Source organism: Hemicordylus capensis, chromosome 3 (assembly GCF_027244095.1).
Source record: "Hemicordylus capensis ecotype Gifberg chromosome 3, rHemCap1.1.pri, whole genome shotgun sequence".
NCBI classification, from domain to species: Eukaryota; Metazoa; Chordata; class Lepidosauria; order Squamata; family Cordylidae; genus Hemicordylus; species Hemicordylus capensis.
In genome coordinates, this window is record NC_069659.1 from 190,627,216 (window position 1) to 190,688,163 (window position 60,948).

Here is a 60,948-nt window from a genome sequence, read left to right on the forward strand (position 1 = left end):
CTTTCTTTTCTCATATAGTAATGATATCTTCTTAGGTAGTTTTAGTCAAGCACTGACACCAACCAAATCTCAGAGAATGCATAGGATTTACGGATTATTCTTAATTTACCTTTATTTTCCATTGTTCCAGCTCTCAGGTATTCAGTTAGTGATGTAAGATTCATGTCATAAGAATGTATGTGTGGTTGTTGTTTTTTAAAGAATGATATAGCATTTCTTCTGTGCACACAAAGAGATGGGAGGGGGAGGGGCTTAGAGGGGAATTTGAGCCCTGTCAACTCTGCACTGGGTAATTTTAAGCTAAGGCAGCCAACGACTAGGGCTGTTCTGAGGGATTTCTCTCTGCCAGAGTTCTCCTGGAGAGGAACCCGGCCAGAAGCAACAGAGCAGGAGGACAAGGGTTGTTGAACTCCCCTGGACCACTCTGAGGCCTCTGCTGTCCCGCCGCATTTCATGGGGCAGCTCAGCGGTCCATGCAGGGCTGCAGCGCTCTACTCAGCTGTCTGAGTGCCATGGCAGGACACACATGGCCACTGCGCATACAACATCATGCTGACCACACACATGGCCGCTGCACATGCATAGTGGCCATGTGCGTCCCATCACTGCACACAGGCTGCTGGGTGCAGCACTGCAGCTGCACATGGACTTCTGAGTGGCACAGTACTGCACCAGGAAATGCGGTAGCTGGCTTTACTCATGCTTAAAGGTAACACTCCCTGCCCTGATGAAAAAAATTATGCACAACCCTTGTGTAGATTTCAGGATCTACAGAAACTTTAATAAAGGACAATTATGAAAAACCTTTTAAGAAGATAATTTCTTCACTGTTCAACTTTAAATTTGTCCTGGTTTGCAAGGTACAGGCTATCAAGAAGATAACATTGCCTTGGATACTCACCCTGCCCCCAAATGCTACCATTATTCCTAAGATTCAAATTTCTGGATGGCAAATAAATAATAGATAATTTCTTTTGGGGTAATAAATGAGCAAGAAATGGTTGGCTTGGTCTGTCACTCCAAAGCTCTTCCCCACTGTCAGCCTGCTCTAAATAAAGTAATTGCTGTGGCAACATTGACTTGCATTTTGGGTGGTATACAAATGTGTGTGTTAAATTAAATAAATTAAATAAACATTCTAGAAGCCCCATAAACAGCTCTTTTTTGTACTAACAGATTCAAGAATTCTAACAGAAAACTGGTACAATAGATATTTCATTCCAACATTTCTGATATGAAAGGACTCCGTACAAATTGTGTCAGATTTAATCTGACATTTCCCCCTGTGTTACTGAGTTCTTGTTCCTGTCTTTTGCCTTACCTCTCTTACTTAGTTCCACATACAATCATGTAGTGATTGCATTTGATGTAATGACATAATTGCTGTTGAAATCAAATTAGCGGGGGGGGGAGCAGTGTCTAGGGGAGCCTGGGGCACAGGCCCCCAGTGTTTTGGCCGTTGCCCCAGATCTTCACTGCCTTGCATCTTGCCTCACCTTGCTGACACTGCCATGAGGATGGAGGCAGAGGAGCTAAATGACATGCCACTGAGCATGTTAAGAGCGAGCAGGGAATATAGGAAGCAGTTCCTCTCGTACTGAGCAGGATTATTATTGCAACAACTATCATTACATTTAGGGAGGATTCTGACTTAGAGGCATTCAGTCATAATCCCACAGACGGTAGCTCACCCCATTGGCTCCTCAGCCAAGCACATACATCAAATATCTAAACCTGTGAAATATATAGGAAGCCTCCATATACTGAGTCAGACCACTAGTCTATCTAGCTCAGTATTATCTACACAGATTGGCAGCGGCTTCTCCAAGGTTGCAGGCAGGAATCTCTCTCAGCCCTATCTTGGAGATGCTGCCAGGGAGGGAACTTGGAACCTTCTGCTCTTCCCAGAGCAGCTCCATCCCCTGAGGGGAATATCTTACAGTGCTCACACGTGTAGTGTAGTTTCCCATTCAAATGCAACCAGGATAGACCCTGCTTAGCTAGGGGGACAAGTCATGCTTGCTACCACAAGACCAGCTCTCCTCTCTGGGAACTGGGAAGTGGCAGTGTGTGTGCACACATCACTTCTCTGCTGGTTTTTTGCATGCCAGGCAGTGGCACACTATTTAGTAATGGGCCCAGGCTGCTGATCCTTTGAGTGCATAGCAATGCCTCTGCGAAAAGGTAAAGTTCTCTAGAATATGTGTTTGTCTGATTGTAACTCTGAATATTTGATAAATCTCTTAAAAATATCAATTGGAAAGTCTTAATTTAGGTGGTATTGTAAGCTGAGTACAACTTTGTAATCTTTCTCAATGCAATTGATAGGACTGGAAGGAAATTACTCATATTAAAAGGCCCAAAGAATCTGGCCAACAAGCTTCCGCCGGTGCTGGTTTTTCTTAGGTTTTGAAGATGATCCAACCAACATTAAAGTCAACTAAAATACTGACTTCACAAGACTTTGAATTTTGTCACATGGCAGCTGCTAGCACAGGAAGAGACTCATTAAATCTTGCCTGCCATCACTAAACTGCTTTTTGGCTGTGTATAGCAAAACTATAACAGTTTAAAAGAATGTATAAAGTATTTAGCTCTCATGATTCAACTTTTTCCTGTCATGAAAAAAGAATAATGTGCCTGTCATCACTTTATTACTGTCTGGCTTTCAGTTTCCTCTGTTCAGCTATTTAAGCTCTGATTGAAACCGGAATAGGGATTTACCCTACAATCCACTGCTTTGTATTTTCTGTTGGAATGCATGCAACAGTGAAACAATCAGGGAACTACTTTTGACCCTCAGCTATAGTTCTGCAGATATTGTTGCAATTAAAGCATGATATATTGTTTGTCAATTTGCCACTGGCAAATAGTTTGTGTAACTTATGGTTGGTTGGCTATCGCAAAATTACAGAATCAAAATAACAGACTCAAAACATCTACTCTCACATTTCTTAAACCTCAGTGTAAAGACATTCACAAATAAAATAATTTTATGTCAAAGCATCTATCTGACTTTCTCATCTCAGAGAGAATCCTCAAGGCAGTTTACATCACAAAGCAAAAAACCACTGCAGTCTAAAAGCAGTAGTAAAAACAATAAACCAAATAAAGCAAAACAAAAAATCCAAACACAACAAAAACCAAAAGAGAGCCATCAAATCAAGTCAATTAAAGTGCAGGTAAAAGACTGCTGAACAAATCAGGTATCCAAATGACAGCAAAAGACAGGCAGGATGGAGTCTGAGTGAATCTCCCAGGGCAGGGTGTATGCCACATTCTGGGTGCCACAGTTAAGAAGGCCCTCTCATGAATCCCTGACAGCTGCACCTCAAAGGGTGGTGGGACATACAGCATACACTCCCCAATCAATCTTAATGGATTGGGCTCATATGGGATAAGGCAGCCCTTTAAGTAATGTGGTCCAGTCTTGCTTCAGGCATTAATGGTGATAACTAGCACTTTGAATTGCTCCCAGATGCAGACTGGAAGCCAGCAAAATTGGTAAATGTTGGAGTAACGTGCTGCTTGTTTCCAGATGATCTTTAGAAGTAGCCCCACACAGAGGGCAGTGCAGTAATCCAATTCAATGGCACAGGTGTTAGAGTGTTGGACTAGAACTGGGAAGACCCAAATTAAAATCCCCATTTGGCCATGTAGCTCACTGGGCCAGTAATATCTCTCAGCCTAACCTACCTCACAGGGTTGTTGTGAGGATAAACATAACCATGTACACCACTCTGGGCTCTTTAGAGGAAGAGTGGGATATAAATGTTAAAATAAAATAAAATAAAATAAAATAAAATAAAATAAAATAAAATAAAATAAACCAGTAGATCCCAGAGATATTCAGCAAGGCCATAGCAAAATTGGAGTGGACCCTGGGACAAGAAGTGAAGATGGTTCCCTACCACCTTCTTCCCAATCTCCATGTCTTTGCTGCAAAAGAACTGTAAGGACTGATGAAGGAAAATTCTACTATACCCTTTCACCTAGTTGTGTTACCTACCCCTAAAGGTCACAAGTTTCTGTAACCTGATGTTTCAGAGCCCCTTTCCCTGAAAACAATACTCTGCCCTGCCTGACTAGAGATAAGCACCTGTTGACCATACCTTGCCCTGCCTGACTAGAGTTAAGCACAGCTAAAGCTGATTGGTGCATTATTGCTGGTTTCTATTCTGCTTGTACTAGTATGATTGGTGTATACCATAAAATTTTGGCCTCTGATAGGCTCTGTACTCAATCCTATAGCCTGTATGTAAGCAGTATAAAAAGCCTGTATGTAAACAGTATAAAAGACTCTTGCAAAAAGCCTGAGGGCATGCTCACTTCTTGAAAGATGACACCCAGCATGTCATGATCAATAAAAGCTTGAACATGATGGAGATTGATGGCCTCTGCTCATTAAATGAACCCAGAATTCCCAGAATTTCTCCATCAGGCACAGTGGCAAACAAAACATTCCTGGCAAACACATTTTCTCACTCGTTTGCAAATAATAGCATGCTGTACTCAAACCTGCACTTTCACACACACATTTGCACATGCATATTCCCCTGGCTCACAAATATTTTTAACATATATATTTACTACAATCACCTCATATATTCATACATCAATGACACCTGTCTTTCTTATTCTCTCATTTACACACACGCACCAAAATTATCCACCTGAGTTCCAGATTTTACTCCAGAATTTAGAAATAAAAAATGAATTCCTAAGGGATATAGGCCAACAGCCTGCCTTTAAGTCAAAGAGGTAGGAGGGGAAGAACAAAGTACACACTGCCATTCAGCCAGTGGGCCTATGTCCCTCAGGACCCAGGGACAGTTCTTCCATCTTGTTCAATCATAGTTACATCCTTGATATGCAGGTTATGTGGATCTATACTAACGTACCATCAAATTTATGCCAGCATAATATTATGCCAGTCTAACCTCAGTGGGAGCCTAATCTGATCTGCAGCTCAAAGTAATTTTGTTGTTGTCCATTTTGATGCTAGAATTGCATAAGATTCCAGCTATACTATGCTGTTTATAGCACAGTTAGCAGCTGCTTTCTAGCAAACTATGGCATTGCTCTGTCCCACAAAGTGATGCACATGGGAACGAACCCCAACACCATGTATATATACTATGGTCTTGAAATTACAATGCTGAAGGCATTTCCCAGTTCCCTGTTTCTGTGATCCAAGCTGAATGTTTCTACACCTCAGACAGGACAGTCTGATGAAGGACAGTCAAAGAGGAAGATGTTATGACATGAAGCTAGCCCAATGCTTATTTTGGGATGCAGTGGAATGACAACTTAGTTCCTTATTTAGATTGCTCAGACACACTTTGTGTCTGTTTTGAATAGAGAACTGAGAACTAGGCACCACATTAATCATCATCTATAAAGTGTCAGGGGCTACCACTTTAGTTCTGTGTGATGGGCTCTAGTTCAGATAACTTTAGAAAAGGATATTAAATTTATGGAGGATTGTTCTATCCTCATGACAGCAAAATTCCTCCAATTCAGAATTTGCTGAGTTTGGATGTAATAACAAACTGTTACTTCTAAACCAGAAAAGGAAGCTTCCAGTCCCCTCTCTTTGCATGCTAAGGAGAGGGTGGACCTGTGCTCATAACACTAAATCATGGTTCAACATAGAACTGATCTGAAATGCCCTTCCCATTTCCCCCACCAAGTTTTCAAATGGAAAAAGAAGGGAGCCAATTTCTGCAGTTTTTCAACAGGTCCTGATGAATTCTGATGAATTTCTTAGGCCACAAGCAACCACCATTTTCTTCTTAAACTACATCTATATGGCTGCCCACCCCTCACAGTTCATGCTATATCTTTGCAGGCATCAGCAAAAATGGCACTGGAAGTGCTAGACATCTTCCTGACAATTGGTTTTGTCCAGCCAACCTTTTACCTCCAGAAGCCCTTCGGAATGATGCCATATTCATTTCTGGGCCTAACATCAGTGCAGCTAAGAAATCACCTTACAACTCACCCACCCCCAATCTTGTCAGTTAAGCATCCTCTCCCTATCACATACGCACATACACACACACACACGCATGGTCTGGCTGGTTTGTTTTTTGTAGACCCACTTGGATATGCACATTTAGACATTATGAAAACACCTGCAGAATTAACATAGAGCTCTTTCTCACAATCCAAGATAAAGGGCTTGAAGGGGCGGAGGGAGGAAGCCTCAAAAAGCTTCCCTCCCCACAAACACTCTCTGTCGCTTTGCTGGGTGGGTGGGTGGGTGGGTGGATGGCCCAGATGATGGTCCAGGGAGGTTTTGGGGCTTAGAGGCCCCCAGAACTCCCATAATGCACCATGCAAGTCCCAGCCAAGAGCCCTGCAGTCTCCCTGCCCCGGCTGCAAACAGCCGAGGCTGGCAAACGATTTTTTTTTAAAAAAAATGGGACTAAGGGAGAGCTTGCTCCCTTGACCTCATTTTAAAGGCAGGCTCGAGAGGCAGTTCTGACTATCAGCTGAGACCAGGCTTGGCTTTCTTAGCCTGTTATAGCAGGTTGTCGGAACAGCCTCAAAGTATAAGAAGCAAGGTTCTCTGGGGAATAGGATAGTCTAGAATTTATTGAGGCGTTTGTTTCCTGCTTTTCCACCAACTACATGGTCTTTAGAGCACTGTACAACAGATCATTAGGTCACCCTAAGCGGCGCGGCAGGGAAATGCTTGATTAACAAGCAGAAAGGTTGCCGGTTCAAATCCCTGCTGGTACTATATCGGGCAGCAGCGATATAGGAAGATGCTGAAAGGTCATCATCTCATACTGCGTGGAAGGAGGCAATAGTAAACCCCTCCTGTATTCTACCAAAAGGAAACCACAGAGCTCTGTGGGCGCCAGGAGTCAAAATCAACTTGACAACACTCTTTACCTTTACAAACAATAGATCATTAAATAAGCAGATAACAATAAAAATCAGTGATGTATGTAGCTAGCTGGGGATAAGCAAAAACTTTTTATTCCCTTCTTTCTTTAGCCCCTTGTGACACTGTCATCCAAATCTCATTGTGGCCTTGAAACTTATGTCATATCATACCATTATATCATACCACAAGCATCATGAATATTGCAGTTCCCCCAATTTTTGTGAAAACAGGTGTTTACCATACATCATTGTTTCAGCCAGTGTTTAAATAGCAGTGACAAACACAAATTCACTTCCCTTGTAATGAAAACTAAGCCATGGGCACCTTCTCCTTGTCTAACAGAATTAATTCAGATAGATACAAACTGTCCCAAGTCATTTCTATTGATCCTGAATAAAGTACATAATTATAATCCACACCACCACCTGATCCTCAATTACAAAGTCACAATAAAATCAAGGGAATAGCGGAAGCTATGCTGAAGGCAGCCAATTCTGACTACAAAATCATGTATTTTTGGTGTGGCAGGGAGAAATGTTTCAATTTGAGTTTTGCATTTTGTACTCCTTTGCAAAGAGTCCCTGCTGACTTGGCAAAGAGGCACCTTTTAACGTGGTGATTCTCTTTATTTAGCAGGGGGAGAGTAACTGGCCCTCTCTACCACCAGCACAGTACCTCCAGTGACTGTTGCTGGTGTCTATCTAAAAAAAGATGTTTCTTTTAGATTGTGAGCCCTCTGGGGACAGGGATCCATCTTATTTATTTGTTATTTCTCTGTGTAAACCGCCCTGAGCCATTTTTTAGGGCAGTATAGAAATAGAATAAATAAATAAATAAGAGTGGAGTCACAAAAAATTGGGTCTATTTTATTATACTGCAAGCTTATAAAAGCAGATAATATGTAAATTCTTTATGTATAAGCTATTATAAGCATTGATCATTTTTAAAAAAACCACTAACCCTTTTGAGGAGAGCCATATTGGAACAGAAAACCATGTTTTCATACTTTCTGCTATGTAAACTGCACAGCAGCTCAACCAACAACTAGGGCCAACTCGAACTGAACTGCAAAAACTGATTTTGTTCACACCCCTAGTAGGGTCACCAACATTCCATTGCCTGAATAAGGGACACAAGTGGGGAAGTATGCAGGGGTAATCAGGAGCCTGAATAGCAGTGCTGTATGTGCTGTAACTATTTTCAACTTAAAGTAGTTGCAGTTGGATTGCTTCTCCTCTGTTTATTGATAGAACCATTGTTAGCCAAACTGAGTGTGATGTAATTTTGTTTTTTAGAAAGAGAAGCGTTGTTAATCATGTTAACGTTGTTAATGAAGTGTTTCTTAACCAGAAACACCTTCCTTTTGCATAAAATGCATCAGCAGCAGGGGGCATAATCCTGATTGGACAATGGCACATGTAGACAGGAAGATTAATTCTTTTTCCTCTCACAATTTTTCTGCTGGAAATCCCCCTCTCCAAGGTGACTATTTGCTGCAAATAGCCACCTCAGGGGCAAACAGCAGCGTGAAGGGATGACTTTTGATAGGTACATTAATCTCCGGAAAGGGTCCACACCTCCCTCATCATGCACCATAGTCCTAATCAGGATCCACACCCACCACTTTTTTGGTGAAAGTAAACATATTTCTGGTTTTGAGCACACCTCTTATCACATTTAGATGGAGACATTGAGGTCATTCACACAATCGAAAACTGTGTTCTACCCAGGTTTGGGAGCTGTGTGTACTCCCAATTTTTGATTATGTGGAAGCAAGGTTAGAGGAAAACCTGGGTAGAAGTGATTGTGTGGAAGCAAGGTTAGAGGGAAACCTGGGTAGCTTTTTCTCCTACCTTGCTTCCACACAATCACTTCTACCCAGGTTTTCCTCTAACCTTGCTTCCACACAATCAAAAACTGAGAGTACACACAGCTCCCAAACCTGGGTAGAACACAGTTTTCGATTGTGTGAATGACCTCATAGTTTAACCCTAAGCTACTGAAGAAAGACCTTAGTGGTAGAAATGCATCTGGCCAGCATGTAGGTGTAATTGAGAAGGAGACAGGAAACGTCCCTGGGCTGCAGGACCTGGGAGGGGCAGCCAAGGCACCCCTTATCCCCTAGGGTGCCCCTTGTTCCCCTGCTCAATTTCTCCTCCCCACTATGATTCCCACCCACCTCCCACTGCCAAAGTTGGGCACGCTACCCCATGCTGGCCACACCCTTCCCCCTGTATCATCACACTGAAAAAGGAAGCCTCAGGAGAGTGAAGAAAGGAAAAGGGAGAAAAAGGAAGCCTCCAGCAAGTGAAGAAAGTGCTTCACCAACTGGAGAGAGTGAAGCGCTACTGCGTGTTCATTCCCAGGATGGAATGGGCCTTTGTTCAGCCCCCAAACCCATTCAATATCGGAACTCCACTCAATTTTAAAGCCAGTTTTGTCCTGTCCTGGCTGTCTTGTGTATTTTGTGTCTCGCACTAGCCTGTTGTGAATCAAGTAACAGAAAAAGACTCAGAGTATAGTTAAGTACCAGAACATTAGGCAGACTCCTAATGCTCCTATTGTTTGAAAACCTGCTACTACCAAGGGGAGACACTAAGCTTTGAAATAAGTGTTGAGCAATTGGATAGACATAAACATAAGAACAGCCCTGCTGGATCAGGCCCAAGGCCTATCTAGTCCAGCATCCTGTTTCACACAGTGGCCCACCAGATGACCCTGAGAAGCCCAAAGGCCAAAGGTGAGGGCATGCTCTCTCTCTTCCTGTTGCTCGCTTGCAACTGGTATTTAGAGGCATCTTGCCTCTTAGGCTGAACGTGGCCTAGAGCCACCAGACTAGTAGCAATTGAAAGGCCTGTCCTCTGTGAATTTGTCTAAGCCCTTTTTAAAGCTATCCAAGCTAGTGGCAATCACCACATCCCGTGGCAGAGAATTCCATAGGTTAATTATGTGCTGTGTGAAGAAGTACTTCTTGTCAGTCTTAAATTTCCCAACCTTCAGTTTCATGGGATGACCCCTGGTTCTACTCTTGTGAAGAGAAAAATGTATCTCTGTCCACTCATTCTACTACATGCATAATTTTATACACCTCTATCATGTCCCCACTTGGTCACCTCTTTTCCAAACTAAAAAGCCCCAGATGCTGTAGCCTTGCCTCATAAGGAAGGTGCTCTAGGCCCTTGTTCATCATGGTTACTGTCTTCTGCACCTTACTGTTACTGTCAGTAACAGTACATGTACATGGTTACTGTCTTCTGCACCGTATCATCCTTAAGATTCAGTGACCAGAAGTGAACACAGTTCTCCAAATGTGGCTGCACCGTAGATTTGTATAAGGGCATTATAATACTAGCATTTTTATTTTCATTCCCCTTCCTAATGATCCCTAGCATGGAATTAGCCTTTTTCACAGCTGCTGTGCACTGAGCCAACACCTTCAATGAACTGTCCACCACAACCCCAAGATTTTTCTCCTGGTCAGTCACCAATAGCTTTGATCTCATCAGTGTATATGTGAAGTTGGGTTTTTAGCCCCAATGTGCCTCACTTTATACTTGCTTACATTGACCCACATTTGTCACTAGGAACCACATTGAATCGCTGGGATGTTTGCCTATCTCCTAGAGGAAGATTGTAATTATTACTTGGATGTATCTCTTTCCTGCTAGATGTTAAATTTGCAATCCCCTCTAAAGGAAATAGCCAGCTTTTATGTGAAGTTACTGTTTATTTGTAGTCATCAGAGGGGCTCTTGAGGCAGCTAGTTCCAGAATGTTATTTTTTTTTAAATTAATTTAGCTCTGTCAAGCTGAGACCATGCAGAATGGCTCCTAGGAGTGTGCAGACTTCACCATGATGCACGTTTTTGGTTTCTGAACTGCAAATTAAGACCTAAGATCTACTGAGCATCCTGTTTAACTTCAGACTGGAAGAAAGGTACCTTACTTGCGCATTTTAATCTTTTTTGCCTTGTCCACCTGTAAACTGTCCTGCTTTTTATATTGACTTATATAAAACTAGATATTGTTTGAAACTTGATCTGGGCTGGGGTGGGGGGGTGCAGGTCAGGCAAGCCTCTCCCAGTTTGCCACAACCATGCTTAGCTGTGGCCTCAGCAGCTTTTCCCAAGGTAGCCATCTGCCTTGCTTGTCCCAAGGTAGCCATCTGCCTGCACCCGGCAAATTGAAATGTCATCCCACAGCTTAGTATATACAGTACCTTAGTATATTTTGGTAGCTATTCTATACTTGTCACAAATGTCTGATGACACAAAGCTCAGCACAACATTTGCCTTAGAATTAGTGTATTGAAATCTGTGTCTTTAACCAGTATTTTGGGAGAAACTTGAGATTTTTAAAAATTTGATTCAAAATAATTGTGATTCTGTCCCAATAACTGAGAAAAGAGGCACCTTTCAAAGCGGTGGCTCTCTTCTATCTAGCAAGGGGAAAGCAACTGTCCCCATGTAGTCCCACATAGCATCTCTCCTGTGGTTGTTCCTGTTTTAACTTTTTAGACTGGGAGCCCCTGGGGACAAGGAATATTTTCTCATAGCTCTTACTATAAGTTCACTAATAATAATAATAATAATAATAATAATAATAATAATAATAAACAACGGTCAACATCCTCACTGACCATGTCCACAGTGTTTAGTAAACCAGAGTTCGGCTGCACATACAGAAGGGGAAATTCTCACCATTCTCTTAAGCACTCTTTAACACTCCTAAATATGTCCCTGAAGGTCACACAGCTCTCTGGAACATGTTTAGGGGTGTTAAAGAGTGTTTCTGAGGGAAGGGGGAAGTGGCTAAAATCCTTGGTGCATGCAGCAGGACTCAGTACCTCCACAGCATTAGTGAGGATGTTGGCTGATGATAATAATAACAGTAGCTGACATCCAGACTAACACTGTATATGCTGAATACCATTTGTGTGCACAATAGTGGAGGGATGATATTTGCTGGAGGGGAAACCCCTCCTTTTTCAGCCCTCTCTGCCTCCTGAAAATATTTGCCTGAGAGTTGCAGGCCTTCCCATCCCTTGCAACTTTTAAAAAGGCAGTCAAGATGCTTTTGTTCACCCAGGCTTTTAATTAAATATTGTTTTAATTGTGTTTTAATAGTTTTAATGTTTTAAACTTTAATTGTTGAAATGTGTTAATCTTTTTATTCGTTGTTTTTATTGTCTTGTAAACCACCCAGAGAACTTGTGTTTTGGGCGGTATAGAAATGTGTTAAATAAATAAACAAACAAACAAATAATTGCTTGGTGGTTAGGGAGAATTTGTTTATTGTTTATCTTACACTTTATTGAGCAGAATATTAGCCCCCAGGATCACTCTCATTACTACAAATATTTATACTTTTCAACAAAAATTCTCAAAGTGATTTACATAGAAAATAATAATAATAACAATAATAATAAAGCTGTTTCCCTGTTTCAAAAGGGCTCACAATATAAAATAAACATATGTAAGGCACCAGCAATTACTTTCGGAGGTGTGCTGTGCTGGAGTTGGATTAGCAGTTATAAGGCATTTGCATTGTGCTGCTTCCCTCCTTCCTTACAGTAATGAACACATCCAGTGTAATATTGACTTGCAGTGTTGGAAAGTCACCTCAACTGGGAAAAGTCCATGACCTTCAGAGAGGTAAGTAGTGGGTTTGGGGAGCATCTGTGTATCCTCCCCATCTTCTCCTCTTGTTAAATCTGATCCCCATCACCCTCTTTCCATGTGATAGGGCACTATCTTTTTTAAACACGTGAGACTGCTGCCATCACATTTAATGTTCCCCTTAGTTCCCCTACTGCCTGGTCTGCCTTCCCACATAGAATTTGCAGAAACCAAATAGAACATATCTGATGTGGCACAAAGGCAATGCTTGCAGTCATTCTTTGGCCCAGATACCTTCAAAGGAGCCTCCTGCCCTCCACCCAACCTGAAGGCTAAAGCTCACAATCACTCTTTCCCCTTAGACTGCAGATTGTTCTTCTAGGTGCTTTACAATTTTATCCTTGAGGATGCTTTCCATCAATTTGCCTGGAACAGACGTTTGCCTGTAATTTCCCAGATCGCCCCTGGATCCCTTCTTGAAAATCGGTGTTACATTTGCTACTCTCCAGTCCTCTGCTACAGAGCCCGATTTCATGGATAAGTTAAATATTTTAGCTAGGAGGTCAGCTAAATGTGTTCAGAATGTGTTTGCCAGTTCTATGGACAACCAGAAACCAAAGGGGCATGAGGACCCAAAACATGTCCAAGGTACCATGGATTATCTGGTTTTTCTTGCACCCGGGAGGACTGAAGAACTAGTCTTACTTCTAAAATGAATAAATTAAAAGCAGAAATTATCAGACATTCATAAAATTCAGCAAGCAGGATCTTGAAGGCATCACTGAGGCACTCCACACAAGCAGTGTGGACAGCCTGTAGGGGGTTTGTGGGGTGAGCGGGGACCCACTCTCCCCTCACATGAGCAGTCAGCTTGCCCTGGGTGGCAAGCCACACACATGGTTACTGGCTCTGTCACGGAGCTGGTTAGGGCAGTGGGGATTGGGGGCCTCCCAGCCCATGGGAGTCTCAGAATGCCCTGTGTGAGTGCACAGTTCATTCTGGGAAGCCCCCCAACACCAGGAGGCTTCTTGTAGCATCCTGGTTGGGGGTCTCCTCATGAGTTCCCACAGAGCCACACTGCAGCGACACATGACCAACTAAATGGGTTAGCAGTGCACGTGCTACACTAACCGAATTTAAGGGGAGAGGGGATTAATTGGGCTTGCCGCCGGGAGCCACACAACTCCCAGCGGTGCACGGTGGAAACCAGGCTGTGCTCCTTTAGCATGGTTTCCACCGTGCATGAGAAATAGCCTCTCTAGGTTTCATAAGATTCCGAGTAATACGCATTCCAACTCAGAAGCATTCCCCCTGCCCCCCGCTCATGGAGGACAAATCAGACCACAGAGAATCAAAATTGGCACATTTGTTCTTATAAAGAAGGCACATTTGATTGCCCATGTCCTTATTTCAAAAATTCGCTGCTAAATATTTTCCCTTCTGGAAATTGGCTGCAGACTGGCTTGTCACTGAAGAGTAAGGTTCTTTCTTTATTCACAAACAATAAGCAACATTCAGTGCATGTTAAAAGGTTGTGAGACAAGCCAGGCAAAGTAATGAAATTCAAAGTAAGGACTGACATTTAGGAGTTTCATATTCCCATACACACATACACACACACACACTTGTAAGAATACACACACACACTCACACACACACATAAGAATATTTATGTAAGTTGCTTCTATAGCTTTAAGTCTCAAAAAGAGCAAGTTACCAGGAAAAATGATCAGAGGGACACCGTAAAAACTTGTGATAACTTTGCTTTGCTAGCTGGCAGAGATGTTATACAAAATGCAAAGGGTGTCAGGAGGAACTCTCTTGTCTGCCTCACAGGGGCACTTCTTGAACACTTATACCTTACTCAGCGATAGACAGAAAATGTCTGGAATTAGTGTGCCAAACTCCTTCTCTGTGCTTTGTCAGCCAAGGATCAGACCTACACTGTTGACGAGGTACTGAGCGGAATCAATATCCATATACCCCGAATTACTTCTGTTATTATGCCGTCCCATCGTTGCTTAAAGAACCTTTGGGAAACATCTTCTGCAATCTAATGGGAATGTGCTTGTCTATCCTTTCTCATTATTTTTTCCAAGCCAGTTACTTCTCAGCTATAATTTACTCTTTAATGCAGCAGTTCCCTATTCTCTGAAACAACAGTCATGAAGTATTTAAATTCCAATTGAGTAGGCCTGTAGTAGAGGGAGCCTGCAGCTAGAGCAGCAAAGATAATAGGAGTCTTGGCCAGAGGACACTGGTTCAAGGCCCCCCCAGGAAGAGAAGGAGCAAGCTTCTCTCTCACATTCCCATCTCCCTAGAAATGTAAATCAAGAAGACAGAAGGAGGAGGGATGAAAGCCACGGAAAATAGATTGAGTTGTGCTAAATTGTGAGACAAGGATTGACTACACAAGAGAACTATTGAATAGCTGTGAAATTTGGATTTGAACCATCAGAAAGCTATTGGAATTCACATGAACTGGGTGGATTATCTTTTTCAAAAACTGTGTGCATGGGCTTGACTGCTGATATATCAGATTGTTTTCCAGATCTTTATTTTAAAAGGAGGAACAGGATGGGGCGGGGGCGGGGGGAAGTCTGAGGAAATTACTGACTGTCCTTCTCAAACAACTGATAGTATGACTACAGGGAGGACAGGGCATACTGGTGTATCTGATCTCCTCAACACACAATTTTTGCACTGCTGAAACTATACTGAGAAACCTAAGTCAGGACATTTATTCCATTCATTTGGATTAATGAATTGAATGCTCTTTTCTATTATAGCCTCTAACTTCTGGAATAACCTCCCTGGGAGTTCAACTAGATTAAGACCTTTTTATTTATAAAAGCTTTTTTTAAAAAAAAAATTCTCTGCTGGTTTTAGTATGAGTTTTTTGGACGATTTAAATTTTTAGATAAATTTAGAATGCTGTTTTAATATGTTTGCCTTTTGTTTCAAAAAGGCACTTAAGCCTCAGAAATATATACTTTTGAAAGAAATGCTCTTGAGCCAATATATTTGAAATCTGTTAAGGTCTAAGCCCAAATTATTTCTGGAAAGGCTTTGGGCTGGCATTCGGTGGCCAGGAAGCAGATATTGATTGATTTATATAACACATTTTTATACCGCCCAGAACGCAAGTTCTCTGGGCGGTTTACAACAAAACAATAAAAACAAACAATAAAAAGATTAAAACATTTCAACAATTAAAATTTAAAAGGTTAAAACTATCTAATTAAAAGTCTGAGTGAACAAATGCATCTTGACTGCCTTTTTAAAAGTTGTAAGAGATGGGGAGGCTCATATTTCAGCAGGAAGTGTGTTCCAATGCCTCGGGGCAGCAATGGAGAAGGCCCGTCCCCGAGTAGCCACCAGACGAGCCTGTGGCAACTGCAGACGAACCTCTCCAGATGATCTCAATGGGCAGTGTGGTTCATAGCAAAGAAGATGTTCTCTTAAATACCCAGGGCCCAAGCTGTTTAGGGTTTTATAGGTTATAACCAAAACCTTGTACTTTGCCTGGAAACCTATCAGCAGCTGGTGTAGATCTTTTAAGATAGGAGTGATATGGTCTCTCCAAGATGACCCAGAGACCAACCTGGCTGCCACATTCTGGACTAACTGCAGTTTCTAGACTACGTACAAATGCAGCCCCACATAGAGTATGTTGCAGTAGCCAGGTCTGAAGTTAACCAACAGCTGTACTACTGTTCTGAGGTCATTTATCTCAAGAAACTGATGCAGCTGGCATATCAGCCAAAGCTGATAAAAGGCACCTCTGGCCACTGCCTCAACCTGGGAGACCAGGGAGAGTTTTGTGTCCAGAAGCACCCCCAGACTGCATACCTGTTCCTTCTGGGGAAGTGTGACCCCATCCAGAACAGGCAGATCAAAATCATCTCCCAAGTTCCAACCCCGCACAATAAGTACCTCCGTCTTATCTGAATTCAGCCTGTTACCTCTCATCCAGCCCATCAAGACACTGCAGTAATTGTGGGGTATAAATTCAAGCTGGCCCAAATACAAGAGATTTTATCCACACAAAAATGCATTAAACACATCACAGTGGATAATAGATGGTTCCAAATTCTGATTCAAGGGAGAAGAGGCACTCACTAGCCCTCTCACAACACTGAACAACTCCACTGGATGTGAACTTGCAGACACAATACAGGCTGAAAAGAATCGCTTCTTTGCCGCCTGTATCGCCAGAGTATAGATCTTCAAATGTGCTCTATGTTGTAATCTGTTGGATTTGAGTCGAGTCTTCCTCCACTTGCACTCCAGTCATCTACCTCGCCACTTCAGCCTCGTCAGGCATGTCAGCTATTTCCAGATAGTTCCAGTAAACAGGGATAATGGGGCAACAGGGAGGTACAGTGCTGCCTCAAGGAACTTTAGAAACCTGGAGTGCCGGCAGGGGAAGAGCAGCAGGAGGGGTAAATCCACCCTCCCCTGCCCTTAAAGCAGCACCCCCCTACCTTCGAACCACCCACGCCCAGTTCTGTGCACATTCCTATTCTGCACAAGGACTGGCTCCAAGACTCCATGGAAGACTCTCAGTTCCTTACAGGTGGAAGGAACTCAACCACTCCTGAGGAGGAGGAGATGTGTGGTAGTGGAGAACTGAGAGGGATGGAAGTAGCTGTGTACAGACTCAATATGTCATCACAGGAAGTGTGTTGTCTACACAGTACATGTATCTAGGATGTGAGAGAGATGTTGTCAATACCTATCAAACTCACTGACTGCTATCCTTTCTTGCTAATCCATGCGGGAATAAATGATACTAGAAGAAACCTGGAATGGATCTCAAAACTACAAGACACTGGGTACAAGCTGGGTGTGTTGCCAGCACAAGTGGTGTTTTCATCAATCCTTCCCATGGAAAGTCAAGGCACAAGAAGGGAAAGCAGGATTCTGGACGTTAACAGCAAAGATGGTATCCTTGAGGAAAGTTTGATTTGTGTGTGGCTTGCACTATCACCTTAAGTGGCTCAGTACGGAAACTAACAAGCAGAAGGTTGCAGGTTTGAATCACCACTGGTACTATATCGGGCATCAGCAATATAGGAAGATGCTGAAAAGCATCATCTCATACTGCATGGGCGAAGGCAATGATAAACCCCTCCTGTATTCTACCAAACAAAACCACAGGGCTCTCTGGTCACCAGGAGTCAAAATCAACTTGATAGCACACTTTACCTTTACCAGCTTAATGGACTCCTGACAAGAAATGAGTTACGACTCACAAAAACTAGGAAGAATGATTGGTGGGAGCCTTGCTAAGCTCATGCAGAGGACTTTAAAGTGAATCCTGTGCAGAGGAAGATGAAAGCTGAGAAAGAAATATAAAGTCAAGTACTGGGGGCAAGAAAGTGTATGTCAAAACCAAAAAGGAGGGATTGCTCAGAAATCTGCAAGAATCTACAGCAGAGAACCCAGTTACCCAATGTCTATATACCTACTATAAATACATAGCAGGTCGGTTGACATGATGCTAGGGTAGGAGAAGCATTCTACCCTAGCTCAGGAGATCTGCACAGTCCCCCTTTCAGCTAGTGTGTTAGTAACAAACAAGGTTACCCAGCTCTTTAATGAGGTAGGAGGAAAGGTCCTCGTACCAAGGTGCCGCTTAACAGACTGTTACTGTTGGAATCTCCTATCTTGTTTTTTACTCACACATGAGCAGAAAATGTGAGCATGCAGAGCATGTGAGCCAGACGTGTAACCTGGATTTCAGGAAAGCTTATTTGAGTGTGTTTGGTGGGAGCCTTCCTAATTAGGTAGGATTTCATGGCTAGGAATCCTAAAGGAGAAGAAAGGACAAGAGAGATGGGAGACATGGGAGAAATGACATGGGAGAGTCTGAAAAGTGAGAGTGTAGCCATCGGCCCTTCCTTACCCTAAAGAGTGAACCTAGAAGTGACCCCTGTCCTGACTGACAGGCTAGGGAACAGCCACTCAGCAAATGGTGGGTGGGAACCAGAGAGCCTTGCAGCAGGAAGAGAAGCATGTCTTTGTTCTCAGAAGGAGCTGGGGGGGGGGGATGAGAGAGGACGGGCAGAAGACTTAGTGGGGAGCTTTTGCTGCCTTGCGGTCAAAAGCTAGCCTGAAGAATTATCTCATGGAAGGACACCCGCGGATCCTTGAGAGACAGGACTGCAGGAAACTTGAAATCTCCCCTGGAGTTTGGGGTGAGTTTCAAGGGGGAAGGAAGCCAGGGCTTTTGAGCTTCTGAAGGGTTTAGTGAGGGAACAGTTTGTTAGTTAGCTCGTGTTATATTTCTTTCTTTTTGTGCTATGCAAATCCTTACAAATGGTTTATTGTGTTTTTATTTGTAACGTAACCAACTAAGAGAAACTGAGCCTCTGCCCATTTTTTCCAACTAGGGTGTTGAAAAGGTCTCTGTAGACTCTCAAAGGTGCTTTTATATTTTCTTACATTTGTGTTCTTTGCAACTGGGGAACCACGATTTTTAAAGTGTGCTGCCCCAATATCATCTGAGGGTGCTTTCTGAAGTATTCTTGCAAGTACTGAGTGTTTCTGTTACCTGTAACTCAAAGCTGAAAGACCCTCAGACAGAAACAGTCTGTAGTATTTTGAATAAAGTTTTTCTCTTTTTGTTCTTTGTATTTTACCTGCCTCTGAATGGATTTTTAACTTAGGAAAGGGGTTTTTTCACTCTAGTGCAAACACATCTCAATTTTAATTGCTCAGCAACTCTACCAGATATTCTCATCACATGTTGGCTGCATGTGGACGGGTTTCTATACTTTTCCATTTGGTAAAGAGAATGAGATTCTCCCTGGACAATCACCCAAATCCAAGGAGGGGTTAAGTCTGTTAGGGTGTGGTGGCAGCGTATTTTCTACCAGTTTAAGTTTAAAGGAACAGCCTTTGTTGAACAAATAATTCCGCATTTTTCATTCCCCCACATAGGCTTGCTCTGAGACAAAGGCTGGGCTTAAATCTGCTACAGAGATACTCATACCAAAATCACAAATAAGACCCCTGAGAAGGAGGCCTGGAAGATATCTGAAGAGCTTTCTGAAAAGCTGAGAAGCAAAAATGTGTTTAGAAAATGGAAGGAGGGGTATATAACCAAGGAAGAATACAAAAGTATAACCTAAACATGTAGGGATAGTATCTGGAAGGTTAAAGTTCTGAATGAGCTCAGGCTTGCAAGGGACCCAGAAAATAGGGGGGGGGAGCCTTTTTTTAAAAAGTCTAAAACAAGAGGAAGCTCAAGGAGGTCTGTTGCTGGAAAAGGTGCTGAGGCAATGGAGAGAAGGCAGAAATACTTAATTCCTGTTTTATATCTCTCTTCTCTCACAAGGGGAATGTGGCCCAACCTGGCAACAGTTGCACTACCAAAGAAGGGAGACAGTCATGGCTTTAAAAGGTAAAGAGATGGTAAAACAATACCTACCTATTATGAATGAAATTAAGTCTCAAAGTCTAGATGACTTTTATCCTAGGGTACTGAAGGAACTTGCAGAGGTGATCTTGGAACTACTATCAGTAATCTTTGAAATATCCTGGAGAATGGGTGAGGCAACAAGCAAATGTTGTCCATAACTTCAAAAGGGGAGAAAAGGAGGAGTTGGGAAACTACAGACTGAGTTTGACAGCCTGTCAGCTTGACAATCCATAACTGGCATGATCCTATAACAGGTTATTAAGCAGTCTGTCTGCAAGCACTAGGAAAAGATTTTGGTGATTAGTAGGAAACAGCATGGATTTGTCTAGAACAAGTCATACCATACTAATCTCATCTCCTTTTGTGACAGAGTTACTACTTTTAAATCGCAGGAATGCTGTGGACATAGTGGGCTGTTTCAGACATATAGCCGCATTTCAGGCTGCAGTGAGCATCTGGTTCTAGGGATGTGCACAGAACTGGTGAATGCCAGTTCAAAGGTGGGGAGGGATAGCTTTAAGGACCAGGGAGGGTGCTCTTCCCCCGCTGGTGCTGTGTTAAAAAATAGTTCCGCAGGTCAGCAGCGTACCTCCTTGCTGCCCCAGTATGACTGGAAGTATTCCTGGAATGACGTGTGCACATGCACCAGGTTCTTCCATGGATACTTTCAGTCCAACATGCACTGGGGCAGCAAGGAGGTGTGCTGCTGCCTTGCAGGACTGTTTTTTAACACAGCGCCAGCTGGGAAAACAGGGTGGGGGAAGGGTAAGAGCACCCTCCCCGGTCCTTAAAGCTACCCCCACCTTCAAACTGGCCAAACCACCAGACTTTCGAACTAGTTCGGAGTTCCATAAAAGAGCCTCCAAGCCAGTTCGTGCACATCCCTAGCCGTGCACTCCCCACATGGGCTTCTACTTCAGCCCCAGCTTCCAGTATGCTGAGATTAGTCAGTTTGCATAATATGACCAATCTTGGCATATCGTGCCTCACTTCCCTCATGGAACCCAGTATCTCTGACTTCGATCAGAGCCCCTTCACTGCGGTTCATTTTCTGCCACGCTTATTTTTTGTCTACCTTGTTTGTTTGGGGTTTCCCCCCCTCCCCTTTAGTACTATTTATCCATGCATGTGAAAAAGCAGCAGAGAAGCAATGAGGACAAAAGAATGAATAAAAGTTCAAATCAAAACAATTTTCTTGTTGGAAAATTTACTAGCACCATAAATATGAGCCTCAGGATTTGGCCAAGACAGTCCAGGAATTAAGAAGGATGCAGTCCTGATCAAGCCACCAAGTAGGGATGTGCATAAAACCAGTTTGCCCGGTTTGGTTCGAATTTAAACCGGGTTCGAACTAGGAGGGGGTGGTTCGGTTTTGCTCGAACCACTGGTTCGAATTCGAACCTCTGGTTTGGTTTAAAATCAAACTGGTTTTGAACCAGTTTGAACCAGTTTGAACATATTCAAACCTCAAAAAGTGGGTGGGGTGGTAGCTGGCACCCATGGGTACCTGCCACCCAAAACCCCAAAGCAATTGGACACTCGTACTATTTTTTATGAATTTTTGAAATTTATTTTTATTTTTCTCATAGGGTATAATGGGACTTGAACCAGACCATTATTCCCTATTGTGGAGCACCCATGGGTGCCAACAACCACCCAAACCCCGAAGCATTCGGACACCCCTATGTTTTTTAATGAATATTTGAAATATTTTTGATTATTTTCCTCATAGGGTATAATGGGACCCTGCAGCTTGAACCTGATGGCTGGTTTGGTTCGAATTCGAACCTTCGAACCACCCCAGTCTGAATTCGAATTGGTTCAAATTTGAACCGGTTCGCACATCCCTACCACCAGTGCCCTAAGGCATGGCTATGACATTTTCAGTGTGTGTCAGAGCCTGAACCTGAATTGTAATTTCACTTATGAAAGGAGAGAAACAAATAGTCTCTGTGTTGCAAAGATACATTATTGGTGCATTTAGGAAAGGTAAGGCCCATTGCTGATCTACTTCTCAAAGGGATTTTCCTGGAAGCATATTGGTTCATTCCTCAACTGCCACCCCTCTCCTACTACTAATGGCTACCCCTGCTAACTTGGCAAAGAGGCACCTTTCAATGTGGTGATTCTCTTTATTTAGCAGAGGGAGAGTAACTGGCCCTACCCACCCCCAGCACAGTACTTCCAGTGACTGTTGCTGGTGTCTGTCTTGTGTTTCTTTTTAGATTGTGAGCCCTTTGGGGACAGGGATCCATCTTATTTATTTGTTGTTTCTCTGTGTAAACCGCCCTGAGCCATTTTTGGAAGGGCAGTATAGAAACTGAATTAATCATCATCATCATCATCATCCAAGCATGTGTGCTCCAAAGCTGTAAAACCCTTACTATGAGGCAATGTCCACTTTATTATTTAAAATATTATTATGGCAGATTTTAGCTTCTGGATTAATGTCTGAAGAATAGAGCGGCCCCTTAAAAGACCAATGTTATCCATTCAGGTTTTATCATATATAGATGTTTCCCATAAGGCTACAGCCAGGTCTCTGATCCCAAGGAGTTGGAGGGAAGGCAAAACAAATACAAAAAACAATGCCCATCTTTGGCAGATAAATAGCTACAATGCTGGTTTAATATGTAAAGATACTGCAGTTCCTTCTACAAAATGAAAGATTTAAGCCCCATTCACACATTATGTTCACCACTTGTACAAGTGTATAATGTACACAGATACAGATCTGTACACAGGTACAGTTTTATTATTCCCACAGTTTGCTGAACACAGGTACAGCAGCACACTTCCTATTCATACTATGCATCTGAGGGGCATTTTTGCCCCTCAGATGAACCCAGGTTCATTTTTAACATGAATGCAGGTATAGTCCTTCACACAAACACATGTATGAGTGTACAGACATCTGTACACTCATACAACATAATGTCTGAATAGGGCTATAATTGGAGGGATACAACATCTAGTCTAATTCCCTTTTTGATCCATGAAATCCAGAGGTAGACTATCCCCAACAGATGACTTCCAGCCTCTCTTACAAGACTCTATCAAGGGAGAGCCTATCACCCCCTTAGGTAACAATTGTGGAACTGTTCTTTCCACTAAGAAGTTTACCTTAATGTTCAACCAAAATATATTCTCCTGTAACTTAAGCCCATTAGAACTAGTCCTGCCCTCAATGGTAGCAGAGAACAAGTCTTTTCCCTTTTCTGTGCAACAGCCCTTCAGTTATCCCGCCACCCCAATCTTTTCTTCTCCAGAATAAGCATGCCCAGTTCCTTCAATCTTTCCTTATTGGGCTTGTATTCCAGACCCCTGACCATCTTTGTTGCCCTCTTCTGAACCCATTCTAATTTGTCTACCTCCTTTTTAAAGCATGACACTCAAAACTAGACAGATGAGGGTCTGACTAGTGCGGAGTAGCTCTATTCCTATTTGTGACCTGGAAACTATGGTACTGTTAGTGCAGCCCAAAATCACATTCACCCTTTTTTGCAGCTTCATAAAATTGCCCATTCATGTTCAACTTGTGATTGACTGCAATCCTGAGATGATCCTTTCCCATGTACTAGGGATGTGCATGGAACCGGCGAGGGCCAGTTCGATGGCGGGTGGAGGATGGCTTTAAGGACAGGAGTGGGTGCACTTATCCCAGCCCGCCCAGTTTCCCCCGCCGGCACGTGAGTATGTAAGAGCCCGTCAGAGTGGCAGTGTACTTCCCTGACACCCCGGATGTCATGGGAAGTAGCAACGGTGGCTGTACATGTTGCTTGCACTCACATGCAAGGAATGCACACAGCCACCATTGCTACTTTGGGTGACACGGTAAATAGCGGCACAGGGTGGCATGGTGTATGCTGCCACCCCGACGGGCTCTTACATACTTGCGCGCCAGCAGGGGAAACACGGGGTGGGGGGTAAGTGCACCCACCCCCGCCCTTAAAGCTATCCTCCCCGCCATCAAACTTCGAACAGGCCCCTTGTTCGAACCAGTTCAGAGGCCCGTAAAAGGGCCTCCAAACAGGTTTGTGCACACCCCTACCATGTACTAGTGCCAAGTCAGGTACTTCCCATCCTATATCTGTGTATTTGTCTCTGCTGAATTTCATTTTGTTAGTTTTAGCCCAGTTTTCCAGTTTAGCAGGGTCACTTTGAATTGTATTCCTGTCTTCTGAGGTGTTAGCTATCCTTCCCATTTGCAAATCTGATAAGGATTCCCTCCACTCTTTCATCAAAATCATTCATACAAATGCTGAAAAGTACCAAGCTCAAGAAAGACAAGAAGTTCTGGTAAGAACTAATCTGCCTACTCTGCTTTCACTATAAATTAATAATTATCAACTTCTGTCTCAAGCATTCACGTGTCTACCATCTTGAATTGGGGTGGATGACATAAGAACATAAGAACAGCCCTGCTGAATCAGGCCCAAGGCCCATCTAGTCCAGCATCCTGTTTCGCACAGTGGCCCACCAGATGCCACTGGAAGCTACAGGCAGGAGTTGAGGGCGTGCCCTCTCTCCTGCTCTTACTCCCCTGCAACTTCAGACATACATGCATGTGCCAAATGCATAGAGAAAGAAGCAGGACCACCACCTCTCTATTGAGTTGGTGTGCTGAGGGAGATCAATTTACTAGAGATAGGTAGGATACAGAATGAAGAACAGATCAATTGAAGGATATCAGGAGGCATCCTGCCTTTGATGCTGGAGGTGGCCTATAGCCCTCCGACCAGGAGCCATTGATAGACCTCTCCACATGAAGTTATCCAAACCCCTCTTAAAGCCTTCTAGGATGTTGGCTGTCACCACATCTTGTGGCAGAGAATTCCATAAATCGATTATGCATTGTGTGAAAAAGTACCTCCATTTGTTGTTCCTAAATTTCCTGGCAATCAATTTCCCCTGGTTCTAATATTATGTGAGAGGGAGAAGAATTTCTTCTCTCTATCCACTATCTCCACACCATGCATGATTTTATAGACCTCTATAAAAGATACCCCACAGTCATCTTTTTTCTAACCTAAATAGCCCCAGGTGTTGTAGCCTTGCCTCATAGAAAAGGTGCTCTAGGCCCCGATCATCTTGGTTGCCCTCTTCTGCACCTTTCCCAGTTCTACAATGTCCTTTTTTAGATGTGGTCACCAGAATTGTACGCAGTAATCCAGGTGTGGCCACACCTTAGTTTTGTATAAGGGCATTATAATATTAGCCGTTTTATTTTCAATCCCCTTCCTAATGATCCCTAGCATGGAATTGGCCTTTTTCACAGCTGCCGCACCCCAAGATCCCTCTCCTGGTCAGTCACCGACAGCTCAGATCCTATCAGCATATACTTGAAGTTGGGGTTTTTCGTCCCAATGTGCATCACTTTACACTTGCCAACATTGAACCACATTTGCCACTTTGTCGCCCACTCACTCAGTTTGGAGAGATACTTTTAGAGCTCCTCACAATCCATTTTGGATTTCGCTACCCGAAATAGTTTGGTATCATCTGCAAATTTGGCCATCTTGCTGCTTACCCCTACTTCTAGATCATTTATGAATAAATTGAAAAGCACCGGTCCCAGTACAGATCCCTGGGGGACCCCACTTCTTACTTCCCTCCATTGTGAAAACTCTCCATTTATCCCTACCCCCTTTTTCCTGTCCTTTAACCAGTTAGCAATCCACACATGTACTTGTCCCCTTATCCCATGACTGCTAAGTTTTCTCAGAAGTCTTTGATGAGGAACTTTGTCGAAAGCTTTTTGGAAGTCCAGGTATACTATGTCAACTGGATCACCCTTATCCACACACTTGTTCACCCTTATCCACACTCAAAGAACTCCAAAAGGTTTGTAAGGCAAGACTGGCCTTTGCAGAAGCCATGCAGGTCAGACCCCAGTAGGGTCTGTTTTCCTATGTGCTTTACAATTTTATCCTTGAGGATGCTTTCCATCAATTTGTCTCTAACGGGCGTTAAGCAAACCAGCCTCTAATTTCCCAGATTGCCGCTGGATCCCTTTTTGAAAATTGGTGTTACATTGGCTATTTTCCAGTCCTCCGGTACGGAGCCTGATTGCAGGGATAAGTTATATATTTTAGCAAGGAGGTCGGCAATCTCACATTTGAGTTCTTTGAGGGCTCTTGGATGGATGCCATCTGGCCCTAGTGCTTTGCGAGTTTTCCATTTTTCCAGACAGTTTAGAACATCATCTCTTGTCACTTCTCTGACTCAGTTCTTTAGCCTCCATCCCTAAAAAGCCTGGTTCAGGAACAGGTATATGCTCAGTATCCTCTGCCTTGAAGAAAAACGCAAAGAACTTAGTTAGCTTCTCTGGAACCTCCATATCCTCCTTAATAATCCCTTTCACTCCCTCATCCAACGGTCCAACTGCCTCCCTGGCAGGTTTCCTGCTTCTGATGTATTTATTCCCCTTGATTCTTTTAGCTAAATGTTCCTCAAATTCTCTTTTTGCCTCCCTTATTGTCACCTTGCATTTCTTTTGCCAGAGTTTGTGTTCCTTTCTGTTCTCCTCATTTGGGCAGGCCTTCCAATTTCAGAAGGAAGTCTTCTTCCCTTTTATGGCTTCCTTGACAGTACCTGTTAACCATGCTGACATCCTCCTGGACTTAGTGGTACCTTTCCTCCTTTTGGGTATACAGTCTAACTGGGCTTCTAGTATTGTGGTTTTGAATAAACTCCATGCATTATGGAGCTAAGTAACTCTCCTGATTTTCCCTTCCAGCTTTCTTTTCACCATACTCCTCATTTTGGAGAAGTTTCCTCTTCTGAAATTCAAAGTGTCTCTGTTAGACTTCTTTGGTGATTCTCTCCACACATGTATGCTGAATTTGATGGCACTGTGGTCCCTGTTCCCTAAAGGGTTGATGACACTGACATCCCACACCAAGTCCTGGGTGCCACTCAGGATTAAGTCCAAGGTTGGTTTCTCTCTGGTTGGTTCCAAGACCAACTGTTCTAGGGCGCAGTCATTCAGCGTTATCTAGAAATTTGACCTCTTTATCATTACCCGACTGAATTTACCAGGTCAATGTTTGGGTAATTGAAGTCACCCATTATTACTGCCCTGCCTCTCCTTGATGCCTCCCTGATTTCCTGCTGCAACTCCCAGTCACTGTCAGTGTTTTGATCCGGAGGGCGATAGCACGTCCCCAGAAGCACATTTCCTTTCAGGCCTTGTATTGCCACTCACAGGGTTTCTGTGGAGGACTCCAGTCCACCTAGGTTTTCTATCTTGTTAGATTCTATCCCTTCTTTAACATACAGTGCTACTCTACCTCCAAAGCACCCCTCCCTGTCCTTTCTTTAGCGTGTATATCCAGGGATAACAGTGTCCCACTGGTTCTCACTGTTCCACCATATTTCTGTTATGCCCACTATATCTATTTCTGTGTTAGCAACCAAGCACTCCAGCTCACCCATCTTGTCTCAGAGGCATTAGCATATAAGCACCTATACACTGAATGTCTGCTGGTGTCTGCTATCTTTCTTTTGACTCTTTGAAAAGCTGGCACAGGCTTCTGTCTGCTCTTTATGCGGTTCTGCTCTGTCCCCTTCTGCTTTATCTGAATCCTTTGCACCCTCACACTTTAAAGGATGGCATTTGCCGAACCGGATACTGTCCAGCTCCCATCGGCTATTCCCCAGGTGTCATTTTAAAAGCTGCTCTACAAGCTTTTTGAATTTAAGCACCAGCTGTCTGGTTCCATCTTGGTTCAAGTGCAGCCTGTCCCTTTTGTATAGGCCTTGCTTGCCCCAAAATGTATCCCAGTGCCTAACAAATCTAACCCCCTCCTCCCAGCACCAACGTCTCATCCACGCAATGAGACCCCTCAGCTCTGTCTGTCTCACTGTACCTGCATATGGAACAGGTAGCATTTCTGAGAATGCTACCTTGGGGGTCCTGGACTTCAATACGCTACCTATCAGCCTAAATTTGGCTTCCAGGACCTCCCAACTACATTTCCTCACATTGTTGGTGCTGGTGTGCACCACAACAGCTGTCTCCTCCCCAGTGCTGCCTAACAGCCTATCTAGATGCTGGGTGATGTCCGCAACCTTCGCACCAGGCAGGCAAGTCACCATGCGGTCAACATGCTGGTCACAAACCCATCTCTCTATACCTCTAATGATTGAATCACCCACTACAAGGAAGTCCCCACCCCCCAGAGGAGTATCCCCTGTGCAAGAGGTTATGGGTTCACCATCCACGGAAGGGGTCCCTTCTAAAGGAGCATTTCCCTCTTCCTCAGACCAATGTCCTCCTTCCCCAAGACCTTCATTCTCCCTGACAGCAGAGGAGTTACCAGCCCTGGAGTGGGTCGCCTCTACCACGTCACTGAAGGTTTCAACTGCATGCCTCTCTGAGCTTCTCCAGATCCGCCACCTTGGTCTCGAGGGAACAAACTTGTTCCCTGAAAGCCAGGAGCTCCTTACACTGAGCACACACCCATGACTTCTGCCCATGGGGCAAATAGTCATACATGTGGCATTCTGTGCAATATACTGAGAAGTGCCCCCTCTCCTGCTGGCTTTCTAGCTTCATACTGGTTTTGTTGGCTGTTTACAATATTTAGAGATAGTTTATTAGAAGGATAGGTCTCAGCTGTAATGGTGAGCTATTTAACTGTCCAAAGAGCCTTTCTCAAGAATATGAGGGAGGGATTTGTACTTACCTTCTCTACTCCACCGGGCTCCATGTAATCACAAGGGCTTGTTTCAGGTTCCCCCACACACTTCCCGCTAAACTCCTGCAAAACTCCAATGTCCTGTTTGCTATCCCTCTTGGCTATGCTCTGTTGGCTATGCTCTCAAGCCTACACCTCTTATGCAGAGAGTAGGCTTCAAACTGAGACACAGGATGTGTCTCAAAGGAATGTGGGGCCTCCCCCAGCCCTAGCTGACTTCAGGGACAAACTAAAACACAGGAGTTTGCTAGCCCTGGCAAATGCTAGTCCTGGCAAATAACACACAAACAGACTATGCTAGCCCTGGCAAATAACACACACACACAAAGATGAGGACTTATCCCTTAAAGAGCCCCACAAAATCTCCCCTCCTTTTGTTAGTTAGTTTAAAGGGGGGAAAGGCTAGCTGTTGATGATTAGAAAAGCTTGCTCACCTCCTGAAGCTCCTCCTGCTCTTCCCAGAGTAGGTTTCAAACAGACATCATCACAAACTAGGCTGTTGAGGTGTCCCTATGCCCCTACAACTGTACTAAATTTGGTCCAAATTGGTTCCCACTTGTGCCTCAAACATTCGCACGTCTGCCATCTTACACTGTGATGGATGACATCATCACAGATCCTGCCATTGAGGTGTCCCTAAGTGTCCCTACAGCTGTAGCAAATTTGTTTTATATTGTTTAGGCAGTTCACAAGTTAGCCCACTTGCACCTCAAACGTAGATGTGTCCACCATCTTGAACTGGACTGCACGACATCATCACAAACTACTCCTATGATGTGTTCCTATGTGTCCCTAAAATAGTACCAAATTTGGTTCAAATTGGTCCAGGCATTGTGAAGTTGATAGAGGGACACACAGAGATAGCTTGATGATCTCATAAGCTTACTTTCCTTAAGGAAAGCAGGCTAAAAAGGACATTCCTGAGCAGCTGCTGGATTTTTATACTCAGCAGTGCAAATTACTCAGTCCCTGCTGAAATTCTAGCACCAGAAAAGGAGCAAATCCTCTTTAAGCTACATCCAGTGTCTGGTTAGTTTGTTTTTGTGTTCCAGAAAAAGAGCCCAGGGTGTCCAGTTTTCTCTGGTGTTGTGTTTTTACAGCATCCCTGTCTGTTTGTTTGAACTACATGAGCAAATAGTCCCATCAGTGTCTTACACCTCTGTTGATTTTGGTCTGGGTGATTACAAGGAGGTTAAAGACAAGGCTATGTGTACATTATGCAGAGGAGGAAGAGGAATGTTGCCAGGACGTGCTCGCAGAAACAAGAATGTTAAAATGGTGAGGAGTCCCAAAAGAGATTCAGCAGCAAGTTTTAGCTTTGCAAACATTAAGTCTGGCTAGATTTGGGGCGGGGGGGGGGATTTTCTAGCTCCAACTCATGCTTTCTAGTATGAAGTGTCACTTAGGAGATAGATTCTCTTACCAAACAACCAGTTTAGGAGATACAAGCTGAAATCTCACCTCAGAGTAAATCCAATTGAATACAACAGGATTTATTTTTGAGTGCGCATGCATAGGATCAGATGCAGAAGCATGCTGAGACACACTTAAAAAAATGTTAGGGGAAAATTGTTTCAAAGTCTGTTGTCATTTGGGGGCATTAAATTTGTACTATGCTTTATTTTCATATAGTGAGTTTGCTTTATATGATTGCAAACTGTGCCTTTAACAACTACAGCAAGCAGAAATTCAGCAGGTGAAGCTTTTCCTGGCATGCAATAAATCAATGCAAAAATGTTATTTACTGAATTTCAGTTTATCAGGCACAGGAATGTTGACTAATCATCCCCAAGGCAGTTCCATCAACAGGATGCGTGCATTTGAATAAATTTTCTTATTGCTGGAAAATAAATAGTGACTCTTGTCTGCTATTCAAAGAAATCAAATCAGTTACTATTTTGCATTCTTTAGAAATGGAAATCATTGCCTGTAAAGAACCCTATAATGGCTAGCAAGAAAAGCTAATGATAGTCAATGGACAGGCTCATTGATCCACACCAAGCATTATGAAAAACAGTGCACCAGGGATGCCTTTCTTCCTGATATCCTTCAATTGATCCTACCTACCTCTAGTAAATGGATCTCCCTCAGCACACCAACTCAGTAGAGAGGTGGTGGTCCTGCTTCTTTCTCTATGCATTTGGCACATGCATGTATGTCTGAAGTTGCAGGGGAGTAAGAGCAGGAGAGAGGGCACGCCCTCAACTCCTGCCTGTAGCTTCCAGTGGCATCTGGTGGGCCACTGTGCGAAACAGGATGCTGGACTAGATGGGCCTTGGGCCTGATTCAGCAGGGCTGTTCGTATGTTCTTAAGAGCCCTGCTGTCACTCATACCACCCTTTCAAATTGATTTGTTTCCATCCTCACTTATAGTAACCAGGTAATCAATAATTAACCAGCCTACACAATTCTACCTAACGAATGGCCACCCTGCAGGTAGCACAGCTTTCATTAGCGGGCAGTGGGCGAGAGAGGAGCAAATGGAACTCCTAGAAGGAAAGGGAGCTCTGCCTCCTTCAACACTCACCCAGCTCATTAGGACAAGCCACTTCTGTAAGGGCCTCTGCATTGTCTGTGCCAATCTGTTGGGAATTCTCTCTGGTAGAGAAACCCTTTTTCATTATAGCAGAGTGCACAGAGGCACAACTCAGCGGAATTTAGTTAGGCATGCGTGTATGCTGAGAGTAAAGTAACTTGGAGCCAGTTCATAGTTGCGAATCAATATATATGGCATTTATTAAAGAACTCCATTCTAGATAGGAAAGTGAGGAGTTAGGATCTCTAATCTAGCTAGCTAGCTGGATGCAGATGGATTCTGCATCTCTGCACACATAGCGCAGAGAAGAGGAACTTGCATGTTGCAAGGTAGAAGGAACAGGAAGAGAAGAGGGAGAGAGGAAGGAAGTGGCTGGAAGGAAGGAAGGGTCCCTAAGAGTAGCAGTCTACATTCCAAAGGGATAGTGTCAGAGCAGTAGAGAAGGGATGACCAATGTCTTGACCCTCTAGCCCTCTGACTCACTAGTCTGTCCTCCACTGTCATTGAGACAAGAGACAGCGCAAAGTCCTTCACTTCCAACACAATCAACATGATCATCATCGGTGTGCTAAAGTGGGATTTCCTGGCTGCTGAAATTTTGACTTCTTTCTCATTTCTCCCTTCTGTGCAACATGGTGCTGGCAGAATTGATCATAACAAATGTCTCTAAGACAGTGACTGACATCCTAGCTCAATTTACTAGAGGAAGTCTTATTGAATTTCAGTAGTCCTTTAGACTCCCCGCTGAGTAGTACTATTGAGAAATTTAGTCAGGACATCAGCCAGTAAATTTTGATGAGTTTCCTATTGCGGGTTTAAATTGCTTTTCTGACTTAAAATCTTTCCTGATTTACTTTAAGGCTTTGCTTTTCCCACTGGCCCTAATTCAACTATTTCTTCATTTTCAAGTCATACCCCTCCCCCCCGCCCCGCTTTTATTTCAGCTGGTTCCTCATTCAAATGTAGCAACATCATCAAGGTTGGATGAAGGTTGTTGGAAGGCGCCAAAAATGTGAGACACAGGACAAACAATTTTTGTGTTTGTGTATGTGCGTCCTTCTTAGCTTTCCCTTCAGCCCCATGGCTTAGTTTCCTGTCCTTGTTCCAGCCTTTTCCAAGGCCTTCCATTTTCAACAGAAAAACACCTTCTGGGAACCACTGAACTGTGATAACCATGGGCCATCCACTGTTTACTCTGGATTACCTCATAACAGCTCATCACTCTTGACTTTGCTGCAGCAATTTGATCTCGGCTTGGCCTGCTCCATGACTCACCTATTCATGAAGCAGCCTAAATAAATACAAAGGAACATTTTGCAAATTCCTAGATTAATTCATCATTAATTCATTCAGCATGCACAGGAATACTCAATCAAAAACAGGAAAATGGATGGTTTAATGGAAATGCTCTCTTTTAAGATAACATAAGTATACATGTATAAGTTCTATATTGTACACTTAGTTCTAAGTATTTTTAATTAAACATTTTTCAGTTAATCCATCATTTAAAAAGATTATTTGAAACACACTAATTAAAAAAAAATCTTAGAGCTAAGTTCAATATTTTGATGTGGTAATAGGAAAGTCAGTTACTTGGATTGAAAATGTCTGAGTGGCCCTCCTGAACACATTTTGTTCAATATTTTTATTTATTTATTTAGACTTGTATATCACCCAAACTTTCATCTCTGGGAGGTTAACATAAAACAATTAAAACACATATAAAAGTTAAAATAAATCAACAGTTTAAAATCAACCATAAAATTAAAACACAATTTTTTAAAGCTGAGAAAACTTGGGTGAAAAGATGGGTTTTCAGGTGTGGGTGTGTGTGTGTTTTAATTGCCAGAGATGGGGAAGACCATATCTCAGCTGGGAGCGCATTCCACAATCTCGGGGCAGCAACTGAGAAGGCCTGTCTCCATGTAGCCACCAAACGAGTTGGTGGTAACTGCAGACGGACCTCCTCAGATGACCTCAAATGGGCGGTGGGGCTCATAGTTTATTTAAGCTTGCCAAAATGTTTCAATGTCAGAAAAATCCACATAGAAGCATATGAGAAATTGAACTCTTCCATTAGAAATGAATATTTATGATTCATGCAAATCTCATATGAGCTGTTCATGTTGTCATAGAGGAAGAGATGAAGAAGAATCCATGATTTATAGTAGGGGACTAGGCAAGTTTAAGCCATTACAGTACACCATCCCCCCCCCACACACACAGACACCATACACACACACACACACTTTAGACCATCAGGTTGTGTTGTCTATAGGACAGCTGGGGTGAGCAGTTCGGTGCCATATGGAGGGATGGATGCCCATTGTGATTTTTGATAATATCTATACACCCAGAGGTGGCAAATAGGTTAAAGCAGTGCAATACTTTAAGATTTCAGTGCATGATCATGTTTTTATTGTCCTGACCATCAAGCCTACAATGGCCAAATCTACAATGGTGTTTTAAAAGCGTGTAAAAGTTTTACAAACACAAAAACAACTATAACATTTTATCAGTGTTGTCAGATAAATGGAAATGGAAATGGAGAGAGTACAGCAACTTCTTTATTTTTACCCTAACCTGAATCTTAATCCTTTCTTCTGTGCAAAAATGACTGCAATTTTACCCTAATCATTGGTGGTTGGGGGTGTGACCTTGCCAAAAATCACTATGAGCATTTGTCTCATGAGATGGTAACAGTGCCCAAAATTTATGGGCCTGGCTCCTGAATACCTCCTGTATGTGTAACGTCTGTAATTTTTGTATCTGTATATGGCCATTTGTATAACAGAAATGTTATTTTTGCTGATTGATTGTGTTGATTGTGTGTTGTCTCTGCATTTGGCTCAGCAAGAGGTCCAGGACTTTGCAGGAGTCTGAGTGAGTATGCTCGTCATCAACTGCTTCTGGGTCACCAATCTCCTTAATGTCCTCTGGCAGGGCTGAACCCCCAGAAGTTTGAAATTTCATGTAAACATATGTCAATTTTCTTTCTCTACTATGTACTATGTACAATCTGTAGTATGTACAATCTGGGCTGTTGTATTACGCTTGGATTTGACTGGCAATTAAGGCTGTGCATTGCCCCTTAGGAGCATCTTTCATGGCGTCTCAGTGGGTTTGCATTTCTATCATAATATGACTTTTGTTTTTATTTTCGTTCTGTCTAGCTCTGCTCCATCTTCTGTGACTTTTGGTTGTGTTTCTTTTGCTAGTCTGACAGATGTGAGCCTCCTATTTATGACTATGTGGGTTGGTGATACTCCTGATTCCAATAGTGTGTTTAGCAACCCAAGGTATGGATTGTACCCTCTTTGGCTACCTTGGTTGGAATTTATTTGGTTATGTTCTCATCTATTTCAGGAAGACCATTGACCTGTGGTGGTACAAGCTCATGGTTGTGTGAGTGAAACCCCAGTCATGTGCCAAAGTTTGGAATTCTGGCAATGTGGACAGAGATTCATTGCATCTCATTGCAAACACCATGCCTGGCAAATATGATCTTGATCTGATGCATTACAGTCATGTCTGCAGCTTATTGTTTGTGCATGGACCATCCTGTCCATATGGTTTGGGACAATCCTATCCCCATAGGATTGTTAAAGCAGCATCACTATTTTTAATCTTTGCAATTTCCAATCATATTTTGCAGATGCAGATAAATGTCACAATCTTCCAGGTTTTCCTCCTCCTCTGTAGCATCTTGTCCCTCTGCAACATTGTGAGGCAGGAGATTTGCACATGGAATCTCATTTCTGGGCTTTAATGTGATTTGTATAGAATATTCTATAATATTCTGTTGCTTGTTGTATGTTACATTGAGTTGTTTGCCATGACTCAATGTAACTTACACATCTTTGCAGAGTTCATATTTCATACAGAGTCCAGATTTACTGAAGTTGATGAGTTATGGATTCTTCAAATATTTTTTTCAGGCAAAATATCACAGATCAGGTATCAGAATATCTTAGAAAGTAACACTTTTATTTAAAAAGAAGGTGGGGGGGATCCCTTCTAGGGTATTTTCAAAAGATGTTCAGTGAGAGACTTGTGATTCTAGTTGAATTAAGGAGACTAAAGTATGTCATGAATCTGCACAGATTACAGCATTCTAGATGCAGCTGAACTGAAGCTTTATTTCAGGTGATGTACAGCATTTTGTAGAACTTCACAGCCTAAAACAAATAGAGTAAGCACAATGTTTAGCAAAAGTCTGTGGCAAAAGTTTTGATTGTATTGCCACAGATGCATATATGGATACTGGCTTTCTTTGGTGTTTAATGAAGACTCAGTCTTTTGCAAAGTCTCCCTAAAGCACTAGAAACTGGCCCCTCCATTGGCTGAATGGAGCAGTTCACACAGTCCTAAGTATTACCAATCAATAATGCTTCTTAATTATTTGTTTACCATTTTCTACAGCCATTTGTATTTCTTTTAGACCACACATGACTTCCATTTATGATGTATTCATTGCAGATGCCTGCTTGTACTCTTCTAGAGTGTTATAAATTGAGGCACTGAAAGAAAGAGAGGAGAGCTGGTCTTGTGGTAGCAAGCATGACTTATGAAAGGGAGACTAGAAGTGTGAGCACTGCAAGATATTCCCCTTAGGGGGTAGAGCCACTCTGGGAGGAGTAGAAGGTTCTAAGTTCCCTCCCTTGCTTCTCCTAGATAGAGTTGAAAGAGATTCCTGCCTTGGAGAAGCCACTGCTAGTCTATGTAGACAATACTGAGCTAGATGGACCAATGGTCTGACTCAGCATATGGCAGTTTCCTCCTAGGTTCCTATGTTCCCAAAGAGCAACCAGTGAGTTAAAAAGGACTATGAAGTCATGACGATCTTATCACTCCTCCCAGCAAAAAGAAAAGATTCAGGGCACTTCCAGACATGCTCCTTGTTGTGCTAGAATGCACTTTGAGTTGTGAGCAGAATTGCATCACCACACTAACATGTATTTTTGCACATTTTTAGCAGCATTCAAAAAGTCTTTATATAACAATATGGAAGAGTGGTACTAAAAAGAGTCTACATATGCAGTAATCACACAGCTGTACCATTTTCTTAAAGTTTGTTTAAAGCTTCCATTAATCCCGTGCTAACTTGGCAAAGAGGCAACTTTTAACATGGTGATTGTCCCTGGTCCCCCGGCCCAAAAAGACACAGAGACATAGCATTGGGTAAAGAGCCGCACCTTTATTAACGAATAACATCAACGGACTGTAACAAGGGGATTAATCCCCCTTAAGCAACAGTGTGGGCCTAACGAGGCCGCCTTAGGACTCTGTCGTCCTTCCCCACCCCTGCAAGGGCGACACACCTTGGTCAGGAAACACGCAGGTGCAACCTGCCAACCTTCAAAGCCAACCGCTTTTGTGAAGAGGCCTGGATACTTCTAGGGCTTCACACACCCCTGACCGCTCAGCCCAAGGGTTGGCGAAGTCCTGAAGCCAGTTTCCTGGCCAGCCATTCTCCCATTCTCCAGACCACAAGGGAGCGATCGACCAATCCACCTTTAAAATATCCAAAGGTGCTCACCGATGTTATATCCCTGAAATCAGGGGGCCCGATAACTGTTGAAAAGGCCAAACCAGGCCTACCATCACCAGGGGGACATGAACACCAACCACCAGAAGGCCCAGTTGAACAGGCCCAGCCAGGCCACCCATAGCCAGGGGGCCCCTTAAAATTGCTGCTGACAATGTCCACCCAAACGATAAAGCCCTACAGGGCTAGCCAATCCCCCAAAGAGGGGGAGGGGAAGGTGGCCCACGCAGCCAATGCTGCCAACAAAGCCCACCCAGCTACGAGCCCAACCCCCACCTGTGTCCAAGCACACACACCCCAACACCCCTAATGAGGCCAAACCAGGGCCGAAGCCCAAACACGCTGCTGCCCAAGCAGCACGGCAGTGTAGGAGCTCCATCGACATCAAGCCCAGACTGAGAGACCGGGGGCAGGAACTAAAGACCAATGGTCCCAGGCCCCGCCCCAAACCACCTCAGGCCAATCAGAAGGCTCCACTTTTGGCCCAGGGCAGAGCAGGGCAGAGACAAACCCCCTCCCCTCTGCATGAGGCCTAGGGGAGGGACATTCTCTTTATTTAGCAGGGGGAGAGTAACTGGCCCTATCCACCCCCAGCACAGTACCTCCAGTGACTGTTACTGGTGTCTATCTGATGTTTGTTTTTAGATTGTGAGCCATTTGGGGACAGGGATCCATCTTATTTATTTATTATTTCTTTGTGTAAACTGCCCTGAGCCATTTTTGGAATGGCGGTATAGAAATTGAATTATTATTATTATTAATAATAATAATAATAAACAACTATGTTTATTTATTAAACATATCTTTTTTGGATCAGATACTGTTTTGAGTATCTGAACACCAAACAGTATCTGATCCAAAAATACCACCTAGATTCAAGGAAAATTAGAGAAATCGTGGAAATAATAAAGCACCAAATAACAGCAATGTCAAAGAAGATTAGCAGATACGAAGCCAGAATTACACAACACAGGCAGTATCTCCAATTCCAGTTGAATCAGAGATGTTTCTACCAAAGCATAGAAGGAGAAACTGCAAGAAACATAGAAACACCAAATAAAGAAGAAACAGTGCAATTCTGGGGGAAATTATGGGACAATCCAATAGATGATAATAAAAAAGGAGGCTGGGTGAAAGAGATCGAAAAATGTAACCAACAAATGCAAGATCTAATAATAACACCAGAATTAATAAGTGAAAGAGCAAAGAAAATTAAAAATTGGACTGCTCCAGGCGACGATGAACTACATGGCTTTTGGCTTAAACACCTAACAAGCCTTCATAAACAACTATCAAAACAGTTCAATCACATTTTGCAAGGAGGTGATATTGAACAATGGCTAACAACTGGGAAAACTCATCTCATCATGAAAGACCCAGCAAAAGGCGCAGTTCCAAGTAATTATAGACCGATAACCTGCTTGCCAACCATGTTCAAATTATTAACTGGAATAATAGCAGATGAAGTGATGCAACACTTATTAACTAACAGACAGCTTGCAGTTGAACAGAAAGGAAATTGCCCAAACACCAGAGGCACAAAAGACCAGCTGCTGATTGACAAAATGATTTTAGAAAATTGCAAGAGAAGAAAAACAAATCTAAGTGTTGCATGGATTGACTACAAGAAAGCCTTTGATTCATTGCCTCACACATGGATACTAAAATGTTGAGAAACAACTGGTGTCAGCAAAAACATTCAGATATTTATTTTTAAAAAGCAATGAGCATGTGGAGTACACAGTTAACAATCAATGGTGAGACACTTGGACAGGTTAGCATTAGAAGAGGTATTTTCCAAGGGGACTCACTATCCGCTCTGTTGTTTGTAATTGCCATGACCCCACTTTCACAAATACTAAACAAAACAGGCCTCGGATACCAAACATCTAAAACATCAAGTAAAATAAACCATCTGCTGTACATGGATGATCTGAAGTTGTATGGAAAGTCCCACTCAGAAATTGAATCACTGCTAAACACTGTCCGTATATTCAATAGCTATATAGCAATGGAGTTTGGACTAGACAAGTGTGCTGCATTAATAATGAACAGAGGAAAAATAACAAAAACAGAAGGAACAGAACTGCCCAATAGAAGCAATAGCAAGAACCTGCATGAGAAAGAACCTTACAAATACTTGGGCATTCTCCAGGCTGATAACATCCCACACAATGAAGTTAAAAGAAAAATTGGAAGTGAATACATCAGGAGAGTCAGAAAAATCCTCAAGTCCAAACTCAATGGCGGGAACACCATACAAGCCATAAACACCTGGGCTATACCTGTTATCAGATACACTGCAGGAATAATAGATTGGATCCAGGCAGAGCTAGAGACACTAGATCGTAAGACCAGGAAAATAATGACCATCAATCATGCTTTGAACCCCTGCAGTGATGTAGATAGGCTCTACCTCCCTCGCAGCTCAGGTGGAAGAGGAATGCTGCAAGTCCATCAAACGGTAGAGGAGGAGAAAAGAGGCCTTGAAGAAGATATAAAGGACAGTAAAGAACCGAGCAGAAAAATGGAAAAATAAGCCTCTGCATGTCAATATTTGCACGATATAACTGGAAAATCAGACATCACCAAGACCTGGCAATGGCTTAAGAATGGCAACTTGAGGAAAGAAACAGAGGGTTTAATACTGGCTGCACAAGAACAGGCACTAAGAACAAATGCAATAAGAGCAAAAGTAGAAAAATCCACAACAAACAGCAAGTGCCGCCTTTGTAAAGAAGCATATGAAACAGTGGACCACCTAGTCAGCTGTTGTAAAAAGATCACACAGACTGACTACAAACAAAGGCATGACAAGGTAGCAGGGATGATACACTGGAACATCTGCAAAAAATACAAGCTACCTGTAGCTAAAGATTGGTGGGACCATAAAATTGAAAAAGTGGTAGAAAATGAAGATGCAAAAATATTATGGGACTTTCAACTACAAACAGACAACCGTTTGCCACACAATACACCAGATATAACTGTATTCGAGAAGAAAGAAAAACAAGTGAAAATAATCGACATAGCAATATCAGGGGATAGCAGAATAGAAGAAAAAGAAATAGAAAAAATCACCAAATACAAAGATCTACAAACTGAAATTGAAAGGCTGTGGCAGAAAAAGACCAAAGTAATCCCAGTGGTAATTGACACTCTAGGTGCAGTTCCAAAAGACCTTGAAGAGCACCTCAACACCATAGGGGCCACAGAAATCACCATCGGCCAATTACAAAAAGCAACTTTACTGGGAACAGCCTATTATCTGCAACGATATCTATAATAACAGCAACAACATTGATAATAAAATTCAGCCACCCCAGGTCCTTGGGAAGGACTCGATGTCTGGATAAAACAAACTAGTCTATAACTCCTGTCTGACTGTGTAAACAAGAAATAATAAATAAACTATGTGGCAATTTAAGGAAAAGTACAAGTCAACCACCCGTAGGTGGATAATGATGCCATGTAATTTCTCCCGTCCCGTAAAGAGCATGACAATCCTGGACCGTACATGCCATCTGCAAGTGCCATCAGAATGGACAAGACACTTTAAAAGAAATGAAGAAGGGGCTCCTCTAAATTAGGGTTTGTTCAGTTTTTTTTTTTTTTCACTTGAAGGTATTTGGGTAAGTCTCAAAAATCAATTGGTATAATGGACTTGCTTTGATACAAATATCTATAAACTGCTTTTCAGCAAAGAAGTTCTCTAAGTGGATTGTATTGAAAAAGAAAGATGGTTTTAAAATAACATTTTTATTACCACCACACTGTACTGGAGGTATAACCTGCCCTTACAGTTTTTACTATCACATCTTGCCATAAGAGGAGTCCTCTTTTTAAAAAATGTAAAGTTGGTTTGACATATTAGAAGCGATACTACAGGTTTGCTATTGAGTATAAAATCAAAGGGGGTAAAATCAAAGAATGTAAAACCAATTCTGACTCCCTGACATGTGTACCTGTAAGACACAAATGTGCTTTCAAATATTTTATCACATTTGTACTTTGTATTTTGTTTATTTATTGTTTGATTTATTTTCATTAAAATTGTCTCAAAGCGGACAATGCAAATAAAACATATACATGCAAATAAAACAAAATGCAGTGTGTGAAATCAGTGCATCACTGGAAGAAAGTGAATCTCTCCAAAACCAGTCCAGAGCTGGCTCTATACTGAGACTAAAAATTAAGAATTTTTAAAACATTAATGGCAATTAATGGCCCCCCAAACACTGACTGATCCATATCCCTAATATCTACTAGTTTCTCACAGATTTTAAATATAATAAATACATTTATTGGAAGCTAGAGGTTTTCAGACAGGTTGGATGGCCCTTTGTGTTCTCACGAACAGTCTAAACATGCAAGAGGGGTGCAAAGAGGGGTTAAACAGGGTTTTGGAGTGCATGTTTAGTGGCTATTTGGATGAACAGCCCCTGCACACACGATTAAAGGATGCCCTCACAGAATGTCAGGACATCCTTCGGTAGGGTTGCCAGGCCCAGATGGTGAATTTTTTTTTTTAAAAAAAAATGGAAATAGTGGGTGCTGTTCACCAAAAAAGTCTCCAAAAAGTCTCCACTCTACGTAAAAATGTGCAGAAAATTTGCATATGCTAATTGGTATATATGCATATTTTGTCATATGTGGACAAATCTGATGCATTTGTAAAGGAAAAAATGAAAGCCGCCACATATGCCCCCTTCTCTACAATTCAAACACCCTGGATCCTCTGGGTCACAGAATTCTGTTGGGACAAATGGTGCATTTAATTTCATTTGGAAGGAGTAAGGGAGATCCAGCCTGATCTGCATTTGAATGGGAGACTAATTGTGAACACTGTAAGATATTCCCCTTGTTGCTCAGTGGAAGAGCACGACTTTACATGCAAAAGGTCCCAGGTTCACTTCCTAGCAGCATCTCCAGGTAGGGCTGAGAGAGACTCCTGCCTGAAACCATAGAGAGTTGCTGAGCTAGACAGACCAATGATCTGACTCTATATAAGGCAGCTTCCTATGTTCCTATGCATATTTATGTTGACTTCTAGCTACATGTGAGGTCAAAACTGGAGGCAAGATCAAATTCTTGATCTCAAGTTTCTCTTGAGATCACACTCCCTTCCCATGTATGCATGCTGGAAACTCTCAAACTTTTCCATTTCTTTCCATCGTCCAATATGACAGAATCTCCTCAGATTTCTTTCTTTCTTTCTTTCTTTCTTTCTTTTTTTGGTCCAGAATATCTGAAACATCCCTTTTTCACTTTATAAGGCAGTCGTAGTAGAACAGAGTCCCCCACCTGAAATGTTCGCTGTTTCACATCCTGTTTCTGATCTACATACAATTTATATTTTTGTTGCTTCTCCCTTACCCAATCACAAACCTCTGCATCCTCAGGGTGAGATGGCATGGAAATCCCTATCAGTTGTTGCTATTGGGTAAGTTTGGTGGTAGCTTACATCCTCTCAGTCAGAATCAGAAAAGGTGATTTTCCTGTAGTAGAATAAGGAGCAGTTTGATTAGCAAATATTGTTTTATGAAATGCCTCTTTCCAGCGTTGCTGTTGCATAGTAGCCAGTAGGAAACTTTCTTTCACTAATCTGTTTATTCTTTCCACTAAGCCATTCCCTCAAGGATGGTACAAGGAACGAGTCTTGTGTTTTATCCCATGATTATATAAATATTGCTCCATTTCAAATGAGGTAAACTGTGTCCCATTGTCAGTCACTAGTTCTTAAAGAAGACCTCCCTCGCAAAAGCTGCAGCCATGAACTGGATCACCTTGTTTGTAGGTGACCTGTACAACCTTCAGGGGTTGTGCGGGTCAAGAAGCCAGAGAAACAATCAGCAGTACAGGTATTTAGGCCCAATAATGCAATGAAATGAGGTTGCAGAAACATTCACAAGCATGACAGGCTCAAACACATAGCTGGTTCAAAATTTCATCGCCAAATGTTTTAGAGATGCTTCCCTCATACATACAAGGAAATCTTATTTAGATTAACTAAAGGTTTATTCAGCAACAACTCAGTTTCCTCCTCCTTCCCCTCCCTTTTCCTTTCTTACTCCTCCCCAACACTCTCTACAGGATCCCTCTTGGGACAAATGTTTGGACAAATGTCCAAACTGCAAGAGATTACTGAATGGAATAAAACATGTAGTAACTAATCTCCTCAAGAAAGTGTACTGTTGGGGTGGGGAGAGTTTTTCTTACAAGTTTGTTCTCTAAGAGTTTTAACTTACGCTTGTTGACAACTTTTTTTTGGTATGGCTTGGAAAATTATTTTTTTAAAGTTAAAAATCTCTCACAGGTACAAACAAGGGGTTGGGGAAGAAACATGTGCACAGAAATGGAGGCTTTCAAGTGGGGGTGGGTATCCACTCCTCAGTCTCCATCACAATTTTTAGAAAGCATGTCAAATCATGGCTTTTTACCCAGGCTTTTATATGATTGTCTCCACTGCTGCTTCTTGTATTTTGTACTGTTTTATGCTTTTGTTTTAATTTATTATTATTATTTTTAATCAGATTTACTTTTTAGCTCAATATTTTAATGTGTCTTTTTTATAATCATGTTTTTAAATTTTATTGTGAGATTTTCTTAATGAAAGGCGAGGTATTAATTTAACAATAAATAAAATAAAATAAATCTCTCACATATGCGCGCGCACACACACACACACACACACAGGGTTCATAAATGTGGGAAAGGGGAAAGCACACAGTGGCTTAGCAACAGCAATAGCAATAGCACTTACATTTATATACCGCTCTATAGCCGAAGCTCTCTAAGCGGTTTACAATGATTTTAGCATATTGCCCCCAACATTCTGGGTACTAAGTGAAAAGGTACTGGCTTCTAAGTGAAAAGAAATCACACATAAAAAATAAAGATATAAGGGTTGGTTGGTTGGTTGGTTTTACAGGCAGCTTCTACCTCCAGCTCCTCATTGCTTCCTCACTCAGCAACTGAATTCAAATGCTGAGCAGGGGAGGAGCACAAGATGGAGTTCCAGGAGAAGAACCAATCAGGTGGCGGCAGTGGCAGTGGCGGCGGCAGTGGCTGCTGCTGCTGCTGCTGCTGGGAGAAGGCAGTGCTAATTTGTAACCATTTTCTTAACTATTTTCTTTCTCTGTTGCTGCTGCCAGACAGCAGTCAACAGCCCAGAAAAAAAGTTCAATGCAGGTGAAAGGAGGCAGACAAATTGTGGTGGCATGCCTAAGACTCCCTCCAACAAGAAAATAGTTGAAGGGGATTTTAAAATAGTCTAAAATCCGGTTCGAAAGTCCCAAGATGGCAACACTATAGTGATATCCAGGCAAGAGCACTCTCAGTGCATCCCCACCCCTCTTCCTGTGTTAATTTGAGACCATGTTCATGTGAACCAACCCAGGGATGATACAGCAGTCTCCTGAACTGAGTAGAGAGATGGAGTAAAAGAATATGTCTTCTTTGACTAGTATGTCTTAAGTACACAATTCAAGTGAGATTTTAAATTTACATATACAGTATATTTGGTTTAAACATTTCACTCTGTAAATCTGTAGAATCCCTTGGTTTAGAAGGTTGTTGTTGATTTTTCATTCAGGAAATGAGAATTGTAGGCCTAGCACAAGAGTTTTCAGCAGTAGCTGGAGAAAAAGAAAGGGTGCTTTTTCATTATTTTTCATGATTTTTTATCAAAAAATGTCTTCAGATTGTCTGCTGCAATGCAATGCCAGCCTGCTCATTCTTTACAATTTGCTTATGTAGCAGTTTCACGGCTTCTGGTTGTGTTTCAAGGTTCAGCCTGTGCCCAACTAAGAAAACTGACTGACCTCACAGTTATGAAATGCAGCATTACAAAAACACACACACACACACACATCCCTGTAGTCAGGGGTGCACTCCTGAGTGGCAGCAGGGGGAGTCACCAGCAGCTTTATTTTCTGGCTACTTCCCATGAACTAAAAGTACATACTCTAAACAAAACAAGAGCTGTCAGGCAAGACAGAGACATTGGCCAGACTGGCATATCAAACAACTGTTCTTTTTTATTTTATGTTTTTGTACATTGCTTTACTCTACTGGCTATTGCTGAGATAAGGCAGTTCTGCCTGGTGACTAGAAACCTACAGGGATGGGGAAAGAATTTTTTACTAGCCATTTTGTTCATTGAGCCATTTATCTTTTATCTAAATTGGCTTTAATAAAGGTGGGGGGGACTTAATAATGCTGCACAAGAGAGTCAGCTTCAAAATGCAAACCTCTTTAACATATGAAAGGGACTTTGCTCAAAGAAACAAGCTATAGCCTGGCTTTTAGTAATCTTTGGATGTTTTAAATTGTTTTAACTCATTGGGTTTTTTAATAGTTCGTTTTATTGTGTATTTATTTATTTATTTATTTATTTATTTATTTATTTATTTAACAAATTTCGATACCACCCAAAACTCACGTCTCTGGGCAGTTTGCAATGAAAATTAAATTAAATTAATAAATAATAAAAAATTAAATATAATCTGAAACAGACACACGTAACACTGCATAGAGATTTCTATATTAGGCAGTATAGGAATTCAATAAAATAAATAAATACATAATGTGCATATTGGTAAAGGTCTTGTATAGTGGACATTGCTGAAGCTCCCTGTGGTATCTGAAAGAGAAAACTTAAGAAAAAATATGTTTAAACATCAAGGGTTTAGCTATAGCTAGCTCCAGGTCTTTGCAAGCTCTGGGGCAAAAGAGTATTATTGGGCTCCCTTGAGTACCACCTCTTCCTCCTCTTACCTTTCTGTCTTCAGATCCTCCCCTTTCTCCCTCCCCCCTTTAAACTAAAACAGTTTGCGTTCAGCATGAAGAAATTTTATAATTTCTGACAATACAAACATATCTCAACGCTGCATAAAGATGAAGCATTCCATTCTCTTTGGTTTCTTTCTGATAAGTGGACAAGTGCACCTTCCTGGTAAAGAACATAAGAATTGCAAAAATGTCAGATAGATATTTAGTGGCCACATTCACATGTAACTGGGACTGGAGTTGCAAGGACCTATGGTTTCCTTACCGTTACATCTGAACACGTGCAACTCTGGTCCCATTGGTAGTGCGACCTGAGGTTACACTGAGGAGACTTCAGTTTGGACCCTTGGTTTGTAGTGCGTTTTGCTGCTACAGATCAAGGATACTATGAGCCCCTGGTGGCGCAGTGGTAAAACTGCCGCCCTGTAACCAGAAGTTTACAAGTTCGATCCTGACCAGGGGCTCAAGGTTGACTCAGCCTTCCATCCTTCCGAGGTCGGTAAAATGAGTACCCAGAATGTTGGGGGGCAATATGCTAAATCATTGTAAACTGCTTAGAGAGCTCCGGCTATAAAGTGGTATATAAATGTAAGTGCTATTGCTATTGCTATACTTTTAAATTATTTATTGTTATGGTTGTCATTGACATCGTTGTTGACATCATTGTTGTTATTGTTGATGTCACTGTTGTCAGCATTGTCGCTATCGCTATTATTAAGTTCAATAACAAAGCAAACTGAGGTGGCATCTCTGACTGAAAGTGAAGGGACAGAAGGCAACAAGGGCAGCTGCAATCAGCAACACTCATTTGAGCTAAGCCAGATGGGGTGGTTCACAAACATGTTTAAGCCACCCCAAAGGTACCCTGAATTGTTGCTCTTTTGAGAAAAGGAAAATGTGTCAGCATATGTGAAGATAACCCAACAACATTTCCCATCTTCTTTTTTGCATTGGCAGGCAAGGACATGCAATTTTTATTTATTTTTACATTTATATTCTGCTTTTCCTCCAAGGAGCCCAGAGTGGTGTACATAGTTAAGTTTCTTCTCACAACAACCCTGTGGGGTAGGTTAGGCTGAGAGAGAAGTGACTTGCACAGAGTCACCCAGCAAGTATTATGGCTGAATGAGGATTTGAACTCAGGTCTCCCCAGTCCTAGTCCAGCATTCTAACCACTACACCATGCTGGCTTTCTTGAAGCACGGGGCACAAAACCAGGAAGAAATGCAGCTTGGCAGTCCTCCCTCCTTCATTCAGGCTGAGGGCCAAGAAAGCCCTTGCATTGCCATCAGTTTGAACTGTGGAAGGAGAAAGGTTCCCTGGAGAAGTGATAGGCAAAGATGCTCAACCTGATACGTACGTTTCTGTCAGGATATTGACTATAGCAGTGGCAGTGGAAATTTGCCTGGGCATTTCCTATAGTAAGGGCAGTAGCATTTGGAGGCAAGAAAAGTAACATTTAAACGGTAACAGGAGCATTTGGAGGCAAGAAACATGCTCACAATTTTTTCAGAGGTGCATAAAATCCAGGCTAGGAAGTAACAAACTTACATGCTGCCATAATGCTCTGTCCACTTGTAGGTTGCTTGTCCACAGGGATGTAGGGTAACACCTTAATTTGCTGCCATATGACTCAAAAACTAATTATATCTGTACTATGCTCTTATTTGTGTCAACTACTTTCTTACTACTGCATAGGCAAAATATTAAATAAGTTAATGCCTGTTTAGACAGTTTTTACACTAAACCAAATGTTGATTTAATACACTGTCAATGTTACAATAATATTACATTCTACACTACTGTTTTAAATTGTTTCCTAGCCATAACAACAAAGTGCCATAAACAGCAAATGGCTAAGAGATGGGTACAATGAGGATCTTGGTGGGGAGATGACCTCTTGGGAGTTATCTACCCCCTGCCCCTCCAGATTTCTCTTTTCCTTGGGTCTTTGCTACCACCACTACCTCCTTAATACCACCTAAAAACCCAGTAATGAGGACCTAGATCTCTCAGGGTTTGTTCATTAGGAATCTGTGTCCTTCCCATCGACACAGAGCCAGACATAAACAACATTAAGAACATATTTATATCTATCCACTTTCTCAACACCATGCATGATTTTTATAGACCTCTATCATGTCTCCCTACAGTCATCTTTTTCCTAAACTAAAAAGCCCCAGATGTTGTACCACCCAAACATTCGACTCTGGGTAGTTAACATAAAACAATTAAAACACAGATAAAAGTTAAAACAAATCAACAGTTTAAAAATCAGCCATAAAATTAAAACAGACAATTTAAAAAGCTGAGAAAGCTTGGGCGAAAAGATGGGTTTTCAGGTTGTTGTTGTTTTAATTGCCGGAGATTGGGAGGATTGTATCTCAGCAGGGAGTGCATTCCACAATTTTGGGGCAGCGACCGAGAAGGCCCATCTCTGTATAGCCACCAAATGAGTTGGCGGTAACTGGAGACGGACCTCCTCAGATGACCTCAATGGGCGGTGGGACTCGTAGTGAAGAAGATGCTCTCTTAAATACCCAGAGCCTAAGCCGTTTAGGGCTTTATAAGTTATAACTAGCACTTTGTATTTTGTCCGGAAGCCTATTGGCAGCCAGTGTAGCTACATCAGTAAAGGAGTAATCTGGCCTCTCCGAGATGACCCAGAGACCAACCTGGCTGCTGCATTCTGAACAAACTGAAGTTCCAGACTATGTACAAAAGCAGCCCCACATAGAGCGCATTACAAAAGTCAAGTCTGGAGGTTACCAACAGATGTACCACTGTTTTGAAGTCATTGATCTTGAGAAACAGGTGCAGCTGGCGTATCTGCTGGAGCTGATAGAAAGCACCCCTGGCCACCGCCTCAACCTGAGAAACCAGGGAGAGTTGTGAATCCAGAAGCACTCCCAGACTGAGAACCTGTTCCTTTTGGGGAAGTGTGACTCCATCTAGAACAGGTAGATCAAAATCATCTCTAGAGTTCTGACCCCACACAATAAGTACCCCCGTCTTATCTGGACTCAGCTTCAGTTTATTCTCCCTCATCCAGCCCATTACCGCTTCCAAGCAGGCATTTAGGGAGGATATTCCAGCTCCTGAAGAAGTTGACATGGAGAAGTAGATCTGGGTGTCATCAGCGTACTGGTAACACCCAGCTCCAAATCCCCTGATGTCCTCACCCAGCGGTTTCATGTAGATGTTAAAAAGCATTGGAGAAAGTACAGAGCCTTGAGGGACACCATACTTAAGCTCAGATTTTGAAGAGCAACAATCTGCAATCAACACCATGTGGAATCTGTCCAAGAGGTAGGAGTGGAACCACTGTAAAACAGTGCCTCCCACCCCCAACACCCTCAGACGTTCCAGAAGGATATTGTGGTCATAGTATCAAAAGCCGCTGAGAGATCCAAGAGGACAAACAGAGTCACACTTCCTCTGTCGATTCCCAATTGGAGATCATCCATCAGGCTGACCAAGGCAGTCTCCACCCCATAGCCTGCCCAAAAACCAGTTTGAAATGGGTCTAGATCATCAGTTTCCTCCAAGACTGCCTGGAGCTGAGAGGCCACCACCCTCTCAATTACCTTGCCCAGCCATGGGAGGTTGGAAACAGGCCTATAATTGCTCGACTCTGAGGGATCTAATGCAGGCTTCTTTAGAAGAGGTCTAATGATTGCCTCCTTAAGACAAGGAGGCATCCTGCCCTCCCTCAGAGAAGCATTTATTATTTCCACCAGGCTGTCTACAACATCCTCCCTGCTAGATAGAACAAGCCATGTTGGACAAGGGTCAAGAGAACAAGTAGTAGGCCTCACTGCTCCAAGCAGCTTGTCCACATCATCAGGAGTCACAAACTGAAATCGATCCAGTCAAATCACACAAGAGGAGTTGTTGGGCTCCTCCAGTTCAGACATCAAATTAGTTGAGGAGTCTCCATCTAGGTCGGCCCAAATCCAAGAGATTTTGTATGCGAAAAACTCTTTAAACACATTGCAGCGGGAAAACCGATGACTCCAAACTCTGGTTCAAGAGGGGGGGCAGATACTAGTCCCCTCACAACTCCACTGGACATGAACTCACAGAGGCAATAAAGGCAGAAAAGAACTGCTTCTTTGCTGCACGTATTGCCTGAGCATAGATCTTTAAATGTGCCTCTGTGTCGCAATCTGTGGGATTCAAGTCAAGTCTTTCTCCACTTGCACTCCAGTCACCTTCTTTGCCACCTCAGCCCCCATAGATCTTCCGTATACCAAGAAGCCAATTTTGAAGCGGGTCGGAGGGGATGCTTGGGAGCAATCGTGTCTACTGCTCTGGTGAGCAAGTTGTTCCAATTCTCAACCAGGGCATCAACAGGATCACCGGCAAAGCCAACATTGAATCCTTCTAAGGCTTCTTGGAATCCTACTGGATCCAATAACATCTTCAGGCGAACCATTCTAATAGGCCCCTCGCCCCTGCGGAGGGGTGACCAGATTTGTACACAGATGATGTGGTGACCAGAATTGTACGCAGTATTCAAAGTGTGGCCACACCATAGTTTTGTATAAGGGCATTATAATATTAGCAGTTTTATTTTCAGTCTCCTTCCTAATGATCCCTAGCACAGAACTGGTCTTTTTCACAGCTGCTGTACATTGAGTGGACACTTTCAAAGAGTTGTCCACTACAACCCCAAGATCCCACTCCTGGTCCGTCACCGACAGCTCAGATCCCATCAGCGTATATGTGAAGTTGGGGGTTTAGCCCCAATATGCATTACTTTACACTTGCCAAAATTGAACTGCATTTGCCATTTTGTCACCCACTCACCCAGTTTAGAGAGATCTTGTTGGAGCTCCTCACAATATTTTGATTTCACTACCCTAAATAGATTGGTATCATCTGCAAATTTGGCCACCTCGCTGCTTACCCCAACTTCTAGATCAAATATGAATAAATTAAAAAGCAGTCCAGCGGTCCCAGTACAGATCCCTGGGTAACCCTACTTCTTACTTCCCTCCATTGTGAAAACTCTCCATTTATCCCTACCCTCTGTTTCCTGTCCTTCAATCAGTTACCAATCCACACATGTACCTGTTCCCTTATGCCATGACTGTTAAGTTTTCTCTCAAGAGTCTTTGATGAGGAACTTTGATAAAAGCTTTTTGGAAGTCCAGGTATACTATTTCAACAGGATCACCTTTATCCACACACCTGTTAACACTCTCAAAGAACTCCAAAAGCTTAGTGAGGCAAGACTGACCTTTGCAGAAGCCATGCTGGTTCTGTTCTTCTATGTGCTTTACAATTTTATCCTTCAGAATGATTTCCATCTATTTGCCTGGAACTTTCCTTTGTATTTTGGGGTTCAGGAAAAACTGCATTAGTCAAAGACACATGGGAAGGTAAAAACTCCTTTCAGAGTGTTCTTCAAACTCATTATTAACCTCTCAGGGTCAACATACAAAAAGGATTTTATTACAAGTTTAGGGACAGAGACAGGGTAAAGAAAAAGACCAGGCATATAAGAAAGTAAAAGCTTGCAAATTAGCTTCTAGCTGTAATTTGGCCAAATTTGGCAGGAACACTTACATGTTATAGGCCAGCTTAACCAATAGGAACACATAGGGCTGGCTGCAGTCAACCAGAAGGAGTAACAATGTGGGCAGGAGGAAATTTGATTTCATCCAACCAGTTTGGAATAGACAAGGCTAAAATTATCCTTTGAACCACCAGGACATAACATTGTACAGATTCAGAGCTAACAACTATGGAACCCACTGGTGAGTTAATTGATGGACAGAGTCCTGGGGTCTCTGAATTTCCCACTAACCTCATCAAACAAAGGGGCTGAAATAAAGGTCAAAATGTATTGGCTCTAGCAAATTAGAGCTAAATGTCTGACTTTCTATATGGTTTTTGTATTGCGTAGGTAACACTGCGTAGGTAATCAACACTGCGTAGGTAATCAAGAGGCAAGATAAGGGCTGTACAGTGCAACTATCAACACTGGCAGTGCACAGAAACTAAAAGGTTGAGGTTGGTAGTGTCCTACTAGGCCCTGTTGTAGCTACACCCATGCCTCTGCAGGCAATTGTAATCTCTAAATGTTTACTTATTGACTCAAAATTGTTCTATAGCCTGACTGCTAGAGGGAAGAAGCTTTGTGTAGAAGGAAGAAGCTGATCTGAAGCTGTGAGTCCTCCTGCACTTTTGAACTTGTCAAAACAGGCAGACCAGCCTCTCTAAATCAACTTCAGGAAAAGTGATGCCAAGCACAACTTGCCTGGCATGTAAACTGGTCTATGATGAACGCTTTGGATCACTCTGATTTTAAGTAACAAAGATTAGCAATCTTGTAGGCTGCCACTTTTATCCAACCAGAAATGCCTTCTACTAACGTTTATTTGGAATTGGATAGTCAAAATGTGCCCAGAGCTCAGTCTGAGGGTCCTGGTTGCTCCATATGGTTTTATCATCTTGCACCTATAAAGGTCTCTCTCCTGTACTCTGTGGAGCCACTTATATAGAAACCCAAGGTAAACATGGGAATCATCTCCCCCTCCTCTTGTGGCCCTCCCATTCCTGCAAAATGTAATTTCATCAACTTCCTCCTATTTCTCTTTTCTAAATTAATTCCTGCTCAGGTTGTGTCCACTCCCCTATCTTTCTGGAAGAGAAATCACAAAGTGACATTTGTACAATAATTTGTTACAAATAGGCCGGGTGTTCACATTCATCTCGGAAGGAAGAGCTCAAATCCAGACCTAAGGGTCTGTTGGGCAGGGTTGTCAGATCCTGGCACTGAAGACATAAGCCTCTTCAGGTATTCATTGCTGCTGCTAATGTAATTCTACAGCCTTTGCAGCTGAGCTTGGTCCTTTTTGATCTAAAATATTTTCAGAGCAGATTTTTAACAAAGCAGGGAGATTGTAACTGGGGAGGCAGACAATTGGCACATAGCGATGTTGGTAGGTCAACGGGTGTTCTGCTAATATGGTTTAAAGGGGAGCAATTAACACATTACAAGAATGGTAGCTTTAAAAAAATTAGTTTAGCCATTAAGACATGAATTCAAATGATCAAGGATTAGTTGGGAGTGCAAATGTTCTCCGTTTGGCAGTTTGACTGCATAATTTGGTACACAAGGATGTCTGAAGTACTCTGAACTTGTGCTATACTGTATCTATATTCTATTCATTTATTATTGTTGTTGTTGTTGTTGTTGTTTACACAGTCAGACAGGTGTTATTGACTGGTTTGTTTTATCTAGACATAGAGTCCTTCCCAAGGACCTGGGGTGGCTGAATTTTATTATCAATGTAGTTGCTGTTACTATTATAGATATGGTCGCAGAATATAGGCTGTTCCCAGTAAGGTTGTTTTTTGTAATTGGCTGATGGTGATTTCTCTGGCCCCTATGGTGTTGAGGTACTCTTCAAGGTCTTTTGGAACTGCACCCAGGGAGCCAATTACCCCTGGGATTATTTTGGTCTTCTTCTGCCACAGCCTTTCAATTTCAATTTGTATATCTTTGTATTTGGTGATTTTTTCTATTTCTCTTTCTTCTATTCTGCTATCACCTGGTATTGCTATGTCGATTATTTTCACTTGTTTTTCTTTCTTCTTCACTGCAGTTATATCTGGTGTATTGTGTGGCAGATGTTTGTCTGTTTGTAGTTGGAAGTCCCATAATATTTTTACATCTTCATTTTCTGCAACGTTTTCAATTTTATGGTCCCACCAATCTTTAGCTACAGGTAGCTTGTATTTTTTGCAGATGTTCCAGTGTATCATCCCTGCTACCTTGTCATGTCTTTGTTTGTAGTCAGTCTGTGTGATCTTTTTACAACAGCTGATTAGATGGTCCACTGTTTCATCTGCTTCTTTACAAAGGCAGCACTTGCTGTTTGTTGTTGATTTTTCTACATTTGCTCTTATTGCATTTGTTCTTAGTGCCTGTTCTTGTGCAGCCAATATTAAACCCTCTGTTTCTTTCCTCAAGTTGCCATTCTTAAGCCATTGCCATGTCTTGGTGATGTTTGATTTTCCACTTATATTGTGCAAATATTGACCACGCAGTGGCTCATTTTTCCATTTTTCTGCTTGGTTCTTGACTTGTTCTTTTTTGTAGGCCTGCTTTGTTTCATTGGTGTTGAATAGTTTCTCATTATTGACCATTTTAAGTTCTTTACTGTGCTTTATATATTCTTCAAGGCCTCTTTTCTCCTCCTCTACTGTTTGATGGACTTGCAGAATTCCTCTTCCACCTGAGCTGCGAGGGAGGTATAGCCTATCTACATCACTGTGGGGGTGCAGAGCATGATTGATTGTCATTATTTTCCTGGTCTTACGATCTAGCATCTCTAGCTCTGCTTGGGTCTAGTCTATTATTCCTACAGTGTATCTGATAATAGGTATAGCCCTGGTGTTAATGGATTGTATGGTGTTCCTGCCATTGAGTTTGGACTGTGAGCCCTGAACAAAGTTGGGTAAAGAAGACTATGCTCTGGGCTTCCTACTGCACCCCTGCTTTGATATACATGAACACTGAAAGCGAATAAGAATAGACATGCCATTTTCATAGTGGAAGAAAGCAAACCATGAAAAATCATATAACCAAGCAGGAGTACAAAAGAATGGCCCAAAACCTGTAGGGTCTGGAAAGCTAAGGCTCAGAATGCTAAAAACAAATAAAAAGGTGTTTTACAGATATATTCAGAATTAGAGGAAGGTCAAGGAAGCAGTAGATCTGTTGCTTATCTGTCTTCTCCCACAAGGCAGATGTGGTCCAGCTGGACAGCAGATACACAAATGAAAATAGGAAAGAAATGTACCTTAAGATAGATAAATAAATAAGAGATCAACCTAGCTACCTTAAATGAGTTCAAGTCTCCAAGCCCAGATGAATTACTTCACAGAACTGGTGGCTGACATACTGTGCAGCAAGCCTTACACCCAAGAGGGACACTCTGCATGTGGGGTCCTTGCCAGCCCATCACCACTCCTAGCAGGGGTGGGGGGATGCTCCATCCTAACAATGCTGTGCATTACAGCAGCTGTAGCCAACTCTCATTGAGAATGCTGGGAGTCACATGCAGCTACTCTGATGCCCAGTACTGTCTTCTTGGAGCCTCCCTCACCTGCGCTAGGCGTGGTGATAGGCTGGTAAAGGTCCCACAGGCCTCAAGCCCACTTCCTGCATGCACAGTATGTAAGCCCCTGCCTGTAATCTTTGAAAGTTCCTGGTGAATGAGTGAGGTGCTGGAAGACCACAGACAAGCAAATATTATCCTAATCTTCAAGATAAGGAGAAAGAAGGAGGCAGGAAAGTACAGACCTGTTTACTTGACCTCCACACTTGAAAAGATCCTAAAACAGGTTTTTAAGCAGTCCATCTGTAAGCACTTGGAGAAGAATCTGGTGATTACTAAGAGGCAGCAAAGTTTTGTCAAGAACAAGTCGTGATAGATTAATCTCCTCTTCTTTTTTTGACAGAGCTACTAGCTTTGTAGATCATGGGAATGCTGTAGTCAACATGTATGATTCTTGATATCAGTAAAGCATTTGACCAAGTCTCCCACTATATCTTTGTTGACAAGTTGGTAACATGTGGGCTAGAATCTGGCCGTTTTTATTACCATCCTTCTACATAATGGACACTTTCATGAATAAACAAAGAAATTGTAACAACCACCACCGAGGATGGTGAGCTTTCTGTACACAAGCCCTTAGCTTTTAAAGGGGATTCAAGTTCATAGAGGACATTGGCTATTAGCCCTGATAGCTAACTGGTGATGAAAGGCAATCTCCCTCTGATTACCAAGAGCTGAGGACAAACAATGGAGATGTCTGTCTATCACCTTCATAATGCATGTGAGGTCTCAGAGGTATTTGGCTGGCCCTGGTGAATGTGGGACCTTAGTTTGAGTTTGTATTCTTAGAGCCGCTTCCTAGTGGCTTCCCCCTACTGCCTGTGCACCCTGCTAAAGGAACCAGTTGGGCATTGGGATGATTCTGTGCGGATTCCTGATTCTGCTCTGCAGGTCTCAACCCAGCGATTTGGTGGGGAGATTTTATGCACACCTCTTCTTGCCCTGATGTTCTAGGAATTCTCAGAGGTTGGGAAAGAGATTTCTCTGCTGTGCAGGGCAGAGTGCAGAGATGGGAGTTATCTGATTTTTCCAAAAAAAGTAACCATTCCAGTAGTTAGCTTCTGTTGACCATTGGTATCTTGAACCAATGTCTGGCTTTCTATATGACTTTTGCCATACAAACATCAAAATGTCTTCATGATGCCCAATGGAAAAATCAGCTTTTGTTCCTTCATATGCTATTTTACTTCTTCTTATTGGGCAGTATTTGACACCTGCTGCACAATACTGGCCAACTGTGATTAGGAAAAAAAGAGCAGCTGAGCAGCTGGGCTGAGTAATTCTGTGGTTTCTTTATGGAGCTCCAAGCTCCAAGCTGCCCAAACAATAAACCAGCGACTGCATCCCTTGTTTTAAAAAGGAGAAGTAAGGAAGTAAGTTAGGTTTCCAAGGGGCAGATTTTCTGACAAACCTAGTTTTGTGTAGGAGTAACATCAATCAGTCATCTAAATGTTCTTTCATCCAGGCCAGGCAATCACAGTTGCCCCCTCAGAATTCATTGCAGGTGCTTAAAACCACCCAAAGTGACAAGGGGCCTGACAGTATTAACAAGAAAACTATTTGATTTCCAGCTGTCCATATTTTGCTCAAATACCGTTTGTTCAACAGGATCTGAATTACAGCCAGCATGTACAGATGTAAAACCCTCTAACTGAAAAGATCCTTAAAACCAATTGAAAGGTTGAGTTTAAAAAAGAAAGACCTGAGAAAATCCACAGGGGAGCCCAGCTAATTGATCATGTTTTTGCAAAGCACCAAAGAGAACAATGGTTCAGTTTCCAAGCTATTTCAGGAAGCTGCTTAAAAGCAAATTAAGACAGAGCATGTACTGTAAATGCACAATTCCATTGTGTGCAAGATGGGGAGGGGGTACGGAGGGGCAGAGGGCTTTTTAAAGTTGTTTACTCATTCTTTCAGCCTATTTCAATGTAGAGAACTGAATGAGGAAAGTAAACATTGTTGGATATGTCCCACTTGTGCCCCACTTTATGTGAAAATCTCACAGTGAGCATGTGCAAAAAATAGAAGAATGGGGGAAATGTTCAAAATAGTTTGTAGAGGAAGAAGGTGTAGGAATAGAGTTCAGCTCTGCTTTGGGGGCAGCCCCAAAAGTTCTTATTTGAACTACCCTTTTGGAGTTTTCCCTGAGGCAACCAGTTAAACACTCAGAAGATAATGCAAAGTGTTCAGTGTTGGGATTGATATTGGTTCTCTTGTTGAATTGGCTACATTCTATGACATATTCACTAGTTAGGTTACCAGATATTCTCTGAGAAGGAAGAGTTCTCTTGAGTGAGAAATGCATGAAATTTTCCAGGCAAGAGGATTCCTCCCTACATAATTTATGATACTGTTTAGAAGGGGGGAAAGAAATGAGGCTCACTGTGGTTTTGAAGACTGTATTTTACAATACCTGAAACTAAAATACAGGCCCAGACAGGCACCTAAATGTTCTAGTCTTATGTGGAGCTACATAAGATGAAATACAGCTCATCTGCCTGCCAAATCTTGGTCAGCATTACAACACTGACATCATACATTATGATGATTCAGTTTACCAGCAGAGTTCAGGTAGGGTGATATCCACATCCACTGTTTAAAAAAGAGTATGTTTGCAATTCTGAAAGTGATAAAGCTGTGTGTGTGAGCACAGGATGGAGAATTAATTTTCTAGAACAAAAACTGCAAAAATATTACTTGGGTCCTCAGCTCAAAACTGAACACATTTATCTCAGTCAACAAAAATAATTGCTATCTATATCTTGCAGTTGATATCAGCAAACAAAGCACTGGGGGGAAGAGGGGAAAAATACCCAGGACATGATCAAATGTAAAAATTCACCCTTGTGGACATCTACCATGAAGACACACAAATCATCACATCATGAAAAAAAACATCCATGAGAATCCTTCCTGACATGCAATGCATGCAATCCACCACCCAGAAATTTCCAAGCTGCCACAACAATTAATATAAAATGTTTACTGAAGACAAGTTGCATGTCATCATGCACCACTACATTGCCACACTAACAAGGGATCATTAATCTTAATGTCCACCCATATCATTTTGTTAACAACGCCTTTCTTGTTTACAGAGGATGAACCAGACTATGGAGTATTAGAAGATTTGTAGAATTCAAGCGAAAGAGTTGTGGTATGCAGGGACAAGGCAGTGTATTGGAATCAGGAATATTAATAGTTTAATGAAATAGATATTACTAGCAATAGCAATAGCACTTACATTTATATATAGCTCTATAGCCAGAGCTCTCTAAGCAGTTTACAATGATTTTAGCATTGTAAACCGGGCGCTGGGCCAGGCACAGACCATCTGAGTTTCTGCTGGCCTGCTTCTCCCCACCCCACCTGGTGCTTTCTGGTTGGCGGGCCGGCCTCTCGAACCCACCCGCTAATTCTCCGCTGGTGATAGCAGCCTGCTTCTCCTCACCCACCGTCCAGTGCTTTCTGGCTGGCGGGCCAGCCAGAAAGCCGGCCCGCCACCTCCTCCCACCCACCCACCAATTCCCGGTGGCTCCTCAGGCTCCCGGCAGCCAGGCCAGGCCAGCTCACCGCCACCTCTTCCTCCCGGCAGCCAGGCCAGGCCAGCCCGTCGCCGCCTCCTGTTCCTGGTGGCCAACCCGGCCTGGCCTGCTGCTGCCACCATTGTCTCCCCATCCCCATTGCTATCCCCAGGCAGCTGCTCTCGCGAGAGCTGCCACGCATAGGGTTAGCGACAGGTACACCTAGGAGAAATAAGTATATAGATGTACAGAGAGGCAAGTGCAAACTTGCCTTCAGTGCTCTTGCTGCTAGCTGTTTATTAGCCCTGCCTCTACCCCAGGACTGGAAGTAACTAAAGCCCCATTCAGAAGCTGGCCTGAATCAAGGAATGGGTTAACCAAAAACACCATATCCAGGGTGGATTAACCAAAAATGGATTAACAAAAAAACCACATCCCTCCTTTTTCCCCAAATAAAAGACCAGGAGGATTTCGAGAAGGATACTCTGCAGCACAGCAAGTATTTATTTTACAATAGAGAAATATTCCTCCCACCTAAGTCGTCCCTGTACGCTGCGTTTATAGACTTTAAAGCAGCTTTCGATTCCCTTTCCAGAGATAGACTCTGGACAAAGTTAAAGGAATCATCCATAGATCCACATTTACTTTTATTAATCTACAATCTTCATCAGAACACCCGCCTCAGAGAGCAGTGTAGTAGGAAAGGGTGTCGTACCTATAGAGGAGTACCTATAGAGGAGTACGACAAGGTTGTATTCTTGCCCCTGTTTTATTTAATTTTTATATAAATTCAATAGTTTCTCATCTGAATGACCTTGCTCTTCATTCCCCTAGACTTGCAAATAGACATGTGTTGTTGTTGCTTTAAGCTGATGATATTGTCCTATTATCTCAAACTCCTGCTAACTTGGAAAAGAGGCACCTTTTAATGTGGTGATTCTCTTTATTTAGCAGGGGGAAAGTAAGCGGCCCTATCCACCCCCAGCATAGTACCTCCAGTGACTGTTGCTGGTGTCTATTTATGTTTCTTTTTAGACTGTGAGCCCTTGGGGACAAGAATCCATCTTATTTGTTTATTATTTTTCTGTGTAAACCGCCCTGAGCCATTTTTGGAAGGGTGGTATAGAAATCGAATTATTTATTATTATTTCTTGTTTATACAGTCAGACAGGTCTTATTGACTGGTTTGTTTTATCCAGACATCGAGTCCTTCCCAAGGACCTGGGATGGCTGAATTTTATTGTCACTTGTTATAGATATCGTCGCAGAATATAGGTTGTTCCCAGTAAAGCTGCTTTTTGTAATTGGCCAATGGTGATTTCTGTGGCCCCTATGGTGTTGAGGTGCTCTTCAAGATCTTTTGGAACTGCACCCAGGGCACCAATTACCACTGGGATTATTTTGGTCTTTTTCTGCCACAGCCTTTCAATTTCAATTTGTAGATCTTTGTATTTGGAGATTTTTTCTATTTCTTTTTCTTCTATTCTGCTATCACCTGGTATTGCTATGTCGATTATTTTCACTTGTTTTTCTTTCTTCTTCACTGCAGTTATATCTGGTGTATTGTGTGGCAGATGTTTGTCTGTTTGTAGTCGGAAGTCCCATAATATTTTTACATCTTCATTTTCTTCAACTTTTTCAGTTTTATGGTCCCACCAATTTTTGGCTACAGGTAGCTTGTATTTTTTGCAGATGTTCCAGTGTATCATCCCTGCTACTTTGTCATACCTTTGTTTGTAGTCAGTCTGTGTGATCTTTTTACAACAGCTGATTAGGTGGTCCACGGTTTCATCTGCTTCTTTACAAAGGCGGCACTTGCTGTTTGTGGTTGATTTTTCGACTTTTGCTCTTATTGCATTTGTTCTTAGTGCCTGTTCTTGTGCAGCCAGTATTAAACCCTCTGTTTCTTTCTTCAAGTTGCCATTCTTAAGCCATTGCCAGGTCTTGCTGATGTCTGATTTTCCACTTATATTGTGCAAATATTTTCAATTTTATGGTCCCACCAATTTTTGGCTACAGGTAGCTTGTATTTTTTGCAGATGTTCCAGTGTATCATCCCTGCTACCTTGTCATGCCTTTGTTGTTGTTGTTGTTGTTATTATTATTAAAACCAATACAGGACTAAGCTGTCCCTTAACTTCCCTGAGCATCTATACTGTGAAGGAGACCTTGGAGGTAAACTATACCAAAACTAAGGTGATGGTTTTTGCAAAACGCCCAAAAACCCATAAATGGTCCACAAATGGACATAATATTGAGCAGGTCAAGGTTTTAAAATATTTTGGGGTTGTATTTCACTCCAGCAGATCCAGGAAAGCTCATCTTAGCTTTGTTTCTCACAGTGCCCAACAGATGACAAATGTGATTCAATCTTTTTACTTTTCGAGAGGTGCTCTTTTTGTCCCAGCGGCTGTCAAATTATTGAAGGCTAAAATATACCCTCAAATTCTTTATGGTGCGCAAATTGGGCCTTTTGATAATTTTACAATATTAGAAGCAGTTCAAACTAAATTCTTAAGGGCCATCCTTCAAACCCACAGAGGCACAGCTAATGTGGCTCTTCAAAGAGAGGTTGGGGTTACCACCTTGAAAATGAAAATCTGGTTTTGTATAATCAAATTCTGGCTGCATTTGGTTTTCTTCCCAGTCGGTCTAGCACCTTTAGTGTTAATTGACAGCTTTACATCTAAATGGGAAATAGCTCTGAAAACAAAATTGCATCTTCTGGGCACATCAAAAAAAACCTTATAGGGAAGGGTTTGGATCA

At 42.4% G+C, this 60,948-nt stretch overlaps 1 long non-coding RNA gene across 2 annotated transcripts; it reads right to left on the minus strand.

Annotated features, from left to right (window-relative positions):
- Positions 1 to 35,158: 35,158 nt before the first annotated feature.
- LOC128351115 (uncharacterized) lies at positions 35,159 to 50,912 on the minus strand. 2 transcript variants are annotated; one of them, XR_008319595.1, is made up of 3 exons: positions 50,766 to 50,912; positions 42,107 to 42,228; positions 35,159 to 35,360 (listed from the first exon to the last, which is right to left on the minus strand). It is a non-coding gene; the product is annotated as an uncharacterized LOC128351115 (long non-coding RNA). The 2 variants fall into 2 exon arrangements; XR_008319594.1 differs by having other exon boundaries at positions 42,107 to 45,683.
- Positions 50,913 to 60,948: the final 10,036 nt, after the last annotated feature.